The following is a 72089-nucleotide window of genomic DNA, read 5'->3' on the forward strand; positions in this document are numbered from 1 at the left end:
ATCTGTCCCAACATCAGGTTAGACAGTTGTCCTATGACATTGATAGTTGAGGCATCTCTCTTGCTCCTGCTTGGGTGCCTGAAACACTTCTCTTTGATTAACTTATTGTAGATTGGTACATCTTTTATGGGCTAGAGAAGTGGTATTTTCACACATAACTATTTAAGTTCTCCCAGAACTTCAGTTTCTTCTGGGTTTGGTTGCGTGGTTCCAGTTAGTCTCTTAGGAAAGGGTGGAATGGCTTTGGGTTCACTTTCCTGTTTCTCTTCCTCGTCCTACTTAGGAGGAGGTTGGCTATCTAGGAGGACCTTCCCAGATCGTAGGTTGATCTCCTGAATCTCCACAGAATAGGTAGGGCATGTGGTTTCTCTAGTATATGCCTGCTAGGCCTGTTTATTATGGGGGTTCAGGTTCGGTTGAGCAGGTATCTGGGGTTGTCTTGGAGGAGCAAGAGGTAATGGTTGTGGTTGAGCAGGTGGTGGAGGAAAAAGAGTGGGAGGAGAGTTGTATTGGGGCCTCCACCCTTTATGAGGTGCATTCCACTGAGGTTGTGGCTAAGTGTGAGAATGAAATGAGTGAGCAGCTAGTTGAGTATGGTATTGAGGAGGATATGACCAAGGAGGGGGTGTGGACCAGGAAGGATGCACAGGGGGACCCTAAGAAGGCATGGAAGTGGCTTGATTTGGGTTGTAACAAGTCTGGGATGTCCCTTGCATTCCCTGTTGGTAAGGTCTGGGTCCATGTGGCCTCCTTTGGTTCATGAAGTAGAGTGGTTCAGTGGCTCCTTCAGCCCCTTGGTACATAGCTTTAAATTGGGGTAAGGAAGGGCACTGATTTGTAGGACGGTCTTCTTCACAAACAAAACACACTTCTACAGAGTGCAGTGGACCTTCATTCCTAGGATGCTTTTTGGTGCACCTGGGACAAAAGATGGCCAAAGCCCTCTCAGCTTCCTCTTGCTTCTTTTGGATTCAAAAGGTATCCATTTGCATGGCAATGGTCTGTCTCATCTCGCTCTTGAAATCTTCCATTTGATTTGCAAAATCTTTTTTAAGGAATGAACTAGATAAGGGGGTACTGGCTAAGAGTTGACTTCCCCAACCTCTCTTTTCGGCTGCCCTAAAATGGTTTCTAAATATAGTCTTTATGTCATCATACAATAGCTAGTAGATGTCTCCCCCGACCAACAAATGGAGGGTATCTAGAAGGTCTTAAGGGGCTCCTTTGAGCAGAACCAACTTTAGAGATTCAGGGTCAAGTGTGCACCTGGCCCTTTTATTACTGAGTTGAAACCTCTCTTCATAGTCTTCTAAAGATTCATCACTTCCCATGGTCATTCGGAAGATTTCTTCCTTTGTATCCTTTGACCTACAGTAGTCCCGGTATTTGTTGTTAAAGGCTTGCTACATTTGAGCCCAAGTTGTGACACTATTTCCAGGTAGCCCCATGAACCAGCGGAGTGCTACATCCTTGAGAGTAGAAGGAAAGATTTTCAACTTTTGCTCGTCTTCTGAATAGTCATAAGTTCGACAAAGGACAGCAAAAAAAAACAAGAAGGTATCAGGGTCTTCAGTAGTCAATCCATGGAAGTGAGGTAAGGTTGAGGGACTGATGTTTTTCATTTTTGTGTCCCCATTGGTCTCTTGAATGGGAAAGGTACCTTCTACTCTCTCCCCATTCCCTCTACAGTTTCTCTTTTCAGCCATGGTCTCAGGAGGAATGGTTTCTTGCTCTTCTTCTATTATAGGATCTTTATATATCTCTGGAGGTTCACCTATAGGTTCTTCCAGATCACTGCCACCAAAGAAGAGAGAAGGGTGACTCAGTGATGTGGTGGGGGTGCTGGGTAGGAATTTTCCTTAATTATCTCTGTTCCTACGAGGCATGAAATGAAATCTCTTTTTTTGGGTGATTTTTGTTGTTTTTTTCTGCTTGTACCTGCAAAAACTAAAATAGTTTGAACTGCAAATAACTGAAATCTATCTTACTGAAATGAAAATACAGAATTGAAATGAAAGCAGGAAAGGACTAATCTATGTTGTTGAAATGAAATTGCAGAATTGAAATGAAAGCAGGAAATACTAATCTACACTTGCTGAAATGAAATTGCGAAATTGAAATGAAAGTAGGAAATGTCTAATCTATGCTTGCTGAATTGAAATTGTGGAATTGAAATGAAAGTAGAAAATGTCTAACCTACGTTTGCTGAATTGAAATTGTAGAATTGAAAAGAAACAACTACTCTACTCTTGTTGAAATAAACTACTTAGCAGAATGTTTGCAGTGGAAAATAGAAGAAAAGCAGTAATCACAAAATACTCTGATGCTTCCTTGGCAACGCCGCCAAAAAGATGGTGAGATCCAGTATTGTAGAAATTATGCTACAACTCTTGGGACTCCCTATTTTACTTTTATCAACCCGGTAGTTCGTAACAAACTTGGAAGCGATGGTGCTGTATGCACAAGTACTAGCTCCCTATTTTACTTTTATCAACCCGGTAGTTCGTAACAAACTTGGAAGCGATGGTGCTGTATGCACAAGTACTAGCTCTTACTGTAGGCTGTCACTTGATCTGCTGGCATAAGTTTGCTAGGAACTTAAGCCAGCTTATATGAGTTCTTAGAAGAATATTTTAACTATGATGGAGGGAATCTAGCTCAAAAGAGGCTAGTCTACTTGCAGGAAGAGTGATGAAAGCTGAAAGGAAATGCAAACCCTAGCAAACCCTAACTTTAACGACTAACCCTACTTGTGCAAGAAAAGAGATGTACAACTACTGAAATGGATGCCATGGACTATTGTAGAGGTAAAATACATGTGTTTGAGTTAATTCTGAAGAAAAATATGGAAAAATCATCTTTTTGTATTTTTGAGCAATTTTATGCAGAATTACTATGCATGTGTTTCAACTATTTTTTATTATGCAGAGGTTTATTGGCGAAAGAAAATCGAGTGGGTGTTTGCAAGTGGTTAGGATGGTGTGGAGAGGACCAAAGGGGTCCCTAGAACCCTTATGGAGATTTCCACCGCACTCATATCTCGAAAAATCGCTCGTGTTATCTTCTACAGGAGGCTGCAGGGGATCTACAGGAAATTCTACAGGAACAGGCCAAAAGTGGTTTTTAGAGGATTGATGGTGGAAAAACAGTGGGAAAGTGGAAATGGAGGATGGATAAGGATTTTAAGAGGTGTAGGACCTGGTAAATGAAGCTCGGGAGTGATGAAGATGGTTGGATTTGTTCAAGGATAAAGAAAGCAATGTTGCACAAAAATGTAGAAATTAGAGCAAGTTGGGAAAGTGTGGTGAATGAAAGGAAGAAATCTTGAGTGAGGGACTGGAGTAGGTTGTATGATAGAGGAAGGGTAGGTAGGAATGGATTATAGGTGTTCTGCACACTACTTTCCAAAATAGATCCAAACAAAGACTAAAAAAATAGAGATCTATCTATTTTGACCTAATCTGCTCTTAAAAACCAAAAATATGATGAACAGAAGTTTATAGACAGAAAATCATGAAAGATAGCTATAGGAACTAAGAAATAATAGATCTAAACATGGAAGCACAACTGATATCAACTTTTCCAGCTCAAAATCTAACACTAGCAATTGCATTGGAAGGCAAAAACAGTGCTTTTGTGGCAGCAAGTGTACTTTGGCCTCAATTCATGGTCCCAAGGAGGGAGAACTGAGATCAAGGATTGCTTGGTAGCCTTTTTGTGGATCTTTTCTGTTACCAAGCTATCAAATCAACTTGAAGCATGAACAACTATCTTAATCATCAAAAACAACCTAAGTACTAAAGCAAGATTTTAACCTAAATAACAGAAATTATTCTATGAATGCAAGAAAAACACATAAAAGTACACAAAGGAGGTACTGGAACTTGGGTTGGGCCCAACCCCAAGAGCTACAACCTCCTAAGAAATATTAAAGCTGGTGCAAAACTGGATTCATCTTCATTGATAAAAAATAATAGTTACATCCCAAAAACTGTCTACAAGAAGAAGCTCGAAAATGTGTTGATACAGGGCTGCACTAAAGTGAAAAAATAGACTAACAAATGACTAAACTAATAAGGCTTGAAGCCTTCCTACTTATGCAAACAAGGACCCCCAACAGTCCTCCTTAACTTTAGAAGCTTGGCTGCCCAAGACTACAGTTAATCAGCCACTTCACTAGACCTGCTCGGCTGTCCCTTGAAATCATCTTTGGTGGGCTGTAGAACTCCAAGCTAATGGTGGAGAACTCGAGGAAGGGGTCCTTTAGTGCAGTAGACATCCCTCTTAAAAATCCTCAGCCTTGTTTCCTCGTATTTGGCTTCCAATTTACTCATAAATGCCTGATCTTGGTCCAAAAATGTCCAAAAATCTGCAATAAGCACGTATTAGACCTTGTGGTAAAGTGACTATTCCCATTCACAATTAACATAAATATATTCAAAAGCATGCATAAAACTATGGAGAATGGTGGATTAAATGAGAATATTAGGCAAAATGAGCCCATATAGTTACCCATTTCTGGGGCTCATCAGTATTCTGCTGGGAGAAGTAATGAGACAGACTAGTAAAGGAGAACTGGATCACCCTATAGCATTTGCAAGAAGAAAACTGTTAAAAGCTGGTAAGAATTACTCGAAGACAGAGCACGAAGGGTTGGCTATAGTGTACACGCTCTAGTAATTCAGACATCACCTACTAGGTGGACATTTCAAGATGTACACAGACTATTCTGAATTGAAGTATCTAGTCAATAAGCCTGTATTGGGGGGGTGGGGGGAATATGCAGGTGGATGATGTTGTTTCAAGAATATAATTTTGAAGTAATTGTGAATCCAGGAAGATTGAATGCAAGGCCCAACCATCTGTCATGAATTGAGATAGGAGAAGAGCCTACTAATTTGGAGGAAGGGCTGCCTGACGCGCAGTTCTTCATGGTGCATGTAGCAAACAACCACTTCACGGGACAACCCCAGAAGGGTAAACTAGTCAATAGAAGAAAGAGTTGGTAGTGTGCACGACATATTTCTCTGCAATTGCAGGCCATTTGTATAATATGGGATCAAATGAGATACTTCAACGATATGTGCCCAATTTTGAACAAAATAGTGTCCTCACTGAAGCTCATGGAGGAGCTACGTGAGGACATTATGCAGGAAAAGCAACAGTGCAAAAAGTTTTGGGGGCTGGGTTATGGTGGCCAATGCTACATAAGGATTCTAAAGCATATTGTAGGGCATGTGATGCATGTCAAAGGATGGGCAGGACGTCACAGAGGGATGAGCTGCCACTGAATCTGCAGATGTCAATGCAACAATTTAAGAAATGGGCAATTGATTTTGTAGGACCGATTTAGCCCCTAGGTAAGAAAATGGGTGCATGCTACATCATCACCATGATAGAATATTTGACCAGGTAAGCAGAGGCACAACCTATGAAAGAATCTGTAGGGGAAATAGCAACAAAATTTTTGTTTGAATATGTGTTGACCTGGTTTGGTTTCCTGAAGGAATTAATGAGTGATCGCAGTACACACTTTCTCAATGAGACGCTTAGCGCACTAACAAAAGAGTTCCAGGTTTACCACCAGAAGAGTACACCATATCATCCTCGGTCCAATGGAATGGTTGAGGCTTTTAATAAGATATTGGAGAATGCATTGAGAAAGGTTTGCAATGCTCAACAGAATGATTTGGACATGCGCGTACCGGTAGTATTGTGGGCATACAAGACTACTTGCAAAAAGCTCACAGGCCAGACACCTTTTAGGTTGGTCTATGGCATAGAAGCTGTGATGCCCATGGAGTATATCATGCCTAGTATATGCATAGTATCTTTCACAGGAATGGCGAACCACAGAGCCTTAGAAGAATGGCTCGTGCAACTAATGGAGCTCAAAGAAGATAGGTTTTTGGCTGGATTCCATCAGCAGGTTCAGAAGGAGTGTGAAAAAGCTTGGCATGATCGACACATTAAATTGTGCACCTTCAAGGTAAATGATTTATTTTACTATATGATAGTAAGTTTGTTGAATTTCTATGGAATTTTCAGATGTAGTGGCTGAGGCCCTATAACTTCTTATGTGTGGGGACCACTACAAATCATTATTGCTAAACACAATCTCCAATGAAATCACTAGCTCAAACCAATATTTCTCTATACCAATGTTGGTTAATGAAAACATAAACATTCACAAGAAAGAGGGAGAGGAATGCAAGTGCTGTAAAATTTTATTAACATAATGTACATTGATATCAAACACGTATTGATTATTATCTTGTCCAGAGGTTATTAAATGGACTCAGAATTGACCACCTAAACCAACATTCCATGTTGGCTAAATGTTAAGTCACTAACACTAACAAATTGATGGAAATGTCACTCATTTGAGTATTGATAGTAATCTAACCATAAGAAAACAATTATAGAGCAATTTTTGAATGCTTCTTTCCAATACTATTATGATTTATTTAACAACTAGGAATTGAAACTCATATAATAATTGGAAAGCTACATAGCAAGTTCCTCAAGCAAATAAATATCAAGATGTAACATTTCCAAATAGGTAATGCTTCCAACTTAAAATTTATATAAATATTGTCACGCCTTTCTTGGAAAAGAAAATGATAGAAATCGTGATTTTGAGATAAAATCGAGATGTTATCATGATGTTCACAATGCTACAAATAACAATTTTGAATGGAAGGCATTGAAAATTGAGATTGTCAAAGAAAAGAGGCATTGCTCACATTCAAGTGATGGGGGGCCCAAATCTGGTCACTGATTGGGTAAGTGGACTCATTGAGATGCAAAACCCTATCTTGAGGCTTTTACTCAAACAAGTAAAGGCCCTGGAAATCTTCTTCTTGGTCATTTTATAAGCACACATCTATAAAGAGCTCAACTTGGGAGCAGACACTCAATCGAATAAAGTACTAGAGATATCAGAGGGTACATGGGAGATTGATGAATAGGAATCTGGGGCATCTCCCCCAGATTCTTTAGGATCCCTATATGTTGATGGATATACATGTTTTTCTCTCTCTTCTGTTGTTCACAATATTGACATACAGGTTTTAACTGATGAAGTTAATAACGAATGGGTTTAAAGCTCTATTTCTTTTGATTAGAATCATGGAAGAATGCATGTAAGGGAATCTTATGCAATCTTTGGGAATAAAAAGGGAAAATTATGCTCATGGGAATTTTAGGAATGTTTAATAGTTGTGTATTTTTGAGGCCCGACTTTAATTTTTTGTTGAGGTTCAATATCATAGAGTTTTATGCTCGTCATGAATATATATTTTTTTCATACTAATGTAAACGCTTATAATTTTTTCCTAGGAAAAATTAAATATAAACAATACAACCCCTTGGTCATCAAAATAGGTTGTCGAATGATGACTCACATAAATAAAAATTAAAACATTCTCATCAACAGAATTATTGACAAAAACTTCAACGATAATCCTAATGATCAATAAATCAAATTCCCAAGTAATACCATAATCAATCATTCAAGAATATGGATTATAAGTTACAAAACTAAAGAATTTAAGATATCTCATTCATAATAACTTAATTGATCTAAAAATGCTCAAGTGAATTATGCTTACTATATATTGATTCTATTGAAAGTTCACCCCATGAGTATTTTATTTCTCTCACATTTCGTTTTCTTTGCTTAAAATAGGATAATAGGAAATAATAGCACAACACTCCTATAAAAGTTTAAAAGAGCATACACAATTAGAAAGGTCAAAAAGAAATAATCCTTGTGAGCAGATCCACAGCGATTGATCCATAGCCAGCCTTTAGAGAATATATATCTTTGTTACAAGATGGGAATTGCATTCCATTACTAAGCAAACCGAAACCAAATTCAAAATGGGTGGGAGTTTTTAATAATACCCTAATGACATTTGGATGAACATTTATAAGAACAATTCAAGCCCTTGAAAGACTTGGGAAATTCATATCCTGGAATTGCCCTGAAACCTTCCATGACATTTGATCTCTAGAAGTTTGATACCCATCACTCATACTTTTTAACACTGAATCCTTTGATATTTGTCCCTCTAAGCAAACCTACAAAATTTATAGAACTATTGTCACGCCTTTCTTGGAAAAGAAAATGATAGAAAACATGATTTTTAGATAAAATTGAGATGTTATTAATATGTTCACAACACTGCAAATAACATTTCTGAATGGAAGGCATTGGCAATTGAGATTTTCAAAGAAGAGAGGCATTTCTCACATTCAAGTGCTGGGGGGTCCAAATCTGGTCACTGATAGGGTAAATGGACTTATTGAGATGCAACACCCTATCTTGAGGCTTTTACTCAAATAGGTAAAGGCCTTGGAAATCTTCTTCTTGGCCATTTTATAAGCACACATCTATAAAGAGCTCAACTTTGGAGCAGAGAATCAATTGAATAAAGTACTGGAGATATCAGAGGGTACATGGGAGATTGATGAAGAATAATTTGGGGCATCTCCCCCAAATTCTTTAGTATCTCTATATATTGATGGATATACATGTTTTTCTCTCTCTTCTGTTGTTCACAATCTTGACATACAGGTTTTAACTCATGAATTTAATAACGAATGGGTTTAAAGTTCTGTTTCTTTTTATTAGAATCATGGAAGAATGCATGTAAGGGAAAATAAATATCAAGATGTAACATTTGCAAATAGGTAATTCTTTCAACTTAAAATTTATAGAAATATTGTCACGCCTTTCTTGGAAAAGAAAATGATATCAGCCACTGTAGCTGACCATATCATGCATACCTCATTTTCATGACATGGGTGTATTGGCTTAATAAACGTGTACAGGTCAATTGATAACATCATGAGTTCAATAAGAGATGATAAGCTGAGTTGACAGAAAAAATTGGGATAGATTTTGCATTAATTGAATACTTTTTAAACTCTTTTAAGAAAATGAATTTAAATCAAGGTCAAATCTTGTAAAATATGTCATCTAATTAGTTCTGACTAAATATAAAGATATAAAGAATGATTTAACCCACATATATGGAATGTATATGTCCAAAACCACAATTTAAGGAATTGCTAATTTTTTAAAATAGAATTCTTGGAAACAAACACCCTATCAATTCAATGCAAATATCGCCAGAGTGAGGAAAATACTAACATTCAAATGACGTCAAGCTTTCAGTATCTATTGAAATCATTGACAAGGCATATGCATGTATGGTTGCTCGTTGAACTGAAGACTGAAGGAATGACTTGCTTTGACAAGGGATCCAAAAGTTTCTCCAGGAAAATGATTCAAATAAACAATGTCAATCACCATTACTAGTCCCAATAATTTTTCACAACTCACATTAAATATTTCAAAATACAATATTTGCACAAAAAATAATCTAAAATAACAAAGTTCGAGTCACTTTTTTATGCACATAGCATGCTCTGGTGAATTTTTTTTAAATATTATAAAGAATTGACACTCTAAAAACAAAAGTTAGGGTGATTACATATTAACAACCTTGTGTCAAAAACTACCTCCATCATACAAAATGTGACCTTTGATGTAAAGTCGGGTAGGTAAGAAGTGTGTTCCTAGTGTGAAAACCAGGGGCCTTAACAAAGAGATTCTTTTGAACTCGAGTAATAGGGTAGATCTCATAATGAACCATTTTTCATCATACAAGTAAGCCAATTCCTACATGATCAGAGCCTGTTCTTTCTTCAGGGCACATTGAGGGGAACTAGTAAGATTTTAACACTCACACCCCTTCTTTTGGGATTCATGGCCTTTTGCCTCAACATGCCAAGAAAATGAAACCAGTTTGATATAAAATTATAATGAAAACAACCATTTTTGTTCGGTAATTTTGGTGAATTAGAAATATCTTAAGTCTGTCAAAATAACTTAATTCATTAGTACAAACTGTCAATATTTTTATCACTTGGTAGACTCCTGAGTCCGAAGTTTTTGTTATTAATTATGACAAGTTTTTAAACTTCATCTCATGTCCAATGTTTTCTTCACAAAATGGGCTTTTCCTATGCAAAATATTAATATGAAAAACATATTCAATACCATACAGAAATAGACAAGAGAATTCAATTCTCAACCAAATATTGCTTCACATAAGTGCTCACATTTGGTACCTTTTGCACACAATGAAGATGTAAAATATGGAAAACAGATATCATACACATTTTTATAACTTCAAAATATGGTTTCTGGGATAGGCTATTTTAGAAGACCTTTAGGATTTTTTGACCTTACTTTTGAGTAATTTTGGGGTGGGAGATTCCCATTGCCCCAGGGATGTCCCTGAATCCATGAGGTACGTATCCCCAATTGAATGGGAACATATCCAAAATTGGTGGCATATCTTGAGACTAGCTCAAGCAGTTGAGTCCTTTGAGCTTCATGTAAGGGGTCTTGATATTGATACCCTAAGATCATCGTCTATGTTGTTTGCCTCACTCAATGTCCCTATAGGGTTAGACATTGAAATCAATGCCAAAATTTTTTGCATTAGGTACCATCTATGAATTCGAGGGACTGCACAAGAGTTTCCCAGTAAGTATTTTCCCAGAAACAATACATATAGTACTATATGTAGTATGTATATTAAGAAAACATGAAACAACAAGGAGGTGATAAGGAAAATAATAAACCTGATCTTGAGGAAGATGTAATAAAATGAAAAATAGAATGTTACCCTATGCTTCCACCAAGTGGAGAAGAGGGTAGTATTAGTAATTCATTTATCAAAGACAAGGATAAGGAATATAGAAGACAGAACTAGAAGAGGACTCATGTCTTGATCATGGAGGTCCTGGTCCTGGTATTTGTCAATTGGAATCTCTATAAGAATAATTTGTGCAGGTTTTCCTCTCAAAGGCGAGAGATTTTGGCCCTGGATCAGAGCCTACATGTTGTGTCTCTTGTCTATTTATGTTCTTGCATTGGTTACTATCTGATGAAGAAGAACAATAAAAATCTAATGTAAAGAAGATCCTAACCTAATCATGTAAAAAGCATTCACAAGTAGTCAACAAAGAAGAGAAATAATATAATACTAATGCCCTAGATATCTCAACACTAGCAAGGGTTACACCCTCTATTTCTACTACGCATCATCTTGTACATCTACAGCTCAGAGAGAAGGCATTTTCTAGGCCTCACAACCACCCAACCAACCCTCTACACAAGCTAGTGTAGCAGTACTTTTTGTGGCTCGAAACAGAGTACCAAAGTGCATAAAAACAAGTACAAAAACCCTCACTCTTACCTCCGAATCAACAAATTTATATGCAACAGAATTCATTGTCTTACACAACGCTATCAAGCCTCCACGCTGTCTATTTTAGACCTAACAATAGACTAGTAATACTAGCCCAAATGCAGCATATAAATTAATTGAATCAAGTAAAATGAAAATGATCAGAAATAGAAAGCAGTTAGGATGCCTGCCAGTAAGTCTTCCGCTAGTTTGAGAATTTCCCTCTCAGCTTTCTCAAAATTCCATTCAACTCCATTTTCAGCAACAATTTCTTTAAAAAGACATAATTTTATCTCTTTGCTTGGTTCTCTGGTTGATAATTTCTCAATGATCTATGATAACAAATTAGCACACTATGACAAATTTAATATCAAATTTTCAACTAAAAAAGTGAAGCCTGGATGAGTTAATTTCTCTAGAAGGATTGAAGTGATAATATTTACTTGCCTTCCTATTAACCTCACTATCAGGATGTAGGTCAACTGTAGCTGTGGTGAACTCAGGACCATACTTTGCAAAAAAAAATGAACGAACTTCTTGAAGCACTGGCAAGTTTGCACACCTTGGTGCAACAAAAATTAAACTTGATATGGCTCCTCTCAAATCATTAGGGCATGTCCTAAAATAGTCAGAAACCAGATAAACAAATTCAGTTATAAGGTCCAACCACTTTATAAATAACCATAATATTTTTGGGTTTTTGTGATATAAAAAAGCAGATAATAGGTTAAAATTAAAAAAGGCATTCAAGGAATCACAAATCCATTACTTTTTATTTTCAACGGCCATGATTCTTTTAGTCATAAGATAGCAAAAACCTTCAATGAGAAAATATGCATCCAATATGTTCTTCTCCTTGAAGACATGCTCCACCTGCATTAAAAAATTGTAGCTTCAGATTGGAAAGACATTGCATATGATCTAATCATAGTCCACATACAAAATCACAGATGACAAATATTTTCACAGATCTTTTTAATCAGATAAATTACACTGATTTTGATAACCCCTTATTGCTTCTAAATTCTAATGAACCATCTTCTCTAAGTACTTGTAGATATTATGCAAAATTAGTATTGGGCGTGCTAAATCAACAATTAAGTCAACCAGAAAAAAATATTATATATCCAAGAGAGGCCCTGCGATGAAAATAGAAGATCCAAATACCAATTAGAGTAGATCTGGATCTTAATTCACTGTATTTAATATAGATGAGCTAGGTGCAAAATTTGTTAGCAGATAAATAGTGACAAGGTAAGATTGTGAACAATCTTACTAGATACAAGAAAGATTGTTTAGGAAAATCAAATATCTCCTTGGTGAGCTTCTGTGAGTCAATTCCACTTGCCCCTTTGGTGAGTTGAGTTGACAAATTCTATAAATTTTGTTGAGTTTTGACCAAACTCAGAAAATAAAACCAGATTCAAGTTTCCTCAAACTTGGTGAGTCCACAGTGCAGTGAACTCAGCCATCAACACTATATATTATAAACTCAAAACTGATTTTTGTATATTCTTCACATTTGTCTCTGTTTCAGATTCTCAGTGAGGGTTTTGGGCTGTCAAATATTTTGGTGCATTTAGAGACCAAAACTTCACTGGGGAATACAAATGCTACATTTTTATATCATAACTTTCTTTGGGTAGCCTTTTTTTGCAAGGGAGGCACTTTGGGAAATAGATTCTATAATATTCCTAAGAAAAATAACATCAATAAACAAAGCATGCATAGCAAAAGCAACAAAAAATATTCACACAAAATCAAATACTCGGAAATATCCCAAAAACTGTGTAGGCGAAAGGTGTGGGTTGGCAGACCTGCACTTATGAACTAATTTTATATAATACATAAAACTTGAGCTATAAAGGAAAGGGGAGGAGAAGATTAGGGTAGATTTTCTCATGAAAGAACTTACCAAAGGAAAAATATTGCAGAGATTACCAAGCTTGTGCTAGATTTGTAGAGTTAACAATTTGAGAATGTTATATGTATTCATAATCCAACAAGATCATAGTCTCAGAGGCCAGGGATTTGTATAGAATCCTAAGGTTGGCAGGGGTACTAGTGTCACAGACCTAGTCCCTAGATTTCCTTTCAAGGGTAGGTAAATTGGAAAATATTTAGTGCTTACCATAACCACAGTTGAGTCAAGAGAAGCCTTAATGACAATGTACTGTGCCCAAGCTGAATTCAAAGAGAAAGTTAGAAGATGACAAACCCCACTCTCTTGTTTCTCTAAGATGTAATCTAGGTGGAATCTCTGTCATGGCTACCAAGCATTTTCTGGACTCCAAACAAGGTCTTAGGACCCAGTGATTTGTTTTTTATCCACCCCTCATGATGCTCAGGAATTTTCTAAGATTTCAAACTCAAGATGAAACCCATCTTCTCCACGCTTAATGTCAATAAATTAAACCTTCTCCACCATATGTCATAATTCTCGTCATCAAAGCCTTGCTTGGCTGAAAATAATAAAACCCTAATTATTATATAAATCACAAGAATAATTCTCTTTAGCCCACAAAATGAAAACTATTAAAAATACCTGGAATGCTTGTCCAAATTCAAATTCAGTAAAAAAACCCTTCTCTATTATATGCCAGGCCAATATAACAAAGGTTGTGATCTTGTCGAACAGAATAGAAGTTGTGCTCTTTCTCAAAAAACCAGAGTTTGCACTCTAGATTACTCCCACAAACCACAATACTTCATGGGCCACAATGCTTCCTGCTTGAGGTTGCAAATAGAGGTCTTTCCGAACATAAGAAAGGTGATATCTATTACTCAGAGGTCTTGCCCAATAGAATAGAGGTGCACTCGATTACTCCTATGGCTGATACTCCCCACCTTTTTGGCCTCCACGTGGCCAATATTTCGTAAAGAAAACACCTTATAATATATATATATATATATATTAATTATATAACATAGAAAACCCCTCTAACCCCTTGTTATATAGCCAACATATTATTTCATGTTTTTCTTATTTTTTATGCCCCAATATCAACGCGCGTGATATCATATTGGTTCCTTAGTGAAGCCCCCATGGTGCCATGTCGACAGTTTGCACTTAATGTTGGATACTTACCAAAGGTATCAGATTGCACTGAACCTAAAGAAGTTCTTGTTTTTTTCCCCTTTGTAATTTTGCTGGGTCATGTGGTAAGCAGGCAAGGACTCATGGTCAAACCTACTAGGATCGTGGTAATCATCAACTTGGAAACCCCAAGGAGTGTTAAATAGCTACACACAATGCTGGGCCATACTGGGTATTATCGAAAGTTCATCAAGTCTTATGCTTAGATTACCATGCCCATGGAAAAGTTTCTAAAGAAGGATGCTACATTATGTTGGAATGAAGAATGTCAGCGCAGTATAGACGTCTTGAAGGAGAAAATGGTTAACGCGCGAATCTTGGTCTTCCCAGACTAGAAGAAATATTTCCATGTGCACGTTGATGCCTCATGTATTTGGTGAGATCCAGTATTGCAGCAATGATGTTGCAACTCCTGGGACTCCCTACTTTATCTTTATCAACCTGGTAGTTCGTAACAAACTTGGAAGCGACGATGTTGTATGCACAAGTACTAGCTCTTACTGCAGGCTGTCACTTGACCAACTGGCACAAGTTTGCTAGGAGCTTAAGCCAACTTCTATGAGTTCTTAAAAGAAGATTTTAACTGTGATGGATGGAATCTAACTCAAAAGAGGCTAGTCTACTTGCAAGAAGAGTGATGAAAGTTGAAAGGAAATGCAAACCCTAGCAAACCCTAACTTTACTGACTAACCCTACTTGTGCAAGAAAAGAGATGTAAAACTACTGAAATGGATGCCATGGACTATTATAGAGGAAAAATACATGTGATTAAGCTACTTCTAAAGAAAAATATGGAAAAATCATATTTTATTATTATTTTTGAGCAATTTTATGCAGAATTATTATGAATGTGTTTTAACTATTTTTTACTGTGCAGAGGTTTATTAGCGAAAGAAAATGGAGTGGGTGTTTGCAGGGGGTTAGGACAGTGTGGAGAGGACCTAAGGGGTCCCTAGCACCCTTCTGGAGATTTCCACTACACTCAAATCTCGAAACATTGCTCGCGTTATCTTCTACAGGAGGTTGTAGGGGATCTACAGGAAATTCTACAGGAAGTTCTACAAGAACAGGCCGAAAGTGGTTTTTAGAAGATTGATGGTGGAAAATGGTGGGAAAGTGGAAATTAAGGATGGATAATGATGTTAAGAGGTGTAGGACCTGGTAAATGAAGCTCAGGAGTGATGTTCAGGAGTGATGAAGATGGTTGGATTTGTTCAAGGATAAAGAAAGCAATGTTGCACAAAAATGTAGAAATTAGGGCAAGTTAGGAAAGTGTGGTGAATGAAGGGAATAAATCTTGAGTGAGGGATTGGAGTAGGTTGTATGATGGAGGAAGGGTAGGTAGGAATGGATTACAGGTGTTCTACACACTACTTTCCAAAACTAATCCAAACAAAGACTAAAAAAACAGAGATCTATCTATTTTGACCTAATCTGCTCTTAAAAACCAAAAATATGATGAACAGAAGTTTATAGAAAGAAATTCATGCAAGAGAGCTATAGGAACTGAGCAAGAATAGATATAAACATGGAAGCACAACTGATATCAACTTTTCCAGCTCAAAATCTAACACTAGCCATTGCATTGGAAGGCAAAAACAATGTTTTTGTGGCAGCAAGTGTACTTTGGCCTCAATTCATGGTCCCAAGGAGGGAGAACTGAGATCAAGGACTGCTTGGTAGCCTTTTTGTGGATCTTTTCTATTACCAAACTATCAAATCAACCTGAAGCATGAACAACTATCTTAATCATCAAAAACAACCTAAGTACTAAAGAAAGATTTTAACCTAAATAACAGAAATTATTCTATGGATGCAAGAAAAACACATAAAAGTACACAAAGGAGGTACTGGCACTTGGGTTGGGCCCAACCCCAAGAGCTATAACCTCCTAAGAAATATCAGAGATGGTGCAAAACTAGATCCATCTTCATTGATAAAAAATAATAGTTACATCCCAAAACTGTCTACAAGAAGAAGCTCGAAAATGTGCTGATACAGGGCTGCACTAAAGTGCGAAAATAGACTAAAAAATGACTAACATACTAAGGCTTGAAGCCTTCCTACTTATGCAAATCAGGACCCCCTACAGTCCTCCTTAACTTTAGGAGTTTGGCTGCCCAAAATTGTAGTTAATCAACCACTTCACTAGACCTGCTCGGCTGTCCCTTGAAATCGTCTTTGGTGGGCTGTAGAACTCCGAGCTGATGGTGGAGAACTTGAGGAAGGGGTCATTTAGTGCAGTAGACATCCCTCCTACAAATCCTCAGCCTTGTTTCCTCATATTTGGCTGCCAATCTACTCATGAATGCCTGATTTTGGTCCAAAAATGTCCAAAAATCTGCAATAAGCACGTATTAGACCTTGTGGTAAAGTGACTATTCCCATTCACACAATTAACATAAATATATTCAAAAGCATGCATGAAACTATGGAAAATGGTGGATTAAATGAGAATATTAGGCAAAATGAGCCCATATAGTTACGCATTTCCGAGGCTCATCATCACCCCCTGCTGAATGTGTTGCTCATTCTCTGAGAAACTAATCCAATTCATCATATTTGATTGCTTTGACTGCCTCTTTGACATCCTAGGCCTTTGAGGTGATGTCCTCTTCCCTATCATGAAATCCCGCCTTTCTGTCTACCTCCTCCCATTATCTTTGCTCCTCTTCTTCCTTGACCCCTTCTAACAGCCCTAGCAGTAGTAGAGGGCTGAACTTAAGGCCAATCCAATTGGCTTTCAAGTTCTGCATTGATTGTTTATATAGGGGTACTCTTCTCATGGCCTCCCTCATTCTGGTTGGGGAGTGGTATTATCCTATTTTCAGACTATGGGATAAGGTCTTCCATCTCCTTGTGCAAGCATGAATTCAATTATCACCAAATAGTCTTTCCATGTCCTCAAAGTGAGCGATAGCATGAGCCTACCTTTCAACATAGTCAGGTGCGATGTGAGGGTTGTATGCAAGGTATCGATGGGAATATATAAGAGCTAAGAGATATTCTTGTTCTGCCCTAATCATAAGTGGCTCATTTAGTTCCCTAGCCATAATCTTCTGAATCTCTACTCCCCTCTTTTCCTCATGGCTTAACCAAGAAGCCATGGCCATAAGTTGTAGATCTCCTAATACTGTGTTTGGGTCCCATAGATTCATGTTAGGAATCTCCAAGTTGTGTAAATAGAATTCTGTTAACTTGGCCTTGTCTTCAGCTGAGCTACTATTACACAATTGCAGAAAATGATTGTAATTCTGAAATGGAGTGGTGCCCCTTTGGGCCAATGTGTTAATTGAAATTGCAACCATTGGTATTTAAGGTATAATGCATAAGATTTAGTAGGTTGCCTACATTGTAAGGCTTCTATTGCCCAACTGGCCATGCAGGCCATTTGGGCTTCTTTGTCTTGCAACTACTATTTTAAAACTTGTATTTCTTTTGCTGCCTGAGACTCCTGTTCTTGTAGCAATTTTGTTTGCATCTACAACTTAGCTTGTAGCACTCCCTCTTTCTGCTATTTCTTAGTTGTGTCCTTGTCTGCTAGAGGTCCTTCTTGCTGCTGTTGCCCTCCCAAAATGGACGACCTATCTTCCTTATGGACTTCCTGTAACTCCTTTTTCAGTAGCTCATTCTCCTCCTGTAGCTGGGCTCTTTTGCAGCTTTCTACGTGCCTTACCATGGCCGATTATCCACTTAATTATTTTAACTTATCCTCCATGTGGCCTATGTCCTCAACTCCCTTATATTTGGTGATTTGCATCCATGTGTGTGTTCTGATCGTCTCCTTCTCTAATTTGAAGAATAATGGTACAACAAATTTCTGTGGGATGATTTTCCCACCCTCCAATAGATTGTAATATGAGCCCAAATCAGGCTGAGGGGTAGGTTCAGGTATTTCTTTGGCCTTGATCTCCCACTGTGATTGTTTGGCTACCTTCTCCTCCAATTCCTCATTCTCTTTTAACTTGGCTAGAGTTTCCTATAGAGATGTTTCAGCTTCCTGTAGAACTACCTTTGAGTCCATCAACTTAATTTTCTCTTTCCATGTAGAGGTTTTTGGGCTTCCTCTTTCATAGGTGATGCATATCTTAGAAGGAGACTCTTCCTTTTTTTTTAGTGGGTGAGTCCTCAATGACAATTGGTTCCTTGGACGGTGGCTGAGGTTTGCCCACTTTGATCCTTGTGCTTTTTCTAGCTTTAAAGTACATGGAGGTCTGCCTTTTTCTTTTTCCTTTTTGTTTTGTAGGTGTGCTTAATGCAGCAAGCACAACTGTTGCCTCCCTTGCCAACATTTCAGGGGATTTCTCTTTCTGCTGTTCTTTTTCTACACTTCCTGTAGAAATCTCTATGCCCCTTGTTTCTGTTTGTGTCCCTCATATCTCAGGGTGTGTCTCTTCTTTCTCTTGCTGGGTGCCTGCCTTGGCTATGGTAGCCTTCTTTTGGGCCTTCTTGGCCTTTTTCTTTCCAATCTTTGTCTTTTTCCCTTTCTCTATTTTTTCTGTTTTCTCCTTTTTTGTCTTAGGTTCAGTAGTCTTGTCAAATTCCTCTTTTTCCTTCTGTTCTTCCTCTGTTTTTCCCTCTGCTTGAGTGTCCTGTACTCCCTCATCAATGTTCTTCTTAATTTCTTCAGTTTGCTTCCCCTCATCACTGCTGGATGGGCTGATGTTCTCAGCCAAAGTTCTGATGTTATCATCACTAGACATATTTCTTAAGATTTCCCAAGCTATGGGGACAATATAGGTGTATAAAGCATCTTCCACCAATAGTTTGATGAGTCCATGGTGGGCTAACTGATTTGGGACTCCTACATTTAGTTTTGTACCACATTCAATTAAAGACTGAAGGAGAAAATATGGGATGCTCAGTTTCTTAGCTAGTGGCAAGTCCATCCCATACCTCAGTTCATGTAGCAACCTGAAATGATAACCATAAATGATGCTAAGCCTCCCTTCACATGTGATATACCTCATGATTTGATAACTGACTTCACTCCAGAGAGGAGGCAAGCTTGTCATTCTGACCTTGTTTTTGTCTTCTACAGGATGCTCCTCAGGCAAAAAAAATGTTTTCTTAGCCACTTGTCCCAATGACTTCTCCTCTTTGCTCCAAGGGAGCCCCAGTGGTAAACTGGTAATTCTACTGATGAAATCAGGGGTAAGTTCTAGGGTCAAACCCCTAAAACTAACTGTGGCATGTGTCTTCGAATGTGGTCTCAGGGATATCAAAAACTCTTCAGTCACCTCCTCATCATAACCCTGAATTCTATAAAAGAAGGATATCCAGTTTGCCCTGGTGAAAAGGTCCACCACCTCAGGGTTCTCATACAATTTGCTAGAGTTTAAGGGTTCTTTCCTCATGAATCCTCCTGACATGGTGTTGAGTTTGGGCTTTAACCAGAAAAGAAAATGCTCAGGTGGGAAAAAAAACACAGTCAATCACTGAGACAGAGGATAGCTGAATTCGGTTTTTTTCTGAACCCAAGAAGGAATTTCTCATGTGCTCCTTACAATATCGAATGGCAATAATTCCCTGGTTTGAAACTACTGTCACCCAGAATTTGACTGTCTGTTTATGAAAATAATTTTTTTTTTATAGAACAGAGCATACAGACACATGGTCTCTTCTCAACACATAGATAGATATGTAAATTTGGGGTTTTTTTCACACACATAGGCTGGCCTCTATTGTTGCATGTATCTTTCTTACAAGAGAAATTGAAAAATGATGAGGAGGTTTCGGATGCAGAGAAAAAAACTGGGTAAACTTAGTGAAATATGCAAGTAGACTTTCACTTTTTTTCAATGCACAGGTATACTTTTACTCTCATTTTTCAATCTAATGCCGTGTTCAATTCACCACCTTGCACACACAAATCATGCACAAAGAAGTTTTCCTGAGCCTACTTCATTTTTAGCTTGGAATTCGATGAAAGTTTTGGGTTTTATTTCTGCGGAGTTGTTCTTTATGTTTCCTATAGAACCCTTCCTGTAGAAGTCACCCGGCTCCTGTAGAATGAAACTGTGCTTCCTGTAGAGTCCAATAGGTGGGAGATTTTCAAAAAATAGGCAGAAATCTGGCAAAGAATGACTGGTTAGCTGCTCTAGAAGTGGTAGATGTGTACTCCAGTCGAAAACGTCGTGAGTGCAGAGTAAACAAAGGGTGGTGAATGTCTTAACTGAGTTGTTTTTTATTCGCGGGCGTGATTCATGGTGAGGTGATGAGGTGGCCAGACCGGACCGTTGATCCTACATAATGGACATAATATTTCTGCATGCCATTTTACCTCCATCACCTCCCTTACTCCCGTTATCTTCCGCCACCACTACCAATCCCGAATATGTCATCTGGAATGGACATTCCACACGTGTTGGCTGCATATCTGATCAACAGTCTTGAACTTGACGGGCCTCGTTGGATTCCACGAGGACGTGTAACTGACCGAGGGTGGCCAGTTAACTAGCCACCAATTCCATTCAATCCGAACCATTCCCATAGTTACGCAGCCTTGAAATATGTTTCATGTAGTTGCGGAATAAGTTTAGGCACTTACCTGTGCAGTCGTGGCCGTGTTATGCACATTTTGGATTTTGGAACCCATTTCTTTATTGCTGTTGTTGCTTGTGTTGTGCATGCTCGACCTCGAACTATTGTTGATGTTTACACATTCAAACAGAGCTCATGCATGTTTCATAGGCTATAATTTGCTGTCCCTGGCTCTGTAGTATGTTTTTTAGGGGGATCAGCTGCTACAGGAATCCTGTAGGATTTCCTGTAGCTTCTTCTCCTTCTGAGATTCAAGCTAAAATGAGTAGGGCTACAATTGATGATGAGAGTCTCAGCTGGAAATGAATCTCAGATGGAGGGTATTAGGTATGGTGAGTGAAAAACTGTTGTTTTGATTTGTCTTTAAAATTTTGTTTGCAGCATGAAAACAAAATTTTTGTGCGTGACTGTGTAAGGACATGGAAACAAGTGGAATGGAGGTGTACGAAGATGGAAAAAAGTGACATATGGTGAGGGATGAAGGCGGGGAGATTTATAGGCCTCATAGACAGGTTTCAAACCCTCGGGTCCTCTTCTAAGATCGGTTTTGGCTTGTCTGTAGTTTCTACAGGATCCTCCTATAGAAGATACAGAGCTTCCTGTAGGATGTGGAATTTTGGACCAAATGAGACTAGATCTTGGGAAAGGGTAACGATGATGGAGGAATGGATTGTGAGGGATGCATGCATCCTGGTCATGTCCTCTGTCTTTGACTTGCGCGATTCTCCCAAAACCTGTAATGACCTTCCTACAACCTGCAATTTATTCAACAAAAATTAGATTTATTTTTCTTTTTTCTTTTTCTTTTTTTCTTTTTCTGAGACAGCTGGGGTGCCTCCAAGAGGTTTTCACCCTCACTGTCTACCCTGGGTGCCTCCAAGAGGTTTTCACCCAAGGATATTTTATTCTTTATTCTTTTTTCTGTGTTTTTTTTTTCTGTTTTTTTTTCTTTTTTTTTTCTTCATGATGTAGTTAGAGTGGAGACAGGTACCTGCTCCATTACCAATACTGATTTTCCAAGAGTCTCAATGAACTCCTTCTTGGAAAGGGGCTTCTTGTACATTTTCAATCTATGCCCATTGACGAGAATGGGGATGGCTTCTTCATCAATGCTCTGAATAAGGACTGAACCATTGTCATTGCATGTTTCTACTATATATGGTCCCAGCCATCTTGTCCTCAGCTTTCCCTTGACATCCTTGTACCTTGAATCTTATAACAGCGGCCAATCCCCTCGCTAAAATTGATTTTTTTTTAGGTGTTGGTCATGCCATATTTTTCTATGAAGTTGGATTACCTCTGAGTGGAGAAGGGCCTGCATTCTTTGTTCATCTAATCCATTCAACTGAAGCAATATTTTCTATTGTGCATGGCTGAGATCTAGGTCCAGCTGAGCTGCCAACCTCAATGTGTTATATTCAAATTCTATGGACAACAAAGCCTTCTTCCCGTAGACCAACTCATAGGGTGTGAAACCTGTTGTAGTTTTCCAAGTAGTGTTATAGGCCCAGGTGGCCTCAACCAAGCGATCTGCCCAATCTTTTTTGTTGCTGCTCACTACCTTAGTCAAAATCCCTTCCAAAGCCCTGTTAGTAACTTCCACCTGTCCATTTTCTTGCAGATGATAAGGAGTGGAAGTTCTGTGCTTAATCTTGTGATGAGTGAGAAGGTCTTCAATCAAATTAGAGGTAAACTAACTTCCCTAATTTGTGACTAATTCTCTTGGGTAGCCAAACTTGTAGAAGATATTTTCCCTAAAAAAATCAGCTACCTTTTCTTCTGTTGCTGCTTTGATTGCCTTTGTTTCCACCCACTTTGTCAGGTAATCTGTGCACACAATGATGTAGGACCTCTGTTTTGAAGGAGGGTTGATAGGACCCACAAAGTCCATGCCCCACTTCTCAAATGGCTTGAAAGTCACCTGAGGTTGCAAGGGAATCTCATCCTTTGGAGTAGGTTTCCCCATCCTTTGACATCTGTCACATTGGCTGATGTATCTCCTGACATCTTGATGAAGAGTGGGCCAATAGTATCCTGCTTGGAGAATTTTGAAGGCGGTTCTCTTTGCTGCAAAGTGGCCTCCACAGGGCCCATCATGACAGGTTAGGAGGATGTCAAAAACTTCCTCCTCCTTGACACACCACCTCAAAATCTGATCTGGGCCAAGTTTAAAAAGATTGCCCCCAATCCAAGTGAATGGGGCACTTTTCCTCACGATCTTGCTCTTCTCTTTTGAGGATAGGTATGGCGGAAACTGTGCTGAAACCAAATAATTTGCTATATCAAAAAACCATGGAGAGAGTACTGAAATAGCAAACAGGTGTTCATCTGGCATTTGATCATCCACCATCCCTTCTTCACCTGCAGGCAAATCTAGTCTAGATAGAAAATCAGCAACAACATTTTCCTTACCTGGCTTATCAACAATGGTCAAATAAAATTGCTGCAATAAAAGTAACCATCTAATGATACAAGTGTTTACATCAGGTTTGTTCATCAAATACCTAATGCAGCATGATCAGTATACACGAATGTTTGATAGCCAGTGATGTAGTGTCTGAACTTGTTTAGGGAATGGACTACAGCCAGGAGCTCTTTCTCGGTTACAGTATAGTTTAACTCTACCTTGGACAGGTTTTTACTAATAAAATATATAGCATATGGTAGCTTCTCCTCAACTTGTCCTAAGGCTACTCCTATGGCTTTGTTCGAGGCATCTGTGTGAATGTGGAAAGGTATGGCCCAGTTTGGACCTCTTAAGATTAGGGCAGTTATCAGCTTACCTTCAAAGCATCCAGAGCCTCTTGACAGTTGTCAGTCCATTTGAACTCAGCATCTTTTCCCAAAAGACCAAACAATGGAGAGGCTAGCTTACTGAAATCTTTAATGAATCTTCTATAATATCATGCTAAGCCTAGAAAACTCCGAACATCTCTTACTTTTTGAGGAGGCGGGACCCTTTGGATGATAGCAATCTTACTGGGATCCACCTGTAAACCTTACTGAGAGATTGTATGACCTAGCACGCTCCCTTCAGTCATTAGTAATTCACATTTATCAGGACTCAGGGACAGGTTCATCTCAATACACTTGGCTAAAACTTTCCTTAGGTTAGTCAGAGCTTCTTGGAAGTTAGAACCATAAGGGGTAAAGTCATCCATATAGATTTCCATTGAATCATGAACCAGCTCAGCGAATATACTCAGTACTGATCTCTGGAAAGTGGTAGGAGCGTTGCATAACCCAAAGGGAAGGACTCGGTAGGCAAAGGTACCCCATGGACAAGTGAAAGTGGTCTTATCTTGGTCTTCCGGGCTGATTTGGATCTGATTGTACCCGCTAAACCCATCTAGGAAGGAAAAGAACTTCTTCCCTGCCAGGCCATCTAACACTTGATCTATGAAAGGCAAAGGGAAATGGTTCTTCTTAGTGGCTTTGTTAAGTTCTCGATAATCTACACAGATTCTCCACTTCCCATTTTTCTTAGGCACAAGCACTAAAGGAGAAACCCACTCGCTGTCAGAGATGGGGTAGATGAATCCTGCATCCAGCAATTTTTGCAGTTCTTCTTTGACAATGTCCTTAAGGGTTGGATTCATCTTCCTTTGAGGCTGCCTGACTGGTTTACAATCCTCTTTAATGTAGATGTGATGGGTACAAAATGAAGGATGGACTCCTTTCATCTCCTTATAGCTCCAAGCAAAAGCATCCAAATGGTTGTTCAATAAGCTACACAACTCTTTCTCCTGAGAGGTGGATAGGGATGAGTTGATCTTCAAGGTTATTTCAGGGCCAAATTCCACATTCTTAACTCAAAAAGAGGTCGGATCAGCCACACAAAGATCAACTAAAGCACTGGCTTGGGTTTCTTCCACCAATTCTTCTAATGGTAGCACACTAGGGGGTGGATTTTGAATCAATTTCTCAATAAGAACATCCTCAGTTTGAGGACCTCCCCTGGTGGCTTCCACTATGCACAATGGGGTAGAGTAAAATTCACCCTCATCTTCCTCCTCCAACCAGAGAGGTAAGTCATGTTCGAGCAGAGGTTGGGCAGGAGGATATAGGACTAGCTGTTTGGAAATATGCCCATTCTTGATGGTCATTCTCCCAGCTCAACAACTGATGTAAGCATCTGCAGTAGCTAACCAAAGCCTTCCCAAGATGAGGGGATACCCATTGAGTTTTTCCTTTGGCTAAAGGAGCAAGAATTCAGCAGGGTACTCCCAGGAATCAATGGAGACCATGACATCTTCCATAATCCCCTCAGGAGTCACAATGGAGCGATCTGCCAACTGCAGTACTATTGAGGTCTTTCTTAGGGAACTCTGAAGGTTGAGTTTGAGCATAGTGTCCCTGGTCATTACGTTAATGGCAACACCTAGATCAATCAAAGTGTGGGGGATTATGGTGCCATTTACGTGGACATCAACTACAGGACTCCCAGGGTCTAGATACTTTGGATATATTATCTGTCCCAACATCAGGTCAGACAGTTGTCCTATGACATTGATAGTTGAGGCATCTCTCTTGCTCCTGCTTGGGTGCCTGAAACACTTCTCTTTGATCAACTTATTGTAGATTGGTACATCTTTTATGGGCTAGAGAAGTGGTATTTTCACACATAACTATTTAAGTTCTCCCAGAACTTCAGTTTCTTCTGGGTTTGGTTGCGTGGTTCCAATTAGTCTCTTAGGAAAGGGTGGAATGGCTTTGGGTTCACTTTCCTATTTCTCTTCCTCGTCCTACTTAGGAGGAGGTTGGCTATCTAGGAGGACCTTCCCAGATCATAGGTTGATCTCCTGAATCTCCACAGAATAGGTAGGGCATGTGGTTTCTCTAGTATATGCCTGCTAGGCCTATTTATTATGGGGGTTCAGGTTCGGTTGAGCAGGTATCTGGGGTTGTCTTGGAGGAGCAGGAGGTAATGGTTGTGGTTGAGCAGGTGGAGGAGGAAAAAGAGTGGGAGGAGAGTTGTATTGGGGCCTCCACCCTTTATGAGGTGCATTCCACTGAGGTTGTGGCTGAGTGTGAGAATGAAATGAGTGAACAGCTAGTTGAGTATGGTATTGAGGAGGATATGACCAAGGAGGGGGTGTGGACCAGGAAGGATGCACAGGGGGACCCTAAGAAGGCATGGAAGTGGCTTGATTTGGGTTGTAACAATTCTGGGATGTCCCTTGCATTCCCTGCTGGTAAGGTCTGGGTCCATGTGGCCTCCTTTGGTTCATGAAGTAGAGTGGTTCAGTGGCTCCTTCAGCCCCTTGGTACATAGCTTTAAATCCGAGTAAGGAAGGGCACTGATTTGTAGGACAGTCTTCTTCACAAACAAAACACACTTCTACAGAGTGCAGTGGACATTCATTCCTAGGATGCTTTTTGGTGCACCTGGGACAAAAGATGGCCAAAGCCCTCTCAGCTTCCTCTTGCTTCTTTTGGATTCGAAAGTTATCCATTTGCATCGCAATGGTCTGTCTCATCTCGCTCTTGAAATCTTCCATTTGATTTGCAAAATCATTTTTAAGGAATGAACTAGATAAGGGGGTACTGGCTAAGAGTTGACTTCCCCAACCTCTCTTTTCGGCTGCCCTAAAATGGTTTCTAAATATAGTCTTTATGTCATCATACAATAGCTGGTAGATGTCTCCCTCGGCCAACAAATGGAGGGTATCTAGAAGGTCTTAAGGGGCTCCTTTGAGTAGAACCAACTTTAGAGATTCAAGGTCAAGTGTGCACCTGGCCCTTTTATAACTGAGTTGAAAACTCTCTTCATAGTCTTCTAAAGATTCATCACTTCCCATGGTCATTCGGAAGATTTCTTCCTTTGTATCCTTCGACCTACAGTAGTCTCGATATTTGTTGTTAAAGGCTTGCTACATTTGAGCCCAAGTTGTGACACTATTTCCAGGTAGCCCCACGAACCAGCGGAGTGCTACATCCTTGAGAGTAGAAGGAAAGAGTTTCAACTTTTGCTCGTCTTCTGCATAGTCATAAGTTCGACAAAGGATAGCAAACTAAAACAAGAAGGTACCAGGGTCTTCAGTAGTCAATCCATGGAAGTGAGGTAAGGTTGAGGGACTGATGTTTTTCATTTTTGTGTCCCCATTGGTCTCTTGAATGGGAAAGGTACCTTCTACTCTCTCCCCATTCCCTCTACAGTTTCTCTTTTCATCCATGGTCTCAGGAGGAATGGTTTCTTGCTCTTCTTCTATTATAGGATCTTTATATATCTCTGGAGGTTCACCTATAGGTTCTTCCGGATCACTGCCACCAAAGAAGAGAGAAGGGTGACTCAGTGATGTGTTGGGGGTGTTGGGTAGGAATTTTCCTTAATTGTCTCTGTTCCTACGAGGCATGAAATGAAATCTCTTTTTTTGGGTGATTTTTGTTGTTTTTTTCTGCTTGTACCTGCAAAAACTGAAATAGTTTGAACTGCAACTAACTGAAATCTATCTTACTGAAATGAAAATACAGAATTGAAATGAAAGCAGGAAAGGACTAATCTATGTTGTTGAAATGAAATTACAGAATTGAAATGAAAGCAGGAAATACTAATCTACACTTGCTGAAATGAAATTGCGAAATTGAAATGAAAGTAGGAAATGTCTAATCTATGCTTGCTAAATTGAAATTGTGGAATTGAAATGAAAGTAGAAAATGTCTAATCTACGTTTGTTGAATTGAAATTGTAGAATTGAAAAGAAACAACTACTCTACTCTTGTTGAAATAAACTACTTAGCAGAATGTTTGCAATAGAAAATAGAAGAAAAGCAGTAATCACAAAATACTCTGATGCTTCCTTAGCAACGCCGCCAAAAAGATGGTGAGCTCCAGTATTGTAGAAATGATGCTGCAACTCTTGGGACTCCGTATTTTACTTTTATCAACCTGGTAGTTCGTAACAAACTTGGAAGCGATGGTGCTGTATGCACAAGTACTAGCTCTTACTGCAGGCTGTCACTTGATCTGCTGGCACAAGTTTGCTAGGAACTTAAGCCAACTTATATGAATTCTTAGAAGAATATTTTAACTATGATGGAGGGAATCTAACTCAAAAGAGGCTAGCCTACTTGTAGGAAGAGTGATGAAAGCTGAAAGGAAATGCAAACCCTAGCAAACCCTAACTTTAACGACTAACCCTACTTGTGCAAGAAAAGAGATGTACAACTACTGAACTGGATGCCATGGACTATTGTAGAGGTAAAATACATGTGTTTGAGTTATTTCTGAAGAAAAATATGGAAAAATCATCTTTTTGTATTTTTGAGCAATTTTATGCAGAATTACTATGCATGTGTTTTAACTATTTTTTATTATGCAGAGGTTTATTGGCGAAAGAAAATGGAGTGGGTGTTTGCAAGTGGTTAGGATGGTGTGGAGAGGACCTAACGGGTCCCTAGAACCCTTATGGATATTTCCACCGCACTCATATCTCGAAAAATCGCTCGTGTTATCTTCTACAGGAGGCTGCAGGGGATCTACAGGAAATTCTACAGGAACAGGTCAAAAGTGGTTTTTAGAGGATTGATGGTGGAAAAACAGTGGGAAAGTGGAAATGAAGGATGGATAAGGATTTTAAGAGGTGTAGGACTTGGTAAATGAAGCTCGGGAGTGATGAAGATGGTTGGCTTTGTTCAAGGATAAAGAAAGCAATGTTGCACAAAAATGTAGAAATTAGGGCAAGTTGGGAAAGTGTGGTGAATGAAAGGAAGAAATCTTGAGTGAGGGACTGGAGTAGGTTGTATGATAGAGGAAGGGTAGGTAGGAATGGATTATAGGTGTTCTGCACACTACTTTCCAAAATAGATCCAAACAAAGACTAAAAAAATAGAGATCTATCTATTTTGACCTAATCTGCTCTTAAAAACCAAAAATATGATGAACAGAAGTTTATAGACAGAAAATCATGAAAGAGAGCTATAGGAACTGAGCAAGAATAGATCTAAACATGGAAGCACAACTGATATCAACTTTTCCAGCTCAAAATCTAACACTAGCAATTGCATTGGAAGGCAAAAACAGTGCTTTTGTGGCAGCAAGTGTACTTTGGCCTCAATTCATGGTCCCAAGGAGGGAGAACTGAGATCAAGGATTGCTTGGTAGCCTTTTTGTGGATCTTTTCTGTTACCAAACTATCAAATCAACCTGAAGCATGAACAACTATCTTAATCATCAAAAACAACCTAAGTACTAAAGCAAGATTTTAACCTAAATAACAGAAATTACTCTATGAATGCAAGAAAAACACATAAAAGTACACAAAGGAGGTACTGGAACTTGGGTTGGGCCCAACCCCAAGAGATACAACCTCCTAAGAAATATTAAAGCTGGTGCAAAACTGGATTCATCCTCATTGATCAAAAATAATAGTTACATCCCAAAAACTGTCTACAAGAAGAAGCTCGAAAATGTGTTGATACAGGGCTGCACTAAAGTGCAAAAATAGACTAACAAATGACTAAACTACTAAGGCTTGAAGCCTTCCTACTTATGCAAACGAGGAACCCCAACAGGCCTTCTTAACTTTAGAAGCTTGGCTGCCCAAGACTACAGTTAATCAGCCACTTCACTAGACCTGCTCAGCTGTCCCTTGAAATCATCTTTGGTGGGCTGTAGAACTCCGAGCTGATGGTAGAGAACTCGAGGAAGGGGTCCTTTAGTGCAGTAGACATCCCTCCTAAAAATACTCAGCCTTGTTTCCTCGTATTTGGCTTCCAATTTACTCATAAATGCCTGATCTTGGTCCAAAAATGTCCAAAAATCTGCAATAAGCACGTATTAGACCTTGTGGTAAAGTGACTATTCCCATTCACAATTAACATAAATATATTCAAAAGCATGCATAAAACTATGGAGAATGGTGGATTAAATGAGAATATTAGGCAAAATGAGCCCATATAGTTACCCATTTCTGGGGCTCATCAGTATTCCACTGGGAGAAGTAATGAGACAGACCAGTAAAGGAGAACTGGATCACCCTATAGCATTTGCAAGAAGAAAACTGTTAAAAGCTGGTAAGAATTACTCGGAGACAGAGCACAAAGGGTTGGCTATGGTGTACGCGCTCTAGTAATTCAGACATCACCTACTAGGTGGACATTTCAAGATGTACACAGACTATTCTGAATTGAAGCATCTAGTCAATAAGCCTGTATTGGGGGGGGGTGGGGGGAATATGTAGGTGGATGATGTTGTTTCAAGAATATAATTTTGAAGTAATTGTGAATCCAGGAAGATTGAATGCAAGGCCCAACCATCTGTCATGAATTGAGATAGGAGAAGAGCCTACTAATTTGGAGGAAGGGCTGCCTGACGCACAGTTCTTCATGGTGCATGTAGCAGACAACCACTTCACAGATATTATCCATTTCTTGACTACAGGGACAGCCCCAGAAGGGTAAACTAGTCAATAGAAGAAAGAGTTGGTAGTGTGCACGACATATTTCTCTGCAATTGCAGGCCATTTGTATAATATGGGATCAAATGAGATACTTCAATGATATGTGCCCAATTTTGAACAAAATAGTGTCCTCACTGAAGCTCATGGAGGAGCTACGTGAGGACATTATGCAGGAAAAGCAACAGTGCAAAAAGTTTTGGGGGCTGGGTTATGGTGGCCAATGCTACATAAGGATTCTAAAGCATATTGTAGGGCATGTGATGCATGTCAAAGGATGGGAAGGACGTCACAGAGGGATGAGCTGCCACTGAATCTGCAGATGTCATTGCAACAATTTGAGAAATGGGCAATTGATTTTGTAGGACCGATTTAGCCCCTAGGTAAGAAAATGGGTGCATGCTACATCATCACCATGATAGAATATTTGACCAGGTAAGCGGAGGCACAACCTATGAAAGAATCTATAGGGGAAATAGCAACAAAATTTTTGTTTGAATATGTGTTGACCTGGTTTGGTTTCCTGAAGGAATTAATGAGTGATCGCAGTACACACTTTCTCAATGAGACGCTTAGCGCACTAACAAAAGAGTTCCAGGTTTACCACCAGAAGAGTACACCATATCATCCTCGGTCCAATGGAATGGTTGAGGCTTTTAATAAGATATTGGAGAATGCATTGAGAAAGGTTTGCAATGCTCAACAGAATGATTTGGACATGCGCGTACCGGTAGTATTGTGGGCATACAAGACTACTTGCAAAAAGCTCACAGGTCAGACACCTTTTAGGTTGGTCTATGGCGTAGAAGCTGTGATGCCCATGGAGTATATCATGCCTAGTATATGCATAGTAGCTTTCACAGGAATGGCGAACCACAAAGCCTTAGAAGAATGGCTCGTGCAACTAATGGAGCTCAAAGAAGATAGGTTTTTGGCTGGATTCCATCAGCAGGTTCAGAAGGAGTGTGAAAAAGCTTGGCATGATCGACACATTAAATTGTGCACCTTCAAGGTAAATGATTTATTTTACTATATGATAGTAAGTTTGCTAAATTTATATGGAAGTTTCAGATGTAGTGGCTGAGGCCCTATGTCGTCAAATAAATTACAGATGGTGGCGTAGTTCAGCTCGCAAAGTTGAATGGGAAACTATTTCCAGGAAGGGTAAATGGAAGCTAGTTGAAGCCATACATGGGGAATCCAACCCAATGACTACATGACGACATGACAGTCTTAGTGCTCCAGGCAGTTGCAAGGGAGTGTGGGACTATAAACTACACTGCTCAGTTTGTAGAGCTACACGACAGGGGGGCTACGAGAAAAAAAGAGATGTCACAGTACTAGAATGGGTGTGAAGGGAGCTACGCTACAGAGGGAGGTACTACATAACACAACCATAAAATGACCATTACAGTGACTTTTCATGATTTGGTAGTGAGGAGACGGTTAAGAGGAGTGGGCGGTGGCATTTAAGGCATTTAAGGTTGAAATATTGGAAGATCTGCCGCCAAATCAGAATTTATGGACGGATTTTGGGGGGAACAGTCAAATTTGAATTCAAATTCACCTATAAATTATGCGTGGCCGTCCAGTAGAGAACACTTTGCATCCTTATAATTTTTGAGCTATGATGTCCATTGTTTATGAATCCTCAAATTTTCACAGATTTAGTCACTAGCTCTATATTTAATAAATTACCTGAGGATACCCAGCAGTTTATTCTCATCATGATGTCTCAACCAGGTGAAACCACAAGCACTACAAGAGTTGTCACCTTTGAGGGAGCTACTCCAAAGGTTGTGAGCATGGAGGCTCTGGCTGCTGTGCCTATGGTGCTAAGGTCGCCTTGGCCGAAGCCTACACTAGTGAGAGAAGCCCCCAAACTCAAGAGGGACAAGTAGAAGAGGCCAATGCCAGTGTGTGAGTCACCGAGGAAGCATTCTGCTACCTAGGTCCAAACAAAAGACAAACTGCGACAAAGGATAAAGGGAAAGTGGTATATTTGGAGGACGAAGAGGGCACATAGGATATAGATGCTGAGGGCATGGAGCCTATCTCCAAGTTTCTGGATTATATCCCTCCATGTAAGGGAAAAGTGAAGATAACCAAAGACCTAGACGTAGGGAAACTCCTCCTAAATTTGCCCCTGCTGCCAGAAGGAATCACCTTTGAAGGTCTACGCTTGGCGCGGATTCCCCATTTAAAGCTGGAAGACTGGGATTTGGCGGACCACGAGAGGTTCCCCCACCTTGCGACAGAGAATTATATGAAGAGGGTATATTACAAGGAATCCGGTGTCACCGTGTTGGAGCCAGTGGAGTGGATTCGCGGAGTGAATCAATCGGGGTTGTTGAACCTGTTATGGGTGCCCCACTACCACCACTCCAACATCAACCTCATTTGTATCAAGCAGTTGCTGACCCTGGTGCATGATGGATGTTTGTGGTTGAGTGCACTGATCCTGATTATAGATATGCTAATCCATCATATCATGCTATTACCGCACTTAGGCTTGAATTTGGCCAAGGAGTTTGGCGGAAAGACAAGTGAGTGTGACCTGACAGAGAAGATGAAGGAAAAGTTCAAGTTGGTCAAGAAGCCACGCGGGTACTCCATCACATCTATCACTGACCCCGTGGTGCAAGTTTCTACACATATCTTAGCTTGAAATGTTGTGAGAAAATGTCACGTGGATGAGGTTCCGGCACTCGTAATTTCATTGGCTGCATAGTGCGTGGAGGGCATGCAGTTCAATTGGTCGCGCTACCTCTATACCGAGTTCCTCATGAATTGTCGTGAGGTTCAGGATGAGAGAAAAACTTTCCACTACGCGTGGTTGTTTCTCTCCATCATGCTAGTGGCTTGGGACCTACTAGAGGATAGTCAAATACCTCCCCTCGAGAAAGGATTGAGAGAGGCTACCAATTTGCCTCCCTTTGGGCCACAAAGGATGTCACACGGGTCACGGAGACTAAATTTTTCTGGGCGTTGATGGAGGTGGGCATTCACATGGCCATCAACCAGAAGCCACAGTTGTCCCTAATGGTGTTTTAGAAGCTATCAGAGTATGTGAAGTTTAAGGTAGACTTCCACCGCATATATATTAGGGCACAAAAGGATTCACATCAAAAATGGTTTGACATGCCTTACCTTGCTACAGATGATGCTATTCAAGAGATTATCAAGCAATGGCCAGTAGATTGGAATTCTCCATTCGATCTGGCTATAGGCACCAACAAATCCATGGAAATGAAAAAGAAGGAAGCAACGAAGCAGGCGGTCCAAAAATTGTCCGAGAAGCGAAGAAAAGAGGTCCAGGAGAAGGCCTATCTAGAAAAGGAGTGTGTTGTGAAGCAGTAGGCCGAACAAGAAGAGCACGACTCTGAACGGAGTGGTAAGTCCCCTTCACCCCAGACAAAGGAAGATGAGGATTTAGAGCAGGGCAGTGGCAGTTAATTGGAATAGAGCACTCCCTTCCAAGTAAAAAGGTACAGGGATCAACAGAAAGAGGGGCCCTGGAAGAATTTGAAAGCGAAAAATCCATTGTTGGATCCAATCACACTAATGAAAGGTGATCTCAATGAGATCGAAGATAGGGTGCATGATACGATAGTGGAATTGTTGCAATAGTTAGAACAACAGCAAAAGTAGGCACTAAGTACTATCCAAAAGGATCTGCGCGAGCTACAGATCCAGACCAACAGGATCTAGGTCAACTCAAGGTAGGTAAGCGCTGCACCAACAAGCTTGGCACCCGGGACCAGTTAGGTAGCAAAGATGGTTAGATCACTAGATCTCCGGGAAGTCGCACTATAGGAAGGATCATTGAGCATGGAGTCAGCTGATGATAAGGCCATCATGAGTTCTCTAAAGAACATTGACCTCAACCTCGCCACGCTCCCCAATGAGTATCTTCACACACTGCAGACAGGCATGACAGAAGAATTAAGTGCACAGGAACAACATGCCCTCAGCCTCATAAGCGAATATCTGGTGAACAATGATTAGATGTTCATTTAGAAGATAGAGGCCATGAAAGAAAAATAAACCATCCAGGTACAGAGCACTCAGTTAGTGGTCACGGTGGTAGAAGCATGCAGGACAGTGCCAGAGATGCACATACCTTAGAAAGCACCATTGGAGGCCAAGATCAGGAAATTTGTTGTGGATGTGTGTGATGCCAAGGAAGAGGTGTCCAGAGTTTAGCATGAGCTGAACATGAAAATAACTGAACTAGAGCTGAAGTCATAACCTTCAACCCCGCCAGAGGTTAAGGAACAATGCGAAGCCACTATTAAGGATGGAGTCACTACGGTGGATGCCGTAGTTGTGGACTACACATCTTGTGTGAGTAGGATATGGAACCAGTGATGACCCTGCAGGAAGATCCCACCCTACAAGTATTCAATACAAAGGTCCACGAGCTCCAGTAGCAATGCGATGAAGTGAGGGCAACGACGTGCACTGTTGCTACATCACAACACCTCACCAAGCTATAGGAGGTTAAATAACTCCTTACATAGGTGGAAGCGGTGTAGAAGAAAGAGGCATTCCTAAAGGACATGTTGGGGCCTTGGTTGGATGAAGCCTACATAGTCTCAGCCAACATACAGGAAAAATTGGCAAACTTGCAAAGTACGTAGCAGCAGATCAAGTGAGCTAGCAAAGGACTACCCACAGAGTATCTAGTAGAACAAATCAAGCAGGAAGCCACACAAAGCGCGGTTGAAGTAGCGGTTACGCAAGTAAAGATGGGGGATATTCATAGCAAGATATTCACGTGAGCCGAGTGACTCAAGGGCGAGTCACGATATTTGTGTTGGGGGCCTGTTGAGATGGGGTCCCCTGGGTCAATTTTGGGGCAAAAGCCCAAGTTTTACGTAAAAAGGATGGAAAGTCTTTACAAATTGTGGTCGCAAAGTGTGTAGTTAAGTAAAGAGTCAAAAAGGGTTTTTACCATCTTTTATGTAAGTTAAGTCATCTTTGTGAAGATCTACCCATGGTTTATGGACCATGGGATTGTATAAATAGGTGTGTCTTAGAGAGTCTAAGGCATGATAATATAAGAATAGAAGTTGTCTATGGGTACGACAGAAGGAGTCTAAGTTAGTGTAGAAGGTAGAAGAAAGGCTCTGTAGCTATGTGCGCAGAGGCCTAAAGTAGTGTTTACAGCTGAGTGTGTGAACCCCTACAGCTGAGTGCTCAGATAAGTCTTAAGTCTGTAAGCTTAATTGATTATCAATAAAGAAGATTATTACAGAAATTATTGTGTTTATCCATTACTTCTATTATAATGCCCTTTATGTTGTGATGAATGATGGGTTTATGAAATAATGTTGTATTGATGTGTGACTTTATTGGATCTACATTGTTATGTGGACGTAACTGATGTCAAGTATTTATGCAAATATTATATCGTTGCATGACACTTAAGCACATATGAATAAATACTAGGTTAAGAATAATCTTGGATGCACGTAAGTAGTTGATTAGTTTGTCCAAGGTCAGAAAAATCTAGTCATATACTTTCGTGGAGGTTTACAAGTTGATTAAATGGAGCTCCATCGACAAGCCATAAAGGCTTCTTGATTTGCGCGAAGGTAGATCTAGACCGCAAAAAGACATCACACTTATCTCTGGGTGCGGAAACTTGGTTCCAACATCCCCCCATACTACTTCGGGTGAGACTTCAGTCCCCGCTCAGTGGATTGATGCCAAAAGGGCCAATAGTGTAGGGATTTGGTTGGCACAACTAACTCTGAACCTAGGTCAAGACCCACTAAGCCAACAGGGACAACTCCAGAAGGCTACACCAGTTAGCAGAAGAAAGAATTGGTAGTACACGCGGCTGATTTCTCAGTAATTTCCAGACATTTGTATAAGATGGCCATTGATGAGATACTCTGACGATATGTGCCTGATTTTAAATGAAATAGAATCCTAGTTGAAGCTCATGGTAGAGATGTGGGAGGACATTATGTAGGAAAAGAAACAGTGCAGAAGGTTTCGTGCATTGGGTTGTGGTGGCCTACACTGCATAAAGATTCTAAAGCCTATTGCAGGGCATGTGATGCATGTCAGAGAATGGGCAGACCATCACAGAGGGATGAGTTTCCATTAAATCCTCAGGTGTCCTTATAGACATTTGAGAAATGGGAAATCGACTTTTTGGGGCCAATTCAACCCCCAAGCAAGAAAATAAGTCTGCGTTATATCATCACTGCGACAAAGTATCTGACTAGATGGGTAGAGGCACAACCTGTGAAGGACTGTACAGGGGAATCAACAGCCAAGTTCTTGTTTGAATATGTGTTAACTAGGTTTGGTTGCCCAAAGGTATTAATGAGTGATCGCAGTATGCACTTCCTCAATGAAATGATTAGTGTGCTAAAAAAAGAGTTCTAGGTGTATCATCATAAAAGTACACCATATCACCCCTGGGCTAATGGAATAGTGGAGGCCTTTAATAAGATATTGGAGAATGCACCGAGAAATATTTGCAACATGCGGCGGAATGATTGGGACGTGCGTGTACCAAAAGTATTATCGGCGTACAAGACTACTTGCAAAAAACTAACAGGCCAGACACATTTCCAGCTGGTCTATGGCATAGAAGTTGTGATGCCTATGGAATATATTGTGCCTAGTCTACACAGAAGCCTTCACAAGGATGATAGACCACAGAGCCTTGGAAGAATGACTCGCACAGTTGATGGAGTTCAAAGAGGACATATTCTTGGCTGGATTTCATCAGCAAGTACAAAAGGAACGTGAAAATGCATGGCACGATCGACACATCAAGCTGCACACGTTCAAGGTAAATGACTTGGATTTATTATATGATAGTAAGTTTGCTAAAATTCCAAGAAAGTTTCAAATGCATTGGTTGGGGCCATATGTCATCAAGGAAATCATAGATGGGGGCGCAGTTCAGCTTGCAAAGATGAACAGAGAACCTTTCCCGAGAAAAGTGAATGGGAGCCAGTTGAAGCCGTATGCAAGAGACTCAGCTCAATGACTACATGACAATAGCACACTCTTAGTGCTCCAGCTAGTTGCAAGGGAGTGCAAGACTATAAAATACACTACCCAGTTTTGGGAGCTATGAGACATAGGGGTTGTAGAAATTCTCATTGTAGATCACCTGATAATGCAATATACTAAAGCAAAATACTTGATCTACTTCTACAAAAAAACTTGCAGAAGCTTAATCGATTTTGAGTAAGATCAAATAGAACAAATATAATAGATGAAGAGAAATCAATCACACATGAAGAAAGAAGAATACTTTGGGGAAAGCCTTAGCTAAAAACCCCACTATCTCCAGATTACACAAATCTTTAGCTCACAAGCTATCTAGCTCTTAGTACAATTCATCAATGCTACTCATAGACAATCAAAGGATTCTTGCAAACCTTCTCCTCTACCATCCAAGCCTCCTATTTCCTTGCATAGTTTCTCCTAGGTCCTCAAGCTGCCACCTACATGTAATCACCTCATACACTACTCACTAACCTCTGAAATAACTGCGCAATCCTGAAGGAGATAATTCCTTATGCATGGATGAGTTTCCTATATAGGAAAATTCCTCCAACTGATAGTACACTGTCCAATCCTCTGATCTCAACTGGGTCTCTAACTGAACTAACATGCATGAGTTATTTATGGGAGAATATTCAGTTATCTGAAGTACACTAGTTACATGCATGCATGCATTAACTAACTGAGCTCATAATCAGTTCCACAAACTGTTGGAACTAATCTAACTGGACTTAACTCAGTTAACTGAGCTAACTAATTACAACTCAAAGTACAACTCATCCTGTTCTCCTTAATTAAGGGATAACTTCCTCAATCAAAAGGAAAATTGTTGCATGTCTTCACATAGACTTCATGTTTGATTTTCTCCAACTAATTAACTCAAGATGAATTAATTAATTATTTTTCAAATAGCTTCTAAGATCAAATTCAAATTTTAATTCTCAATTTTAGTTCAGGGACTAATTAAATTGGAATCTATCCTGAAATGATATTCATAGCAATGCTATTTTTATCATTTCTATTTTATCATTCCTTGTTGTTATTTCCAACACTGGTACTTGAAATGCTATTTATAGCATTTCTACTTTTATCATTTATTTTTGCTATTTTCAACACTCCCTCTCAACAAGAAAGAAATTCAACTTGAACTCGATCCTAAACCTTTGGAATGCTCTGCATGCAACACTTCTCCCAAGTGTTGTTGCTCCAACAACTCTAGAAAAAAAAAAAGAGTATCCAACCTGGATCAGAATGATGCCTCTGTCATCAAAGTCTATGATTGTTATTACCTCTGTCCACTGAAAAACTCTGCACCTCTATGCTCTTCAGTATCTAATTTCTTTAGCCTCTGTCACTTTGATCTCTGACCAAATCAATCACACTGATTCCTCCAGCTGCATCTTTGTTACTGCTAGTCCTGTCTCCCAGCACTACATCCGCACTGCATCTCCTCTCATCATGTTGCATCGTGCTGCCCACTACTGCACTGCAACTCAGTTACTGAGAAGTAAGTAACTGATCTCCCATTTGACCTCCCCGTTGGGATAAAAACACCCTCTAATGTTGAAGCTCCCTCTGCTACTCCATCCACATCTGTCTCTACCCACTCAGCCAGTCCTGCTACTCCTCGTTGGGGCTCCCGTAGCAAGGTCTAATCAAAGAGGTTGCGTACCTCAAGGATCCTACTCCTATTTCAGCTTTCTTGGGACTATCACTCCACATCGCCCCACCTCCCACCTGGAGGTATGGATGCATGTGATCCCTTTGCTCACTTGGCTCAAAATAACCCCCTACTAGAGGTATCTGCATGAATGGATGCCTCCACTCGGTCTCCTCTCTACTTCTCTAGTTGTGGTTGTTCAACAACCTCCTGAAGCTGCTTCACCAATTGTGGCTCCTTCAAAATTATTTGAGACTTCTTCTAGCACTACATGTTGAGAGGTAATGTACTCTCCCTCTCAACTGCCAAGTCTCCAATAGTTGCCTTGCTCCTCAAGGCTATGCATGCATCTTGAACCTCAAGATCATACAGGTTCTTGAATCGTGAATCGATCTTCTTCACCTGTCTCATGGTGACGTGTCTAAGGAAAACCTTTTCCTTACAAAAGACTACATCATAGCATTTGTCCTCTAGTTCTTCTTCAGTCCTGGCACATACTTCACATTTTTCAAGGTAATGCGAGCTCCATGCTCCCTCTAAAAAGAAACTATGCCCACACTGGAAACACTATACTTTTCATCATTACCCATCACTATGAGTATCTTGAGGTCTTTCTCCTCCAAGGTACTAAACAAAATTTCTATCAATAGGCCGGCTAAAAAACTGATGCATAAAAAACCTAATAGTATTGGAAGTACTTCAAGAGTTTATGCAAGGACATCCCATATTGTTGAATCAAGCACCTACCTTACACAAATTGGGAATACAAGCATTATGGGACAAAGATACAAATTTAAAGGCTCATCTTTTCAAATTCATCGATATTGAATTATTCAAACGGGCTTCTGACAATTGTTCAACTTTAGGAAGGCCTTGAATTATATCATTGGATTTGAACCTTTCATATATAAATGTTATAAATGTAGAGGAGCATGTGTGCAAGAAGGAAGTTTTAGTTTAATGAAAATGGATAAAATAGCTTGGAAATAGAAGAGAGAGAATTAAGGAATTCCGGAATTTGGATTGAAATGTGGAAGGCCATAACCTCAAGGACCTTTTAGAAGTTCATAAAGGTCAATTTACAGGGGAGGGCCATAAAGGTATTTACGAGGGAGGGAGGGAGGGGTGGCGGGGGGGAAGACGTTTCTATTTGGCCACAATACACTACAAGTAATTCTATATTTCCGATGAGAGTGAAATAATTGAGGAATCTCTCATTTGACAAAAATAATTTATTTTTATCGTCGGTCATGTGGAATGAGGCTCCACTGTCAAGAAACCAACCACAACCCATCATCGATGAAACCATATATGCGATGAGGGTAAAATTCAATTCGAACTGTGAGGCCAGTGCCTCACCATTTGATCCTTTCGAGGATCCCTTCTTGGATTTCTTTTGTGGAAAATTTGTTGCGTAATGGCCCACCTCATGATAATTAAAGCATCGCACTTTAGATTTGTCAATCTTCTTCCCACCATGGGAAGAACTCAATTTGGAATGGGAAGCCTTCCCTTTCCCTTTCCTCACCTTACTCGCTAAAGCTAGATTTTCTTCATCATCATGCTTTGATGAAGATCCATCTATGGTGCTTCTTCTGATCTCCTCCTGCATCATATCCAACCACAGTCATTCCTAATCTGGCAGTTTCTCTCTTCCATTTACTGAGTCTTGGTAGCTATGCTAGCTCTTAGGAAGACCGAGGAGACAAAGACTCACCATGTCATCATCAACTATCATGATTCCTACAATTCCAAGCTCATCCCTGTAGGAGGTGAGCTTGATCAGATATGTAGAGATCATGTCGCCCTTTTCACACTTGATTTTCTGAAGCTTGTATTTTAGTGCCAACTTCCTCTAATCACTGTTGTTTTGATATAGATCCTATTGAGGGACAAAGTCCCCTAGGGTCTTGGGTCAATACCCTAGTAGAGCGGGGGTTATCTACAATGAAAAATAAGCATTCCACATAGTCATGATACTAATATAAGCAAACTACATGAAGAGAGGTGCACTTGGGGGTCCAAACCCTCTTGGAGTTCCTTTCAATCCTTCAACCTACAAAATAACTAATTCAAAGAAGCACAGTAGTATATGGACCAAACATCATAAAGAAATCAACTTCATAACATATTGAAAGGTAGTTAGTTATATAATTGAAACAACTATTCATATGCAAACCATAATAATAACATCATAATCATGAAGAAGATTGATTTCAAGAACAAGAAAAATGTTTCTTTATTGCAAATAACTAAAGTAAAACAAGGAATGATATCACCTGAATCTTCCTCTCGCAGGCTCCAAGCGGAACCGTCCTCCGGATTCATCCAATCCCAAGTCTTCAAAAGGCTCCTTCCATGACTCACACAAGGATATCTCAACTAATGAAAAGACATCATAACTCAAGGAAACAAGGGTTTCTTGTAATGGGGGAAGTGTTGGAAGCACAAGGATCTTCAGACCTAATCAGGGATAATCTCAGCAAAGTGATTTTTCTCTCTATTCTCTCCTCCCTTAGGCCTTCCCATTGAAGCCTTTTTATACTTCTCCCAAAGTAGTTTTTTAGTTGGGAATTCGTTGGGAACAGTTGGGCCACGGGCACTAATAGGTAATCAACAGGTAAAACCCGTGATCTCCGCCCGAAATTAAGGAGATTTAATTTTTTTTAAGTGTTTTAAGACATATACGCGGGTTGGGTATACACAGACTCGCGTACACATGCATTTAGCTCAGGGCAATGTCGCATATAGGGAGTAAAACATTGTTTTTTAAGTATTTGGACCAGGTATAGAAGGAGGGGTTGCCCTAGGCCATGAGTGCAGCATCACAAACATCAAGAGTGAGATTTGGAGCTATAATAGATGCCCCCTAATATATGAGGTCAGAAGGGGTACATGATGGCCGAAATGTATTAAGTAAGTACATGGAAAGGAACTTGTCAAAAACTGAGAAGGACTTCACCAGAGTTCAGCCTGCCAAGCCACAAAAGGAGATCAAAAAGAAACACTATCTGAGGCGGGCATACCCATGCTCAAAGAAAGTAAAGCATGTCCACATATCAAGTACAAGTGGATCCACTAAGTATACAAGTATAGAAGACTGGAAAATACATAATGGATCATCTGATCACGATCAAACAAGTACATGTCTGAATATCACATATAAGAATGTCAATGATGTTGAAGGATGAAGCTGATCACTGATATCAAAGACTGATCTCAAAAGTACCAAATGAACATGATGGAATAAGATGGTACTACACTGCAAACTCAGGTGCCAACATATAGAATGTCGCCATGAATGACTGCAACATATAAGGTGGAGTGGTATCAACTAGCAGCAATAGGAGCAACTGTCAAGTGAACCAATGAATGTTGATGCAACCTGAGGTCTTCACTGACTACCGTGGTACATTTCTACACCATGGGAATAAATGATCTGAAGTCGACCATGTGATAAATTGTTTGATTACCGGTCATTGATGTATACCGTTAACAAACGTGAGACCACTCACCGATAATGATAATGAGCATCAAGGTACCCAGTACAATCTAACAAGTGTGAATAGATGAGTTGGAGTTGAACACCTGTAAGAATCTATCAATCAGGAGACAATGATGGTTTCCCACTATCGATAGCGAAGGATCTGCCACTAATGACTGGAAACCCTGAGGTACTACCAAATGGACTCTAGATCTTTTCCCCGGAGAAATGAGTCGTAGTCGATGGGGAAAGATATGCTAGAAGGAAGGAATTAAGGAATCCTTCATCAATCTAGCATGAGTGTAACTCGTAGGCCAATAATGTGGAAGGAATCGAATGAAAAAGATGTAGTAACCCAACCGAAGCACATTTCCGGCGTACAGAAGATGTGGCTAGCACACAACAAAAACCTTCTAAACTAACCAATAATGAAAGCTGACACAAAGGTGAGGTATCCACCAATAGGATCAAATGGAAACCAAGCTACTGCATGAATCCCAATATGTGATAGTCTAAGTTGATGTCGAACACAAGGGAAACCACTCAGTTAATGACTCATGATACTGATCGATGTTGAGCACAAGGAGACCTATGAATAATGAAAATAGGGCCAGGGTGTGGCTTTAGGCCTATCCTTAGAGCAAGATGTTGTCGTCGATAATGACAAGATCCGCTAGCAAGAAGTTAATGGAGACCTTCTCAAATAGGTACAAGTAAAGGACCAATATAACTGATGTGATGATAGACAAGACACTGACAACCAGGGATGGCCGATTGAAAAATGAGTCAAGAGACACCACAGAGAGGCCGACTCGAGCTAACTTCCCTTGAACAAAAGCATGACTCAATGTGACTATGTGGCAGCATATGATGACTCTGTATAAGTTCGTAATGCAAGAGGCATGAACGAGCCCTCCATATGATTGGAAGAGATAACCAATCAAGGGAGAATTGAATCAATAACAAGGTTAAGGCATACCTAAGTCAAACTAAATCCCACCCAAATGGAGGAGAATTTGTTTTGAGTGCTTTGTTCAAGGGCAACACGACTAACTCTGGCTGCAAACAATAAGTGGAAATATTGTCTCGTTCCCACTCTTTTTTGGAATATATAATTTTTTTGTCTTTTTCTTTAAGCTGGAAAAAGAATAAAGGAATGCTATAGTATAGTGGAAAGAACGAATGTCGATGAAACAGATGATCTAGTTTCTGGGATTAGAACAATCCTATGCTCAATACAAGGAGGTAAAAACTGGTCAAAGACACTCAAAGATGTGTTCCTTCCACGGGTCAGGGTGTGTCAAGTTGCAAAAGTCAAGGGGATGCAAGTTTGATTTTACAGATGTCATGGTAAAAATTTGGCTTAAACATGAGTCCAAGTGAAGCTGGCTCAAGGCCAAAAGGTGCAAATGGTCAAAATGTAATGTAGTAGTACAACTCAACACAAAGGAGCCTCTAGGGTATAAGGCCAGAACGAAGTGAAGAAGCAAAGAGGAATGATTCTTCATCGCATAATTCATGGCATGACTACAGAGGACTCCTGAGCCTACTCAAATCGAAGCAGAATGGGTAACAGATGTCAGTGAGGTGCTAACTATGATGCCCATGAAAAGGATGTCTCTACCATTGCATCATGATTTAAAAATCAGCAAGTGAAGATGGTTTACAAACCATAACATGATGGGATCGACCCTATGGCGAGTGTATCGACAAATGGAGGCTAATATGCATAATGCAATGGAAAAATGGCTTCCATAACCTATATGCCAGTAAGAAAATGATACCTACCATAACGGATCAACAGTCATGGAACCGCCTCGAAACTGTCAAAAAAGCGTCCAAAATGTCCTGAAAATCAAACCATTCTCAACATTCCAAGCTCCCAAGTTAAAAATTACATGAGACAAAACAAAATCAAGTTTTGAAAAAATTTTACATTTCCAAAACTTATAAAATAGTATTTTTGACTCACCATTATCACCATTTGAGTTGAGAGCACAAGGAGTGAAGAAAAAGAAGCAAGCTTTGCCATTCTCCAAATTCGACCATTCAAATCTTCCCAAAATCACCAGGTAACCCTTAAACCCATCTTGCATTCATTTGTGATTGGTTTTAAAAATTTTAATTCAAGTTTCACTGTTGAATTTATGTCAAAAAATTTGTCGCAGTGTATACGCGGGTTGGATATATGCAACCTGCGTATACGCAGACCCTAGACGCAACTGTGTATGAAACAGACCCACGTATACACTGTGAAAACTTCAAAACAAAAAACTAATGGTCCAAACTTGTTTTTTCCTCAAGATGCCAGTCACATGGAGGGAAAGAGAGCATGCCACAGTGGATGATGAGGTTATGAACAATCCTCAGGCCCTGGATGCCTTAAGAGGATGTGGTTTGCTAAATTTCTTCAAAATGCCAAACATGAAAGAAAACACTCGCTTGCTCGAAATGCTCATTCACTACTGGAGCATCGATGATGACTCATTCATGATTGATCAAATGCCACTTAAGATAGAGATTGAGGATATTTATTTCATCACAGGCCTTTCCTGAAGGGGAGAGGTAGTACATTCCACAGGCAGATCACGAGGTAGTCTCTCTATCGAGGACTACGTGCATATATATTGCTCGGGTCATCCAGAAAAGGTTGGAAGTAAAATTCCAATAAAGCATGTGGAGAGTTTATCATTAAGGATCATCATGTTCACTATAGCCAGAGTGAACAAATTAGCTTCCTTACACTAGGCTTCATGGCTTGCCATGAGCTTGGTGGTAGACTGTCTCACCACAGTATTTGATTGGTATACTCCTCTTCTCGCCAACTTGAAGAGCCAGCTTACATCTATGAAAAAGGGCCATACCAAAAAATTCGGGTATGGTAATATTTTGTGCTCTTTCTTCTTTGAGAGAGTCCCAACACTCTGCCCTAGAGTATCAGTTTCGATCAGCACTCCACGAGATCCACGAATGGGCAGCTGGGCTGAATTGATGAAATGACTAGGAGGTGGGGGCATTCCATGGACTGGTTTCGACGATGATTTCTTCTCCTGGTGGGAGCAGCAGATCATCACAGTGGATGATTACCCCTATGCTGGCTTGGACTTCTGAGGAGATCCTAATCTAGCTTTACCACCAGTCGCGACATGGGGCAATATAGGTAACAAATGTTTTTGATTTTATGATTTTTATGATTTTTCAAATATAAAATGAACTTTGAAAAATATTTTTGATAGGATTGAAATGACTAATATGATGATCATGTTCCAGATATTGGGCTAGTACGACCAGATGGATTCCCACGGCATGGGCGTCATGACCGAGGTGCCAAAGAGGTGGCTACTGATACAGAGTGACTCCTACACACAGTTCATCGACACTTGGTGATATTAACTCACCGAGTACTGATGGAGGCTGTAGAGGATCTCCTTATAGACATGCAGCATCACGTGGTTGGCATGCCACGAGACTAGGTTTGGCCTCTTAGGCGTGTGGCTAAAGTAGTAGTTGCATACTTAGTCGCTCATCCTGAGCGAGGGTATTAGATGTACTAGACATGATTATGGGCATTTGAGTCCCAATTTTTGTATATTATTTTGGACACACTTATGTACACTCGAGATATTTGATGATATATATATAGTTTCAACTTTTTGATGCTTGATTTTATTGTGATGAATGAATGATGTGCCAGTATAATGCTTGATTAGCGATAGAATCAGCTAACCAATTATGAGATCTTGGAATGTGAAAATAATTAGTGTAAGTAAATGATCTTTTCAACAACCTCACCCTTAAATACTGGTGATATAAACATGGATCTCTTACCCGATAAATGTTATTCAATTGTGACACTAACAGTTGTGAATCAAGATAGACTACCAACGAATCGATTCCATAAGAAATTGCTTCAAATAGTAAATTAATAACGACAATTTACTCAGCCATATTATTTGAAGTGGGACCAATGCATACTCCCCTTGACACCATCAATTGACCAGTTGGATAGTAGATTACCCAAGCTGCGGAAGTGAGGTTTTGAGTGTGCCGACTAGCACCATTGGCGAATCCAAAATATACCAAGTCATCCATCAAAACCTGCCACAACAGACCAAAAAATCTTGATATCAAAAAAATCCCAATGAGATATGTACAAAAATACAAAATGTACAAATAATTCATTGCCTAGCTACTACTTAAGCAAAGTACTTCTTAAGGTAGAGCCCGTTTCAGGGCTCTGCAAACTTGTTTCCTTCAAAATCGACTAACTCATATGTCCCTTTTCTAAAATTCATTTAATTATAAAGGGACCGTACCACATAGGCTTGAAATTCCCTGCCCCCAAGGCATCCTTATCTTGGTCATAGACCAAGACAAGGTCACCTTTAGAAAAGACTCAAGGATGGACAACTTTATCATCCTGAGTTTTAACCCTTTTCTTATGAGCCTCATTGATTGTGGTGACATCTCGATGCTGCTCATTGAGATGTTCCAAATGAATGAGGCGTTGTTCAGGACTAGAGGTCTCTGGAAGGATCTCAACAGCTAACTTAAGAGATGGAATTTCACATTCAACAGGGAAGATAGATTCCATCCCATAAACTAAATGAAAAGGTGTAAAACCTGTAGCAGTCTTTATGGAGGTTCGGTATGCCCAAAGAGATGGATACAACATAAGATGCCAATTGGACCAATTTTTGTAGATATTCCTTTGTAGGATTGTCTTAAGGGTTTTATTCACAGCCTCCACCTATCCAGGGCCTGAGGATCATTCATAACCTCATCATCCACTGTGGCATGCTCCTTTTCCCTCCATGTGACTGGAACACTAAGGAAAAAACAACTTTGGACCATTAGTTTTTTGTTTTGAAGTTTTCGCGGTGTATAGACGGGTCTGTTTCACACACATTTATGTCTAGGGCCTGTGTATACGCGGGTTGCATATAGCCAACCCGCGTATACGCTGTGACAAATTATTTGACATAAATTCAACGGTGAAACTTGAATTAAAATTTTTAAAACCAATCACAAATGAATGCAAGATGGGTTTAAGGGTTACCTGGTGATTTTGGGAAGATTTGAACAGTCGAATTTGGCGAATGACAAAGCTTGCTTCTTTTTCTTCACTCCTTGTTCTTTCAACTCAAACGATGATAATGGTGAGTCAAAAAAACTATTTTATAAGCTTTGAAAATGTCAAATTTTTTCAAAACTTGATTTTGTTTTGTCTCATGTAAATTTTAACTTGGGAGGTTGGAATGTTGAGAATGGTTTGATTTTCAGGACATTTTGGACGTTTTTTCGACAGTTTCGAGGCAGTTCCATCACTGCTGACCTGTCATGGCAGGTATCGTTTTCTTACTGGCATATAGGTTCAGGAAGCCATTTTTCCATTGCATTATGCATACTAGCCTCCATTTGTCGATGCACTCACCATAGGGTCAATCCCATCGTGTTCTGGTTCACAAACCATCTTCACTCACTAATTTTTAAATCATGATGCAATGGTAGAGCCATCCTTTTCATGGGCATCATAGTTAGCATGTCACTGACATCTGTTGCCCATGCTACTTTGATTTGAGTAGGCTCAGGATTCCTCTGTAGTCACGCCATGACTTATGCGATGAAGACTCATTCCTGTTTTCTTCTTCGCTTCGTTCTAGCCTTATACCCTAGAGGCTCCTTCATGTTGAGTTGTACTACTGCATTGCATTTTGACCATTTGCACCTTTTGGCCTTGAGCCGGCTTCACTTGGACTCGTGTTTAAGCCAACTTTTGACCAGGACATCTGCAAAATCAAACTTGCATACCCTTAACTTTTGCAACTTGACACACCCTGATCCATGGAAGGAACACACCTTTTAGTGTCTTTGACCAGCTTTCGCCTCCCTGCATTGAGCATAGGATATTTCCAATCCCAGGAACTAGATCATCTGTTACATCGATAGTGCTCTCTTGAGAGGGAAATTCAGATCCTATCAGAGGAGGATATTTTAGCTCCAGAGGAGCCTCAAGATGTTGTGGAGTATCCACAAGTTGAGGAGTAGAGAGTGGATACAACCACTCAAGAAGAGTCGTCCAGAGAAGGCAGGAAGAGAACTAGAGAAGTTGAGATACTTGTGGAGGATGCGAGGGAGAATGTGCGTGCTCCTTCAAATCAGCGTAGATAGAGAAGGTCACCAAATCAATACACTGGATACATGTATCTTATGACTGAGCTAGTAGAGACTGAGCCATCCTCTTTCAAGGAATAAGTAGAGGAACCAGTATGGGTTGATGCAATGGTGGAAGAGTACAAATCCATTGTGAAGAATAATTTTTGGGAGGTGGTACCAAGACCAACAGAGAAATCAGTTGTGGGTTCGAGATGGATCTTCAAAGTGAAACAGGGAGAAGATCGAAGCATAGAAAATTACAAGGCTAGATTTGTGGCCAAGGGGTACTCTCAAGCAAATGGGATTGACTATGAGGAGAACTTTTCTCTTTTAGCAAGGTAGGAATCCATTAGATCCATCCTTTCTTTGATTGCATAGATGGGGTGGAAGATCCACCAGATGGATGTGAAAACAACATTCCTCAATGGATTTATTGAGGAGAAGGTGTATATCGAGCAACTAGAATGCTTCAAGACTTATGAACAAGAGTCTATTGTGTGCAAAATAAAGAGAGAATTGTACGATCTCAAGCAAGCACCCCTTGCTTGGTACACTAGGATTGATAACTATCTCACCAGTTTGGGCTTCACCAAAAGTGAAGCAGATGAAATCCTCTATCATATTTTGGTAGAAGGTAAATTGTTGATTATTTTTTTATATGTTGATGACTTGATCCTTACTGATGATGAGACATTGATTAGATCTTGCAAGGAGGACCTTGCAAGAGAGCTCGAGATGAAGGACATGGGTATCATGCACTACTTCCTTGGTTTGAAAGTATGGCAAGGTGATGGGGAACTATTTTCTTCTCAGGGAAAGTATGCCTACAAGATACTTTAGAGGTTCCACGTGGACATGTGAAAACCCATGGAGACTCCTCTAGTATCCAATTGGAGGAAAGAGGATGCCACTTCAAGTGAGGAAGTGGATGCGATTGTTTACCAACAGGTGGTGGGTTCACTCATGTATCTTGTGAATACATGACTAGACATGTGTTATGCAGTAATCCAAATTAGTAAATGAATGGCTATTTCAACCAAACTATTTTGGAGGGAAACTAAACATGTTCTACAATACCTCATAGGAACCTCCCCATTTGGACTTTGGTACAAACATAAAGAGGGAGTGAATTTGTGTTGCTTTACCAATGCAGATTGGGTGGGATGTCCACAAAAAAAAAGAGTACATTATGTGGAATTTTCACTGTTGTGTCTACAAAATTTTCTTGGTATAGCAAGAAGCAGAGATCAATGGCACTCAGCTCAGAAGAATCAAAATACATGGTTGCAATTCAAGCAACATGTGAGGTGATTTGGATGAGAAAGATACTTGTTTGCTTGTTTGGTCAGATGATGGATCCTACTGTGATTTACTGTGATAATCAGAATTGTATCAAACTCTCTGAGAATCTTTCTTTTCATGATCAATCCAAGCATATTGATATCCGATATCACCATGTATGGGATTGTGTGTAGAGGCAAATTAAGTTGTTGCAGTACATTCCAATAGAGGAACAAAATGTTGATATTTTTAAAAAGGCCTTGTCAAGAGGGAAGTTTAAGTTCCATAGATTCAGGATAGGGGTGGTCGATAATCACTTTCTTGTTGAGAGGGAGTGTTTAAAATGCAGCAAGAAAATCTAGTTTTGACTTTGCCTTGGTCAAACTAGATTAAAATTTGAATTTCTATTTCAGCAGAATACTTGGAGGTAGTTAAGTGAGGTGACATAGCACTTGTCACTTAGTTAACTCAGTAAATTCGAATTGAGGAAGCTTGAGTTCAGTTTTACATAATTGATTGCTAATTTGTTGCAATCTATTTTAGTTAATTTGATTTATTGTCAGTTTAACTAGTTCTAAGTATTAGAAAAACTAGTCGAGGTCAATTTGTGGAAGTGTAACTTCAAGCACACTCAATGATCGACTAGTTAACTGATCAATCAACCCAAAAAAATTATTGCATGCAAATAATTTGAGTTACCCAGTTGAGATGGATATTCCAAGGTAGTATACTATCAATTGTAGGATATTCCCATGTGTATAGGTGAAGCATGTAGTCTGAGAATGACCTAAGGCTATTATGCAATTCTAGAGTGTAAAATTCCTAAAACATAGGGGAAATTTCTCAAGGGAATAGCGTGAGGAAATAATAGATAGGGAAGGCTTGAAAGTGACTAAGTGTTGGTCAGGTTCAGTCGATTAGGCAAAGAGATAGGCTATACACTTGAGGGTGTCCTCAAGATAGACTATAGCACTATTTGCCACTCTTGGTAGATTTGGTGCTCTGGTTATGGCCTAGGGCAACCCTTCCTTTCTAGACTTGGTCCAAAATCTAAAAACCAGTGTTTTATTTCCTATACACTACTTCACCCTGTGTTAAAACCATGTACACATAGGTTAGTATATACCCAACCCGCATATATGTGTTAAAACACTTAAAAATAATAAATCTCCTTAATTTCAGGCGGAGTTTACGGGTTTTACCTATTACTCACCTACTATAGCCCATGGCCCAACTATTTATAATTTGGAGAAGTATAAATAAACCTCCATGGGAAGGCCTAAAAGGAGAAGAGATGAGATATTTATATTATAGTTGATTGATCCCTAATCGAGTCAGAAGAAATTCTTGTGCCTCCTGCATTCCCCAAGCTTTAGGAAACTCTTGTTTCCTCTTTTGAGATATCCTTCATCCCTCTTTTGATATCCCTGTGTATGTTGATGGAGGAAGATTACTAAGGCCGGGATAGGATAAATCCGAAGGACGGTTCCACTTAGAGCCGGAGGAAGACTCGGGTTGTAGTTTTCCACCTTTCATTTAGCTTACATCAATAAAGAAATGTTGTTATGTTCTTGATATTTATCATGTTTATGCATTGATATATGTTGTGATTTGTTTATAAATCTTATATTAATGCATAACCATTCATTTTCTTATATGATCTAACGTATATATATCATGAATGTGCTTTTTGTTATTGCTGTTGTATTGGTTTTGCATGAATAATTTACAAGTTTCAAAAGCATCGGAAGAAGCAGCGGGTTCAAACCCTGCGGATCTACCCAAACATAGGACCTCCGGGTAAGGTCACTTCTTACTAGTTCAGTAGTATAAACATTTAAATTGTTTGTCTATGCATTTCTTAGTGTTGTTTCCCCTCTGCTCTATTGGGGTTTTCAACCCAAGACCCTAGGGTGTTCCCACCCGCAACAGAATTGGCAACTCCACTAGGGAAAACATTCTTGTTTTTCCTAGTTTGGGTTGTTTGTTCTCAATCAGGGTTTGTTTTCTTGATTGCTTTCTTTTACAATGTTATTTGACTTATTAGCTTCCCAAGTATCAAGTCTAATCTTCTGGATCAGGAGTTGATTTTTGTTTTTCTTGATTGAGTCATTTATACATTTTTTTCTTGAAGTACAGTCATGTATACACACTATTTTCCTGAAGTAGACTCCCGTATACATGAGTTTCCTGTGTTTGAAACGTGTGTGCATGCCTCTGTGTCTTTACACAGTTGCTGGCTTGTGGGGGCTTGACCCAGGTTCAGCGTTAGTTAGCCGAACAAATCCCTACACTACTGGCCCTTTCGGCATCAACCCGCGGAGCACGGGTTGAAGTCTCACCCGAAGCAGTATGGGGGGATGTTGGAACCAAGTTTCCGCACCCTTGAGATAGTTGTGATGTCAGTTTATCCTAGTTATGCTTGCCTTCATGCAAGTTTCTTAGCCCTCTGTTCCACCCTTTAGTACCTTCACAAAAGGGTACAATCAGCTTTCACACAGCCCTAACCAGGGGCTAATATATTTTTGCGCTGCTAGGGTAGTGAACTACGATATCTCCCAAACTAGGCTAAGTGTCTTTCTTATCTTATTAACAGACCTTAGTTAGATTCACGTAAATGGATGTTCTTACTTGTTGATACATTTACATACATTCGCGCATCATATAAACATTATAAGTGAAATTCATACCCAATATGACAGATGCATAAACAAGAAATAAAGACGTAGAAATTATAGAATACTTCTCTTTATTGGTAATTCTGAACAATTACAGACTCGACCTGCCCTGCGCACTCAGCTGCAAGGGTTCGTACACTCAGCTGCGGACTTCTAGGCCTTTGAGCACTCAATTGCAAAGCCTCTACCTACACTACGACCCAAACATAGACTTTTGCTCTAAAGCTATGGCTCCATCCTTCATGATTATTGATTTGTCTTGTTTTTTTAAACTACTTAGAGCTTATCTCTATTTATACAATCCCATGGTTTGCATACCATGGGTAGATCCTTTAAAACCAACATTACATTTTCAAAATAAGGGAAGACAACCCTATGAATATTTAACATCTACGCGCTCTGCGACCACCAAATGCAGAGTCTTTACACTTAGAATACAAAATTGGACCAAAATATGGTCTTTTAGCCCCGAAAATTCCCTTGGGGGATCCTGCGCCCAAAAGGCCCCCAACACAAACATCGTGACTCACCCTTGAGTCACTCTGTAGGTGTGGATATCTTAGCATGAAGACCTCCCAGCTTCGTTTGGATCACCGCAACTTCAGCAGCACACTGAGCGGACGCCTGTTGGACTTCTTTCACTCGTTGCTTAGCGACTGCTACTGAACTGCTGCCCTGAATCTTTTGCTGAGCTGTCTGTAGTTACACGAGCTTTTCTTCAATGGAGGCTATGATCGCGTAAGCCTCATCTATCCATGGTTGTAAGCGTGCTTTTAAGACCACTTCTTTATGCCGAGCAACATCCACCTATTCCTTGAGTGCCTTTGCCTCCTGCATCCGTGCGAGCCTCTGTGTAAGGGCAACCATCTGCACGGTTCCTTTGACCTCGTCGTATTTTTTTTGTAGCTCATGCGCCTCTGTCTCCAAGCGCTCTACATTCGGGTCCTCCTATAGGATGGTTAGGACCTCGAATGACTGTTCAAAAAGCTCCATGAAATCTGCCACTACACTGTTGGTCGCCTCTATTGTTGTTGTAACAGTGGTGGTACATTGTTTCCTAACTTCTGGTGGAGTTGAAGTGTTGGGTTGTTTTATATTCTTTCCATGACTAACCCACGTAGTTAATTGGGGGGTTAGAGGGGGGCCAGAGCCCCCCCTTCATTGTGCTGGTTGTGTAGCGAGGGGAGTTACAGGGCATTTGAGGGGTATAGGTTAGGTTGGGCGGACCTACCTATGGTTTTGTGCATGTTTTTCTCACATGGTTTTGGATGCGATGGTTTTTGGTCCATGGTTTTGGACGCAATATTTTTCCGTCCATGTTATTGGATGCTTTGGCATGTATAAATATGTATTGTAACATTGAAAGGAACATAATGAAAAATCAAGCTGGTAGTCCCAGTTTTGGGATCCAGGGGAAAATCTCTATGTATATGTGTTTTATGTGTTATGCTCTCGCATTATTTATTTTTTGTGTTTTATAATTTGTATGCAGGTAATTTTTGTACGGGGTTAAAACCTACATGAAGGTTGAGCCCTCAACTGCAATTCTGCAATCTATAGGTTCAGCTCCAGCTGAACCCTGGCCATCTCTGCTCGAGCATCGCACACCCTTGTGGCCAACTTACGAATGCACACCTCCATCAGTTCTTTTTCCTGAATGTCCAACTCCGGGACCATCCAGTAGGCTTCTTCCATTACCTGCATAATTTGCTTATTCTGCTCCACTGCCTCATTGCGCTGTAGGCACAACTGCTTGATGTTGATGTTTTTCTCACTCATCACCTGTAGAGCGCGACTCTCCCGGGCCCGAAGTTCCATGGTGACTCCATCCTGGAAGAGGTAGAGCATCTCTCGAGGGAGTGTAGCCATATTAAATCTTACCACTTTCAAGCTGCTGACTGTGGGCCTATAGGCCACATTCTCTGTAGTAAGTGCCCCGTCTGGTAGCACTATCATGTTGGTCGCCCTTGTGCACAACATATCCTCAGTAGTTGAAGTGTCGATCGCGAGGCTGGTGGACACCATGTCAGTCTGTGGAGTATGAACCTGCAACTCCTGCAACTCTATTCAGAGAGGCCCCAATACCAACTGCTGCTGCTCTTCGAACTGTTGGAGGACCTCCATGGTGACACCCCTCACTGTCTCTCCAATATCATGCAAATCCCCTCAGTGAGGGTGATTGGGTCGAAGGATGTCTTTGATGCCTTGGTTTTCCTTCGTGGCACTACCTTCTCTCGTGGTCATGGACGCTTGAGTTGGATGGACGTCATCTATGGGTCTGCGCCACCTTGTTTTGTCTTTGTTTCTACCTCAGTTCCAGGTGAAGGTGACGTCTTCCCTTCGTGCTCTTCTCCTCATATTTTCTGTTGTTCCACCAATTTCACGACATCGCGCACTGCCTGGGCCTTAGCCTCTACTTCCTCTTTTAAGTGCTTCTCCGCCAGCTGCACCATTCAAAGCTTTGTTTCTTCCTTCTTGTGCTGCACGACGGACTTGTCCATTTCCACCGTGGAGTCAGCTAGAGCACGCCACTCCAGAAGCCAAGAATCGAGGACTATGTAAATTACATCATTAGTTGCCAGATATTGTAAGTTATCCCATGTCTTCATGGGTTCCTTCCGCACCCTGATAAAACCATGGTGGAAATCTAATTTGAACTCTGCAAAGCTCTCCAAACTGGCGTATATTGTGGGCGACAACCACGGCTTGCAATTGATCCCCATCCAGATACTCATCTCCATTAAGACCCAAAAGATCTTACTTTCATTGATACGTTGTGCATCCTTGGTCACCCACAGTGAAGCATACTTCCCTCCCTCTGGAAGGTCTGGCACAACTGAAGGGAATTGGCTTTCTTCTAGCAGTTCCCATGCCACCAGTATGATTGACAACAGGAGCCATGCATAGTGAAACATTTTTCCCTACTCTTGTGCCTCGCAACAGCTCGCAAGGAACTCACTGCATAGATAGTTTTCCCAGCTGAACTGGACTCCTTTTGTGCATTGGGCTACTAGTGCAATCACAGGCATGGGCACCTCATCCACACAGCACTTCCACATCACTTTTCCTTCTAAAATTTGTGTTGTGACCTTGACTTCAGGGTTGTTAATGCTAGAGATGGCATATCCTTACTTCTTCTCCAACTTGAACTTCTTCTTCATCTCTTCCACGAGGACCAACTCGCCACCTTTTCCTTCTGATATATTGGTTGGATCCTCCCCTGAGTAGGTAGTCGTGTGACCCGATGAATCAAGTGTTCTGTGATGGGAATGGGCTCCTCCAGCCACAAACACCCATCAGAGAAACTGCCTGATAACAAAGACAGTCACTAGGGCACGGTGGTAATGCGGCACCCAGAGCAGGTTTAGCAAGATGGCTTTCTCTACACCCTTGAGCCATGTGCATGGCTCCAATTCAATCATTTTGACCATCGTGTCAATCCATCGGTGCATTAGCTGCTCAATCGCTAAATGCGGGAATTTATCATGATGTGCGAGGTCCCAATATTTGAATTTCTGTACAGGAACTTGCTCCAAGTGCGGCCCCTCAAAAACAATGTCATCTAGGAGCAGTGAGGTTTGCAAAGAGCACCTTGGCTTTACCTTTGTACGGAGGAACATATTCTGGTAACCAGGTAATAGGGTCTACACTTGGGTTTCAACTTCCATTTCCACGTCCTCTTCATCTGCCAGGATTTCTACAGATTCTTCACCGTTGGCCTCTAGATTAATGGCCTTCCCCTTTTCCTGCAAGGTGATCTTGGTCCTCTATGGGTTTCTTGGTGAGACGCACACTGGAATCATAGCCTACTTATCCTTCTTAGGTCTCAGTATTATGGGTGATCTAGGGACCTCAACTATCACTCTGGCACCCTCTGGGGCTTCTACTACCACAATTTCTTGTTCGGCTTCCTTAGGTGTCGACATCATTCTAGTCAGGAGGTCCTGCATCTCCTTTGACAATGTTTCAAACACTGAACTTGCTCTCAAAGCCTCAAAATTTGAAACGTCCATACACACTTGATAGTGCAACAACTGAATTTTCAAAGTGTCAAGTATTTTTCATTGGACAACCACTTGTAATTTATAGGACCTTTTGAATTTGAATTCGACCATTCCCCCCACATTCGGTCCATTAATGCTAGATTGATGACAAATTTTCAAGAATCTAGCCCATAGATATTGCCTTAAATGTCTACTACCCACTCCATTTGGCCTCAAACCAACCATCAAATTTTAAATAGTGACTTTAACGGTCACCTTTCAATGGAATTGTGCACTAGTGCAGCTGTCTTCATGTTGTCGTGGACCTTGTGACACTTCGCTGCTTCGCGCAATCCTGATATCGCGCAGATCCCCAACCCGGGCAGTGTAGTTTATTTTCCTGTGCCTCCTTTCAGCTACCTAGAGTGCTAGGACTATGCTTTTATCACCTAGTGAGATGACCGAGCCACTTGTGTACGGCTTCAATCGACTGCTATTCACCTTTCCTAGGAAGGGTTCTCCATTTAACTTAACCAACTGGACTGCGCCACCATCAGTAATCTCCTTAATAACATATGTCCCTAACCAGTGCATCCTAAATTTTTCAGGGAATTTATTAAACTTACTATCATACAAAAAAACTAGATCATTTACCTTGAATGTGCGGAGCTTGATGTGTCGATCGTGCCATGCTTTTTCACACTACTTTTGGACTTGTTGGTGAAATCCAGCAAAAATTTGCTCTTCTTCAAGCTCCTCCAACTGCGTGAGCCTCTCTTCCAGGGCTCCATGATCCATCATACTTGTAAGCTCTGCTATGTGCATACTAGGCATGATGTATTCCATAGGCATCACTGCTTCAACCCTATATACCAACCTAAAGGGTGTCTGTCTTGTTAACTTCTTACACGTCGTCCGATAAGCCCATAATGTTGCAGGTATGCATAGGTCCCAATCACTTCGCTGAGTGTTGCAAACCTTGGTCAGTGCGGTTTCAAGCACTTTGTTGAATGCCTCCACTATCCTGTTAGCCTGTGGGTGATAAGGTGTGCTCTTCTAGTGATACACCTGAAATTCCTTCGTTAGTGCGTTAATCGTCTCATTCAGGAAGTGTGTACCTTGATCGCTCATCAAGATCTTTGGACATCCAAATCACATCAGTACATGCTCAAATAGAAACTTTGCGGCAGTTGCACCTGTGCAATTCTTCACCAGTTGCACTTCTACCCAACGAGTTAAGTACTCCATCACAGTGATAATGTACCTTGTGCCTGTCTTACCTTGGGGATGAATAGGTCCTACAAAATCTATTGCTCACTTCTCAAAGGGTTGCAACATTATTTTTGGATTCAAAGGAATTTCATCCCTCCACGATGGCCTACCTATTCTTTGACATAGATCACATGCCTTACAATATGCTTTTGAATCCTGATGAAGGGTTGGCCACCACAACCCTACACGTAGAATCTTTTGTATGGTTTCTCTCCCTACATAGTGTCCTCCGCGGCGCCCCCATGAGTGTCCGTGAGGATGTCACTTCGTTCAAACTCAAGTACATACCTTCGCAGTATCTCATCAGTCCCCATCTTTTATAGTTGCCTAGTAATGATAGAAAAATATGCTGCGTGCACCACTAATTCCTACTTTTGTTGGACAGAGTATCCTTCCGGCATAGTTCCTGTTGTTAGGAAGTGTATTATATCCTCAAAATGTCCATCCGCAATGTGCACAACAAAGAGTTGCACGTCAAGTAATCCTTCCTCCAAATTAGTAGGTTCCTCTCCTATTTCGATGCGCGACAGATGGTTTGGTCCCGCGTTCAATCATCCAGGCTTTGCAACAACTTCAAAATCATACTCTTGGGACAATAAGAGCCATCTGCAAATTCTCCCCCCCCCAACACAGGCTTATTAACCAGGTACTTCAGTGTAGAGTGGTTCGTATACATCTTAAAGTGGCCTCCTAGTGAGTAGTATCATTACTTTTGGAGCGCGTACACCATAGCTAGCCCCCCGTGGTCAGTGGTGGAATAGTTCTTCTCTGCTTTAGATAATCTGCAACTTGCAAACATGATAGGGTTGTCTAAGCCTTCTTTGCCATCCTGTGTTAGTACTGCCCCTAGTATTATACACGACGTGTCGACATGTACATGAAACTATTTCTTCCAGATCGGGAAGACTAGAATCGGTACGATAACCATATTTTCTTTCAATATATCCAATCTTTTCTTGCAATCATCGTTCCAGCAGAACGTGGCATCCTTCTTCAACAATTTTTCCATTGGCATGATGATCTGGGCATATCCCTTGATAAACTTCCTATAATATCTCGTATGTCCCAGTGTAGCGCGCAACTATTTCACACTCCTCGGCACTCCCAAGTTAAGAATCACCGTGATCTTCATGGGGTCTACCATCAACCCTTTTCTACAAACCACATGCCCCAATAGGTTCCTGAAAGGAACACAAAATAGACACTTCTTAATGTTGAGCGCGATCTAGTATCTTCGACAGGTATCCAAGATCAAGTGTAAACTCGCTACATGGCGCTTAACCAGCCCAAATACAGTCTAGTAATCAAAATAGACCTCAAGGAACTTATGAATAAATTCCTTGAATTCTGCAACAACCATGCTCGAAAAGATAGCAGGGGCATATTCAATCCAAATGGCATTACAGTATACTGAAATCAACCACACTTAGTCGCGAAGGTTGTCTTGCTCCTATTCTCTGGTGTGATTTTGTTTTGGTGGTACCCAGAGAACCCATTAGTGAAAGAGTATGCTTCCTAACCACCTACATTATCCAACACCTCATCCATGAACGGAGTTGGGAAAGGATCCTGGACACAAGCATCATTTAGTTTTTTGAGATCCACACATATCCTTATCTCATCCTTCTGCTTCTTCTCTTGCACCACCATTGGGCTTACCCACTTGGATTCCTCCATAGGCTCAATGATTCTTGCTGCTAGCATTTTTTCTAGCTCTAAGCAGATCTTCTCCTTATATTTTGGGTTCAGGTGGTAAGGCCTCTGCTTGATTGGCTTCGTGTTGGGCTTTAACATGATCTTCATCACTCCTAGATCTCTGATTATTCCTTTCAAATCCGTAAACTTGGTCAGGAATAGGTCCTGATATTCGTCGAGTAATTTAGCAACCTTATCCACCGTCGCATCATCCCAGTAGTCTCCAATATTTTCAAATTTGGGTTCTGCCTCTATACCAATGTTCACATGTTTAGTTTTCACTGGTGCAGTTATATCTAGGTTCTCAATCTATGGTCCCCGAACCTCATGTGGCCTTCTGCTTCTGTAATGTCAATTTTTGTGGATCCTCATCCTCCTCTTCAGCAGTTACATTATAAAATTCCAACGCGCGACTCAACTGAGTAGCCCACTCAGGCTGAATCAAGTCTAAAGGATTTAGTGGTATCCTAAATATGGTTGCTTTCACCTCTTGTAACGCTTCATCAGTGCTGTCAAATCCATCCTCAAAACTGAATGTCATCATGAATCCTTTGTGTAGGATATCCCATTCACCTATTCCATGGCAGAGCTATGTTTCTATATACCAATTCATTGGGATAACATCCAGGGTATGAAAAAATAGGTGCACCCACTAAGGTTGAGGCTTTTCCCCATAATCATGCATCCATTTGTCCAGATGCGCGTGCAGATCATCCTACCCATCGTACTTGTCTATCAATTGCATCTTAGGCTTCCCAAATCATGCTCTCATCATCCTCCTATATTCTCACCAATCATCAAAGCTTCCCTTGTGCATACCCCACCATCTTTCGGGCGTAGCACGCAATACCCAATCTAAGTCCTGGAAGTGTTTCTTTTCCAGTACCTCCCTTTCAAATGCATCCAAAAAGGTATCTACCTCAATTAGACCATCATAAGTAGGTAGATTTCTTGCCTCTAATGACACACAACACATCGATCGAGTCATCATGTTTCAATTTAGCATAGTTACTCCGTGTAACTGATTCTGCCAACGTTCTATTTCTTCGTCAGAATCTGAAGCACAAGAACTCTTGCGATCCCACGTAATCCATCCATCTATGGTGGGATTCACCCAGTATTAGTCTCACACTGTTATCGTATAAATGTAGTCCATATCATCATCACTCTCATAGTCACGGACTAGTTCCGTATAGAGCGATCCCTTAGCAGGATCTAGGGGTATTATTACGCACAGTGATTTCTTCTCAAAGATCATCTTTGCTTCTACAGATTGATTACCCAATTCATATCAGTAGCCCAGTCAATTCCCAAGAGCGTAGGGTAGGGATTGCTATCATACACAATCTCTATTACTTCAAAATCTACCAGCACGATCGCTCCCCCAATATCCACGGTTACTCCCTACAGCCGTCCCATGGGTATGACTTTCTCTTGATTCACCATCCTTAGCTGAATCAAAGACCATTGTAGCATAGGTTTTCCCATTCACTCCCATGTCAGTTTCGGTAGCACATTCACATTTGATCCCAAATCTAGAATGACTTGATCCATTTCATATTCTCTGATATGCACAATGAGTCTCATTTCATGCCTCGTCCTTATCTTATGCTTTCTGATCTTGCTGACTACGCATTGTTCACCTGGCATGGTCCAAAAACATCTATTGATAAGTTGTTATAACCCTTTCATAGCCTTACTGTCATGTAGTAACTTCATACAGGTTTCCAGGAAAGTTGTGAGCATAGAGGGGTCCATCTCCAGCTCAGGCTTATCCTTTCTTCCCGAAGTGGAGGCCTCAGCGAAGCTCTTCTTAGCTTCCATGAATGCTTCATGAGCGTGCTCCAAATTGCTTAGCTTCTTTCGTCAGGGCTTTGCAAACCCATGTATTTTCTTCTGGTCATTTCCCCTTGTCATCTCCCATCATGATTCCACTCCGGAGCACTATATTTACATTCAAATCTTCCTCGCACGGCTCAAACCTCATTATCTGTAGGTTCTGAGTTGGGGGAGGTAGTAGTGCCCCTTTGTCATGTATCCTAGCTATTAGCCTAGGACAATCTTCTGTTTCATGATAAAACAGTGTGCAATACTTGCACGATGGGCGCGTTGGATTAGTGAAATCATGGGCATAGTGTCCTGGCCCTCTGCAATTGTAGCAAATCAACTGTCATTAATCTCTACTCGGTCCTCCTCTGCCTTAGCCTCGTCCGAGCCCTTAAAATCCTGTCTGCACCATCCCTGCATTCTGGTCAAGGGGTCGTGTTTCGATCAAAACCCTGTAGGCAGGAGTTCTATCCATCATCAATTCATAGCTCCTACAAGTACGCTCATCATGTCCTACCAACCTACAAAAGTTGTAGAACAACTGTTGCAGTGCTTGTAAAACTTGTGTAGCAAGTGACAGTTATCCGTAGAATGTTTTCCGACTACCTGACAGATAGCGCACCATAAAGTAGGTGCCACACTAGGTCCTGCTTGAGCTTCTAGCCTTAAAGGCATCGGTCCTCCTCCTGCAAGGAAATTTGTGAGGACCGGACAGTGGTCTTTGGCATGACCCTAACTCTTGCATTTCAAATAGCATACCTCTTCAAGGACCTTTGACCGAACCATCCTATCCTGCTTCAGACTTTGCATATTGAGGCACAAATTCTTCAACTGTGCGTGGATCTCTTGGACTCCTAGATTAGGATCCTGCATCGGAATCTTATGTAGTCTCATGGCAATCTCCAAGGCCTTTTCCTGAGTTGTTATCTTCTACTGTGACAACGCACTCCTTAAGTGTGGTAGTAGTGAAGCCACAAACCACTCGCAATGCTGTCCATTTGTTAAATTCATGTTGGCTTCATGAATTGTACATTTCAGCCTCTGATCTAGTTCCCAAGGCGTCTCACATGGTAGCATCACGATCTCTTTGAATCCCACAATAGACTGCGCTTCAGATTTAGGCTTGCTAAATTCCCTATTCAATGCTACTTGGATGTCCGCTACTCTAGCATTCGGGTTATCACTGGAGTACTTAATATACCAGGTTAGCGCGTGATCTTGTAGAGAACTAACCAGTGTTGCCTTCTTTATGTGATCATATGTAACACCTTGAGCTTCCCATACAACCCTCACAATGACTAGAATTGTTCTGGGTCCTCATTTCCCAAGCCTTTGAACAAAGGAAACTTAACTGTGTTTTCCATACTGAATCGGGTGGAGGTGGTATGGGTGAAGTCGGAGGTGATGGCAGTGAAGACAGAGGCAGTGTGGGTGGAGGTGGTATTCACGGAAATCCTTGTCTTATCAACTAAATGGAACTTCGCGGAAATAGCTTCGCGATCCCTTCTTTGTCCCCTCATGGAGGTGAAATTAAGGGGCTATGCTCTAGGCCCTTATTTCCTTTGTTTCTGTAAAATCTTCTACTTCGCGTAGTCCCGAACATCAAGGTAGCTGCATAACCTGTTTTTGCACAACAACATTTTAATCCAAGTATTCAAAGATTTTATGTACTTACCTCACAGTCCTTTGAAAAAGTGTCACTCTACCTCGCTATAACTGGCTGAGGTGTTGACCATGAATTCAATCACAAATCCTCCTATGATGCGATCGAGCCAATGATCGACAGTGCGGGCAATCTTATCCTCTGATTCTTCTAACCTTTGTACTAGCTCTGGGGTACACACAATAGGATCATCAAGTTCCACCTTCCTTGGCTATATGCTAGCTTCACAATCCACTCATATAGCTCAGTAGGAAAGGAGGAGAAAAAGATTTCATGGATCTCCATATACAGGTACCTGTCTAGCCACTGTTCTTTCGATGCTCGTGGGTTTTTGTTTTGCTATGCCATGAACCCATGGATCCTTTTTTCCAGCCAGCTTTCGATTTATTTCTTATTTGGATTCTAGTGATACAACATCACACATCTCTATGCAAATTCTGGCCCCAACAATGCAACCATTTGTTGGCTTGTAGCGGCCTGACCCAGGTTCAGCGTTAGTTAGCCAAACAAATCCCTACACTACTGGCCCTTTTGGCATCAGCCTAACGAGCACGGATTGAAGTCTCACCCGAAGTAGTATGGGGGGATGCTGGAACCAAGTTTCCGCACCCTTGAGATGGTTGTGATGTCGGTTTATCCTTGTTATACCTGCCTTCACGAAGGCTGCTTAGTCCTTTGTTCCACCCTTTAGCACCTTCATGAAAGCGTACAACCAGCTTTCGCACAACCCTAACCAGGGATTGATATACTTTCGTGTTGCTAGGGCAACAAACTGTGATATCTCCCAAACTAGCCTAAGTATCTTTCTTATCTTATTAATAGATCTTAGTTAGCTTCATGTAAACAGATGTTCTTACTTTCCGATACATTTACATATATTCGTGGATCATATAAGCATTATAAGTGAAATTGATAACCAATATAACAGATGCATAAACAGGAGATAAAGACACAAAAAGTGCAGAATACTTCTCTTTATTGATAATTTTGAACAATTACAGACTCAACCCACCCTACACACTCAGCTGCAAGGGTCCGCGCACTCAACTGCAGGGGTCCATGCACTCAGTTGCAAGGGTCCGTGCACTCAGTTGCAGACTTCTAGGCCTATGCGCACTCAGTTGTAGAGCCTCTACCTACACTACGACCCAAACTTATACTTCTGCTCTAAATCTATGGCTCAATACTTCATGATTATTGATTCGTCTTGTTTTTTTTAAACTACTTAGAGCTTAGCTCTATTTATATAATCCCATAGTCCACAGACCTTGGGTAGATCCTTTACAACCGACATTACATTTTCAAAATAAGGGTGGACAACCCTATGACTCTTTAACATCTACATGCTCCACGACCACCAAATGTGGAGTCTTTACACTTAGATTATAAAATTGGACCAAAATATGGGCTTTTAGCCCCTAGACTACCATTAGGGGATCCCGTGCCCAACAACAGTCGCGTATACATAATTTTATATTTTTTTTCAAAATCTTTTGCTATGTTAGGTCTATTTCCTAGTAACTTCTACTATTTTTTGGTCATCCAATGTCCATAGAACTCTATTCTCTTACAATTTTTCATTTTCAAATCTCCTTCTCAGTGCAAAGCCTAGTTGGCCTAGGATTTCTTTTTGAGAAAGTTTTTGGTCTGTGTCTTGGGTTCAAAGCTTCCATATAAATTTCTTCGATGTTCTGGTTTTCTAGAACAAGAAATTGGTTTCGATTTCATTTATAACCCGGATTGAAAATTGTGTTGCTTAGCTTTCCTTTTTGTTAGGCCTTGTTGCTTTTCATGCTTTTTTAGTGTCTCTTTGGCAATATTGAGAGTTTTTCTTTCTTGACATTTTGTCAGTTTGCTGAAGCATTTTACTACTGTCCGTGTCAGTTTGTGTGAGTTTGTAGTCCTTCTTGTTTCAAGTTTCATTTATTAATGAGTTTTATAACTTGCAAGGTATAAGGGCTCCTTGTGCTTGTTTCTTGATCTTTGGAATTTAATAATTCTTTTTGTGACCTCAAAAGTTTCTTTAGTTTCCTTAAAAGAAAAAGACAAAAACATAGCTTTTTCCTTTCTTTTCCTGTCCAAGCTTTTGGTGCTTAGGTTTATTTTGGTTTTGTTTTTGAGCAATTGTGATCTTTTTTTCAATTTGTTTTTCTTGGTTTTGAGGGAAATTTGTTTCTTAATTTTGTGCCCTCTTCATTGTCAAGTTGGCTTATTGACCTTATGAAGAAACACTTTCTCTTATATTGTGAGTATTAATAGGATCTTGCATCGTCATTTAAATTTTCATTAGGATAGTTTGTGTCATAAGCATTCTTAGTCTTTTTAGATTTTGAGTGTGTGTGGAGTGTTTATGAAAAGAAAAGAAAAGTATTTTTCTTATATAAGTTTTTCGTAGAACCAAGTAGAAATCCCTCTTCATTGAAAGAAAATAACTGCATGCATATAGTTAAGCTTCTATTGGTTTCTTTTGCATCGAAAACATCATCAGTTTCACTCTCGTTATACCCTTGAATTAAGTAACAACCCTCTAAAATCAAGCGATCTAATAAAAATAACTAGAACATTTTTATTTTGTCATTAACGAACACCAACAAGTTTAAGTTCTTTAGGGCCTTGGAATAGGTGAGTGGAGAGTTAACTCTCCAAGGCTGCTCAAATTATCAAACATAGAAGTTGAATAACGAGCGAAATCCAATATCGTTAGAAAGACTGGGAAAGCTCCATGGCTGGGAGTTAAGCACAATGGAGAGTGAAGATAAGGAAGAGAGATACCCCCTCTCCTACTTGTTGGATCCTGCCTCACGACTATTCTGACTGGATTTTGATATGAATTGGTGCCCATATTTGCCTTTCCTGGGGATCATATAGGTGGTTGTGGAGGGGAATCCAATGGCACCTGAGGCAGACGTTGTATCACATTCATCAGTACTTCTGGAGGGTATCCTTGCAAAGCTTGGGTGCTTGCACCGGCAAAGGCTATTGTCTAGAGGTCACCGTAACTATTTCTGTTACCTTCGCTAATAGGCCTGGGCCATCGTTACCCCAGACTATTTTCGGAAGGTCCTTGTTTTTCGCTATCTTGTATTTTCGTGTCTGGTGCTCATCACTCAAAGTAGAAATACTTTGAAGTAGTTTGATTGACTGTATCTTTAGGGATTTTTGGAGAGTTCTCTTTACTCCTAGTTGGCCTAGATTTTTGATTCTTTAATTAGATTTATTAAAAATAATTAAAAGTGGTTGATCGACCAGTTTGTCGGTCTAAGAGGATTCATGGGTTTTCACCTACGAGTGCTGAGCCTTCTCCTTGAAGGTGTAGGAGAAATTCTGCCAGTGATTTTCAATCAGTGGCAATAGACGTAGTGGAGATTGATCCTCTGGTTGGATTTATTGATTTACAAGATAGACCTGTTACAAGTAGATAGTTGGAGAGGAACACTCTAGTTATTTCTAGAGTCCTCCTTCAGTCAGAAGATGTTATTGAGGTCCAAGAGCTTCAAGAGTCTCTTTTGACTCCTAATTCTCCTCTTCCTCTTGATCACCTGAATTTTTTATTAGACATCGGGACTCCTACCAATAGGCCTTCAAGCCTAGGTTTCTTTCAATCTTTTCCTTTGATGACCATTGTTGGAAGCATGGCATCCACCATGAGTGATACTAGTATGCAAACTCTTGTATCCATACAAGGAGGAGGAATGATTTCCATACCTTTCATTACTCCTAGCATTGCTATATTTGGCTCTACTTCCATTCCATCTTCGAGTGGTGGTACTCAAGCTTTTGCCTCTAGCATTGGCTTTTTCCCTTTTGGAATGCCAACTAGTGCTATTCCTTTGGTTCTGTTAAGTATTCCATCAGTTTCCTCCACATCCATGACTTCCATGGCAAGTGGGTCAGCTTCCTTTCAAGTCTTCCCTTTTGGGAGTGATCATATACCACATTCCAACCCATCTTTAGGATTAGTACCTTTTCCCTCTACGGGTCAAAGTTATAATCCTTTTCAAGGTTGGACAAACCCTGCGATTAGTGGACTTGGAGCTGGGAATCAATCTTACTTCGTCCAATAGGGGAATATGTCATATTCTTCTATTAGTTCATTCCATAACGTTTCTCCATACGCTCATGCATGGAACCCTTACCAAGGGCTCTTTGCTCCTTTTAACACCTCTCTATGGGAAAATTTCACTTGCTACGGAAATTTTTCGGCAGGAGTTGGTCAAAATCCAATTTTTTCTAGACCACAAGGAGCTCCTTATGGTTTAGGTGGGTCTATGAATTATTTTAGGCAACCTGGTGCCTTCACAAATCCAGGGCATTCTTTTCAGAATGTTGGGAATTCTGCCCACACTAGGTGGAGTCCTCAGGGTCCTCCGCGACTACCCTTTCTGGCAACGTTAAACTTTCCATATCTTTCTAAATTGACTAATGATCCGATTAGATATAACTCGATTTGGCCTCCAGTTCCAACCAAACTTCCCTCAGATATACATAAATTTTAAGGGAAGACTGGTGAAGATCCAGGTGACCATGTAACCACTTTCCACTTATGGTTTTCATCAAACTCCCTGATAGATGATTCAATCAGGTTGAGATTATTCCAACGTACCCTAACTATAAATGTGGCTAAGTGGTACATTGAACTCCAGGGGGGAACCTTCACTTCTTTCGGTGATTTTCCTACAATATTTTTGAACCATTTTCAATTGCCTGTCCGCTATGATGTTGGAACTGAGCTATTAGCTAATTTTCAATAGGATGAGGCAACCCACATTTCAGATCACATCCAGGAATGGAGGAGAAGGAAGAGGATCATTAAATATGATATTCCACAATATGGTTTCTTAAATCTTTACAACCTGAGATATCTAAGTATGTGTCGCTCTCAGGTGTGTTCACCGAAGAACAAGCTATTTTTAGGGCCTAACAGTTAGAACTTATATATTCTCAATATGGGGTTCTTCAAAAAATTATGCCTGATGCTCCTAGGTACAACGTTGATATAGCCAAGGTGAAGCCAGGTCCCCATGCTGACTAGCTAGTTAGATCGATTGATGCTAATACAACTAACCTAATAAATCAATTATCATTTGTCTTTACAAATAACGTCTTCTATGAAGGCATCACCATCAACACCTATGCCTTCTCAACCTATGTCTATAAATGCATCCAAACATCTAACCCAAAAGGAAACCAACAATCCGATGGGAAGAAGAAAGGACGAGGTAAGAAAAATAACCAGGATGGTAAGGGTAACGCAAACAAACCCGGCAATGATGTTGGAGGGGGTAGGAAAGAGTCTAAGAAAAAAGTAAAATTTCCATGCAAGTTGTGAAATGGAGATCATTTGACTCATCCTATCCCTAAGATCTAATATGCTCAGCGCTTATTAGTTCAATAGGGGTCTTTTAGCTCCTAGGCTATCCTCACTAATCCTTTTCCCCAGGGGCAGCAGTTACTTGCTGGCACGAACTCTTTTAGGCCCCTATACTACTAGTGTAACCCATTATTGTTATTAGTACAACCCCATTATTATATTGTTGTACCCATGTAGTCCCCATATTGTTACTATTGTGCCCCATAGAAGCCCACTATTGTTATTATTGTGCCCTTACATTATTATTGTTATGTTAGCTCTAATTATATTATGACCCCTTAAACTGCTATTTATAGAAAGGAGGTATTGTCATTTGTATCATCCAAGAATTATTCATTTGTGTAATGTAAAGGAGGTTGCCCACTCGAAGAGGCTGAATTCTAAGGCGTTGATCTATCTTTTTATCTTTTTGCGAGCTGGTTTCTTAACATTTGGTATCAGAGCTTTGGATTCTAGGGTTTTCTCTACTCCAAACAGGTCATCGTGGCATTTTCACTATAAATTTATTTTTATGATGTTTCAGAAGCTAAAACTAAAATTCATTTGAGACGAAATCTCGTTGAACCTCGCATCCAAATTTCAAAGCTTTTCTCGTTGTATTGTCGAAGATATGATCTGAGGAAGTTATAGTTTTTGCAAGCTCCAGAATTTCATCTAAAATAGGTCATCATGGAATTTTCACTATAACGTTTTTGCTACGAAGTTTCAGAAGCTAAAACAAAAAACCATTTGAGAAGAAACTTATCTAAACCTCGGGTCTAAATTTGAGAGCTTTTATCGCTATAATTTCGGATATATGATCTGAGGAAGTTATGGTTTTTGCAGACTCCCGAATTACATCTGAAACATGTGACCTTGGGAAAATCATCATAACGTTCTCTCTGAGCATCAAATTGAAATTTTGTAAGAAGTTACAGAAAGAGGATGGACTGTAGCCTTTTTTGCATATTTTTCAGATCCCAAGGTCAAAACAATGACACATGGCATGTCATACAAGTTCGCTATTTTGAAAAGGTGTATAATCAGGTCATCTTGGGATATTGTGTATAACTCTTTCTTGGAGAATCCAATTTCGATCAGACTAGTGGCATTGGAAAGAGGACGTAGAGGAATGTTGTAGTTTGCGCTTGCAGAACTAGAAGATCTGAAACTAGAGAGTTACAGTTGTTTCAAGATCGAGCTCCTAAAATCAAGAAAAAGCGAGATGAGGAAATTTTATGGCAAGGATTTGGTAAATTGGATACTACAAATGGAGAAATATTTTGATCTACATGGTGTACCACTGTTACAAAATGTATGTATTTCATCTAATTATTTAGAAATGAATCAATTTTTATGTAATAAAGGGTTTTGTTCTCGAAAACCACTTGTCACGTGGTCAATTTTTACGGAGGAAATGATAGCAGATTATGAGGATACAAAGAGAAACACCTTCTTTAGCCAATTGATAAATCTCAAACAAAAGTGTTCAATGGCAGAGCACATTGAGGACTTTCAAAAATTGAATATAAGGGAAAATGATATTCTAGAGAAGCAAAGGATTGATGTCTCCATAGGGACTTTAAAGGATAACATTCAACATGAGGTTCATCTTTGGGAACCTAATTCATTGGAGAAGGCATTCAGGTTGGCAAGAAAAGTGGAAAGAAAACTTATGAAAACAAGGAATTATACCCCTCACAACTATATACATGGAAGTGTTGTTACTCCTAGCTTTCCACAACCTACAAGGGTGACACCACAACAATTGGAAGAAAAAAGAGAAAAAGGGCTTTGTTACAATTGTGATAGAAAATGCACTAAAGGTCATAAGTGTGCTAAGAAGAAATTATTTTACATAGATTATGAAGAGGAGGAAGAAAAGGATCAAGAAACATCATAAGAAGAGGATATACACTAGGAACCAACCCCAGAGAAAGAAGAAATGAATCTGACCATATCTTGTAAAGAATTGGCAAGAATTACCACTCCTCAAACTCACAAGATAGAAGGACATATCAAGAAGAAAAAGGTTCAAGAAGTGAAAGATCACATCAGAAAGAAGAAATGAATCCAACCATATCTTGTAATGCATTGGCCAGAATTACCACTCCTCAAACTATCAAGATAGAAGGACATATCAAGAAGAAAAATCTTCAAGAAGTGAAAGATAACATTAAGCATCAAGAAATGAATCCGACCATATCTTTTAAAGCATTGGAAGAAATTACCACTCCTCAAACTCTAAAGATAGAAGGACATATCAAAAAGAAAAAGGTTCAAGCAATGAAAGATCACATCGAGCATCAACAACAAGTTCTCCAACTTTTAAAGGATAACGCCACTTTGGTGCAGAATCGAATGAAACAACAAGTAGATCAACATCACAGTGAAAAATGTTTTGATGTAGGTGATTGGGTATTTTTACGGCTACATCTCAAGCAAGCTATTTATGAGAAGGAAATGTTGGCAATACTACATGCACTTAAGAAATGATGACCTTACCCAATGGGAAGACACTTCAAGGTAAAAATGGATCATGATAGTTTTAAATAATTTTTAGAACAAATATTATCTATAGAAGAATAGAAAAAATGGGTCACAAATATGTTGGGTTATGACTTTGACATCATCTATAGAAAAGGGAAGCAAAATTTCGTTGTGGATGCACTCTCAAGAAAGGATGAGGATGTGAAAGCATTGTTTTGTGCTATTTTTATTATCCAACCAGATTGGATAAACGAAGCAAGGGATGAATGGAAGAAGGATGAAGAAGTGTGGCCACTCATTCAAAAGTTGCAGAAGATCCCAATTCAAACAATATTACGAGAACTTGAAGAGGAAGGAAAAACATATTGGAACCTGGAGCAGTCACAGAAATAAGAACCCGATAGCTACGAAATTGATCAATTTCAGAGTATATCATCAAGTGGAAGAACTTACCTACTGAAGATTCCACATGGGAGGACAAGAATTTTATACAGAAGCATCAAGAACTACTCAAGTGTTGAGGACAACAACTTTTGAAGGAGAGGGGAATGTTAGGCCCCTATACTACTAGTGTAACTCCTTATTGTTATTAGTACAACCCCCTTATTATATTGCTATACCTATGTAGTCCCCATATTGTTACTATTGTGCCCCATAGAAGCCCACTATTGTTATTATTATGCCCTTACATTATTATTGTTATGTTGGCTCTGATTATATTATGACCCCTTAGACTCCTATATATAGAAAGGAGGTCTTGTCATTTGTATCATCCAAGAATTGTTCATTTGTGTAATGTAAAGGAGGCTTCCCCCTCGAAGAGGATGAATTCTAAGGCGTTGATCTATCTTTCTGTGAGATGGTTTCCTAACAAATTCTAGTACTGGTACTCCCGCAGGGCGCAACCAGGAAGGGGATAATACATCAAATGTCTACATGATGAGTTCACATATTGACATTGCTACGCAATCACATGATTATGGTGAATCAGAGTCATCTAAGGCTAAGTCTACTTTTGATGCTTCAGAGCCAATCCATATTGAGAGGCCCTTTGTTGAGTCTATACCTCAGATGTCGAAAGGCTCCACAAAATGCTCGACCATTAACCCTAATGCTAGGGTAGCCCAGAACTACTCGATTGTAGAAATTCTAGCTGAGAGTCCTTGTGCTATGTCGGTGTTAGAGGTACTCTAGTTGTGCC

At 40.2% G+C, this 72089-nt stretch overlaps 1 protein-coding gene across 1 annotated transcript; it reads right to left on the minus strand.

The window, feature by feature from the left end:
* Nucleotides 1–11431: 11431 nt before the first annotated feature.
* On the minus strand, nucleotides 11432–54477 carry LOC149169100 (uncharacterized). Its single transcript, XM_089425076.1, has 4 exons — nucleotides 54244–54477; nucleotides 12040–12143; nucleotides 11718–11889; nucleotides 11432–11602 (listed from the first exon to the last, which is right to left on the minus strand). The coding sequence occupies exons 1-4, from the start codon at nucleotides 54475–54477 to the stop codon at nucleotides 11432–11434; spliced, it is 681 nt and encodes a 226-aa protein (XP_089281202.1).
* Nucleotides 54478–72089: the final 17612 nt, after the last annotated feature.

Source organism: Pinus tabuliformis, chromosome 4_2 (genome assembly GCF_031772625.1).
Source record: "Pinus tabuliformis cultivar Carrire ecotype Pingquan chromosome 4_2, CPIR1, whole genome shotgun sequence".
Lineage (NCBI taxonomy): Eukaryota > Viridiplantae > Streptophyta > Pinopsida > Pinales > Pinaceae > Pinus > Pinus tabuliformis.

Coding starts and splice junctions, on each gene's coding strand:
- LOC149169100 (XM_089425076.1), bottom strand. CDS start 54,477: ATGGCTACACTCCCTCGAGAGATGCTCTACCTCTTCCAGGATGGAGTC. Junction 12,144..54,243: donor AGGAAAAAGAACTGATGGAG/GTGTGCATTCGT, acceptor TTTTTAATGCAG/GTGGAGCATGTCTTCAAGGA. Junction 11,603..11,717: donor ATAGTGAGGTTAATAGGAAG/GCAAGTAAATAT, acceptor TTGTTATCATAG/ATCATTGAGAAATTATCAAC.